Below are 72089 nucleotides of genomic sequence, written 5' to 3'. Positions count from 1 at the left end.
CTCCCCTTGGGGTCTCCTTCACTCCCTTACTAATGCCACTGTGTTCCGTTATTTTTTCCACATCTTTTCTCACAGCGCCTTTCTTTAACGACCCACACTGATTTTACGTGTCTGACGTTACCACAGTGGAAAACCCTGAGATCATTCCAACCTCTTAGCCTTATTTTTTTTATCCTGTGTTAAATCCTTACCAGTGTTCTCCACGCTTTGTTCGCAGTGAGGGCGCTCCTTTTCTCCCAACGTCTTTCCATCACAAGATGAAATGCAGGCTAGGAACTTGCCTTGTGCATTATGATATATGATCTGCTAATTCTGCTGTCGTTTTCATTTCCTGAATTTTCTGTTCCTCCACTGAAATTATTTCGATCTCTGCAAGTGGGATTGTAAACCCCTCCAACGTATAATCGTTCGAACAGCCTCGAAGGTTCTTATGTATTCTTAAAGCACGCACCCATCCATCAAATTGACTATGTTTAAATCCTTCCAACTCAACATAAGTCTGACTTGGTTCTTACTTTATGTTCCTCAATCGCAGTCTATATGCATTTTGTTGCCAGTTCAGATCACTTAAAAGAACCTGATTGACCTCTTCGTAATGCCTTGACCGCTCATCTGACAGCGCCACAAAGTTCGGTCTACAAGTTTATTCTGAACTAGCAATACTCATAAATCCTCTGACCGCTCCATATACCTCGCCAAGTTTTCAAGTGCAATAAGTAGGGTTTCAACGTCTTTCTCATCGAAATGTGGCAGAGTTTTGACATATTTGTATATATGACAACCATCCTTTAATCTTCAACCGGTTAACTTGACTTTGCTGACTAAGTTGCAACTTCTCAAGTTCGCGTTCTCTTTCTTGTTATTTCTCCCTTTCTTCTCTCTCTGACCAACTAAGAGCCATTTCTCTCCCTGTCGTTTTCCTCTCTCTGTCTCTTTTTCTCTATCTCTCTCCCTCTCTTTCTCTTTGTTTTTCTTCTAACTCCATTTTCCTCAATTGTAATTTCTGTTTTTTTTCTAGCTCTACTGCACGTGTCTCTTTCTCTGACACACATAAGTGTTTGTGTAACTTACTTACAATTTCAACTTTACTTTGGCTTTAGTTGAACACAAATCTAACTTCTTAGTTAAATCAAAAGATATGTTCTTTTTCTTCATTTCTAAACTTTCTGGAATAATTTGAGAATCATCTTCAAATTCTTGAACTACTTTCACAATTTTAAGAGCCATTTCTCTCACTTTTAATTGAAGCAACCACAAGTCAAAAAATTAAACAAATGCTCTCACCTAAATTTTATTCAAAGATCCAGGGCACTAACTTGCAAGTGTTCAAATCTGCTGGTATTATTGTCGTTCCTTCAAATCTGTCTCAACCAGTTTAAATCTCAGATGAAAGACCACAAGCTGATAAATTCCAGCACCGAGACCCAAGTTAAGACATGGGGTTAGCCCCAAGCACTCCCGCCCCTATCCCCCTGATTTAAACCAGAAACACAGAAATTATTTAACCAGAGTCGTTATTTGTGAAAGTTCGAGAAGCCAAAACCATTCAAAATGTCACTGTTCCAAGTAAACTCTACCAATACTTGTCAGGTCTATCAGAGAACAATTAATTACTCCATCTAATGCTCTTTTAGGGAAATTATTAACCCTATTGTCCCTGCACGTCTCCCCTCTCACGCTGCATATTTATTCCATTAATTCCAGTTGTCTCTTTGGGGACCTACAGAACAAACCTGATAACGTCACCATCCCGTACTTTTTTCATGGCTCCACCCACAAAGCCTCACTTCGGTTATTCTATCCCTGATCACTGCTGTGATGCTCACCTTAACCAAACATGCAACACCTCCTCCGGTCCTTCCTAGACGTCTGGCCCTCCTTAAGCACCTGTAAACTGGTTCATTAAGTTGTCAGTCCTGTGTCTCCCTTAGCCATTTTCCTGTAATGGCCATGATATCCCTCTCCAATGTATCTGTCCACGCTCTGAGTTTATCGGTCTTACCAATCAGCTGTCTTGCTTTGAAACAGAACCAATTTAATCCAATAGACATTCCTTGCTCACTGTTGTGTTCCAGCCTGACCTGTATGTCCAAATTACTATTTTCTGATTACTATGTCTCCTTCTTGCCTCGGACTTGCTTCCCAGCTGTTTAGGATCCCACTTCTCCTACCAATTATAGTTTTAACCCTCCTTTGGAGCCTCGGTGCGATAATATGCCCCCCCCCCCTCCAATCCAGGGACAGACTTGAATAGGTCACCTCTGCCACAGAAGAGATCCCAGAGATCTAACAATCTGAATCCCTGCACACTACACTAATTCTTCAGCTACGCATTTATCTGCCATATTCTCCTGTTCATGCCCTCACTAGCACGTGACACTGGAAATAATCTTGTACTATCATTGTCATGGTCCTGGTTTTTAACGATTTCCCTCGCTGTCTGCAGCAACTCCACAGGACCTCATTGATATTTCTATCGATGTCATTTATACCAATTGTACAATGGCGTCTGTCTGCTCACGCCCAACATCCACACCCACACCATCCGAGGACGTTCTGCAGCCACTTGTAGATAACGTGTACCCTGGCACCTGGGAGGCAACACTCCATGCTGGATTCCCATTTGCGGCCACGACGTTTCCTCTCTGCTCCCCTAACTATAGAGTCTCCTATCTCTAAGCAAACCCCCTTACTTTTACACTTTCCTGCCTTGCCCCAGAGCCAGTTGTAGTGCAAACCGACCTTGCTACCGCTGCTTTCTCCTGAATAGTCATCCGCCTATCATTATCTGAAACAAATTTACTTGTTTATGAGGGGAATGGCCACAAGGGATTCCTTCACTCTGCCTTCTCCCTTTGCCTTTCAGGGTGGTCAACCAGCTACTCTCTGCCTGGAACACGACAACTAGCAAGGAACACTTGGTGGATTAAATTGCATCTATTTCAATGCAAGAGGGCTGACAGGAAAGGCTTATGAATGCAGGGCATGAATTGGTATGTGGGACTGGGATACCACAGTCATTACAAAAGGAGGGACGTGGGTGTGATCACCTCACTAAATCTATTGTCTATGAAGTGCTCAGCATCTCGAATGATCCTGAATGCATCCAGCTCCAGCTCCCGAAAACGTTCTCCACGGACCTGCAGATGGGTGAACCTCAAACGCATGTAGTCATCAGGGATAGTGGCAGCCTCCCTGAGTTCCTACATTCAGCAGGAGGAACACGCAACTGATCTAATTGCCGTCTCAGCTCCTGTAAGACGGAAGTTTAAAGGACTTTACATGAGCTAACCAGTACTTTTGGCTGAGCTGCCGCTATCTGAAATCTCTTGAACCAAACCCTTACCTCTGACAATGTTACCAAAACATTTAGCAAAAGCATATCACTCCACCCCACCACAACTCTACTCCTCCACCAATCCGTTTAGATTTGGTTTGGGAAGGAGGGAGACACTGTAATAATGTAGTGTTTGGACCTTTAGCACTCTTCAAAAACAGGCCCAGGATGTTCTTCTGCACACTGCATGTCACTGGTTGGCCTTGGAGGTTGTTTGCCTGATATCTTCCATAACAATCTGCATCCTCACAGTCCTCTGCTTGTCCTTTCTGGCTATTAGTATGCATTTATGAATTCCTTGAATCCGTCAATTGCATTCCAAACTGTGCCTCACTCCAGATGGAGAGAGGTTGATATTCCAGTGAACACAGAGCTATTGGAAAGAGTATATCAAAGACATAGGAGCAATAGCATTCCTACCCCTCACTGAGTCTGACTTTCCTTTCAATAACATTGTATTTATTCTGACAATCCCCTTTTCCACTTCCCTGCAATTATACCCAGAACCGTTGTTTAAAAAATATTTCTCTCTCAGCCTTGATGATATTTAATGATTACATAAGTCCATAAGAAATAGGAATAGAAGGAAAGGCATTCGGCCAATCGAGTCCACTCCACTATTCAATCATTGCTGATGGGCATTTCAAAAGCCACTTACTCGCACTGTCCCAGTATCCCTTGCCCTTGTGAGATTGAACATTATATTAAACTCTACCTTGAAGACATTTACTGTCCGCTGCGCTCTGTGGCCATGAAGTCTCCAGGCCCACCACTCTCTGGCTGAAGAAATGTCTCCTAATTTCCGTTTTAAATTGCCCCCCTCTAATTCTAAGGCTGTGCCCACGAGTCCTGGTATCCTCACCTGACGGAATCAATTTCCAGTGTTCACCCTTTCTAAGACGTGCATTATCATATAAGCTTCCATCAGATTTCCCCTCTAACGAAGACAACTCCCGGCTCTTCAGCCGTTCATCATGTATCAGGCCTAACATTCCAGGGACCATCCGTGTGAATCTCCGCTAGACACGCTCCAGTGCCTGTATGTCCTTCCTGAGGGGGTCCAGAACTGGACACAATATTTTAAATGCTGCCGAACCAGAGCTTTATAAAGTATCAGTCGCAATTCACTGCTTTTACATTCCAACCCTCTCGAAATAAATGACAACATTACATTTGCTTTCTTAACCACGGATTCAACCTGCAAGTCATCCTTCAGAGAATCCTATACAAGCACTGTTAAATACCTTTGTACCTTGGATTTGGAGATGCCGGTGTTGGACTAGGTGTACAAAGTTAAAAATCACAAAGCACCAGGTTATAGTCTAACAGATTTAATTGGAAGCACGTTAGCTTTCGGAGCAATGCTCCTTCGTCGGGTGATTGGTTGAGGGCTCAATCCTAACACAGAATTGATAACAAAAATTTACAGTGTGAAGTAACTGAAATCATGCATTGAAAAATTGATTGTCTGTTAAGCCTTTTATCTTTTAGAATGCAGTGATAGTTTCACTTCTTTCATGTGTAAATCACAAAATCTTTTTTAATAAAAGTTGCATTCTCAGGTTAGATATTAACAATGGTGATATCTAGACAATATGTTGAAGGTGTTAGCGCCTGGTGTTCTCTGTCTATGCCATGATGTTTAGATTGATTCTAATCTAAAAGGTGAGATAACGGAGTTTTACATAAATTAATGCAGTTTTTGAGCTCAGAGGTCTACATGAATGTATGCAGTTTTTGAGCAAAGTACAATGCAACCCTGAAATACAAATACACCTCACAAAATATATGTGTGCATGTGGGTCTTTGTCTGTGTGTGTGTGTCTGTCTGTCTGTCTAGGGTGTGGGTTGTGACTGTGAGAAAGTGTATGTGTGTGTGTAGTGATGCAGAGTCTCTTAAATCTGTGAGGGGGTGCATGTGTGAGTGTGGTAGTGCGTGTATCTGTAAGCGTGTGTGTGGGTGTCTGTGTCCGTGTCTGTGTGTATGCATGTCCGTGTGTACGTGTCTCTCGGATTGCCTGTGTGTGTGTGTGACAGTGTGTGTGTAGGAGTATCCGTATGTGTTAGTGTAATGGTGGTCACCTGTAATGTGACATCAACCCAATATCCCAGTTGAGGCCCTCCCTATGGGTAGCTCACGTTGAACACCATGGGTCCTCATCTTACTCAGCAGCCTCCAGTCAGGCATCTTACCAAAGGCGTTTTGGAAGTCTAGTTACGTAACATCTACTGGGTTTCTCTGGTCTAAGTTACTTGTTATTTCTTCAAAGAATTCTAATAGATTTGTCAGGCACGACTTCTCCTTACTAAATCCATGCCGACTTGTTCTAATTAGCCCCTGTACTTCCAATAATTTTGAAATGTCATCCTTAACAATGGTTTCTAGATTTTTTATCGCCAACTGAAACTCGTCTAACCGGTCGATAATGTTCCATCTTTTGTCTTGATCCTTTCTTGAACAAGAGGATTACAACAGAGATTTTCCAACCACCTGGGACTTTCCATGAATCCAGTGATTTTTGAAAGATTAAAAACAACGCCTCCACTATTTCTTTAGCCACATCTCACAGAACTCTACGGCGTAGCCCATCCAGGCCAGCACATTGTTCAGTTTTAGATCTTTCAGCTTATAAGTACTTTCTCCTTTGCAATGACCACCATACTGAACACTGCCCCTTGACTCTCCTTGATTGTTGGGATATTACTCATGTCTTCCACTGCGAAGACTGACACAAAGTATTTATAAAGTTCTTCAGCTATTCCCTTTTATCCCATCACTAGACTTACTGCATCAATTTGGAGAGGCCAATTTCAACTTTTCACTCTCGTTTGTTTCTTATGAATTGAAAGAATATTTAAATTTAATTTCTAATATTACTGGCTAGCCTACCTTCACATTTGATCCTCTACTTCCTTATTTCTGTCTTTGTTATCCTCTCTTTGCTTTTGTAGCCTTCCCAATCTTCTGATTTCCCAGTGCTCTCGTGACATTATAGGCTCGCGCTTTTTCTGTGGTACTTTTCCTGAGTACCTCGTCAGCCATAATTGTCTAATCCCAACCCAGGTAATCTTTCTTTTCTTTGGGATTCAAACTGAACAGCCTTCAGAATTTTCTCAATTGTTTCCCGACAATTAATAACAGAATTGATAGTCTTTATTTCAATGGCGTATTTCTCACAATCTGAAAATTGAACCTGCATTAGATGTATCTGTCCTATCAAACCCCCTCAGTGACCAGAGGCAAAACGAAAAGGAAAGAAAATTCAAAAACCTGTGATCTCCTCGCTCATCTCCCACATCATCCGAAGATACAGCTCATCCAGATCTGCGGATTTGCCTACTCTTTATCCCGCATAAACTTCCAATTGTTCCTGAGCTTTTGCATCAGTCTATTCGAGGATCTCACTGTCATTCTCCTTGAATTCAGTCACGGCTTCTCCAAAGTGAACATAGATATGAATTGCGTGTTTAACATATTTTTTAGCTCCATGCACATGCTGCCTCCTTGGTCCTTAATACAAGCAATTCTTTCACGTGTTATCCTCTTCCCCTTCACAAGCCAATGCAATATCGTTGGATTGTTGTTAATTTTACCCGTTAATGTTATATCACATCACCTTTTTGCTTTTCTACTCACTTTCTTAAGTTCAGCCCCACACTTTCTGTACTCTTCTTGTACCTCCACTGATCTGCTCACATTATACCTGCTTTAAGATATCATTTACGTCTTCTATTCCATTTTGAAAATTTGTCGACGTTCTAGGGTCTCTGTGCTGGTTTTCCAAACTTTCAGCTTCGATGTAACACGTTGGGCCGGCACTGACATCATTTCCATTTAAATCATGTGATCCCATCTCACGCTGTTCTGCTGCAATGTTAAACAGATATAACTGCACTTTCGCCAGCTCCTGTCATTTAAAAAAATCTGCCTCCGCAATCGAAAAACATCTTATTTCTTAGCCATTTTGTTTTGAATTTTCCTGGACAAATTGAAAATGTATGAGACATGGTTACTGGTCCTATAATGGTTTCCAAATCCTGCCTAGAATAACTGACTGGCTTCACTCCCCACAATGAGGTCCCAGTATTCCACCATCCCTTGTTGAGGCTTCTACATTTTAATATAAGAAACTCTCTGCAATAAATTTCAAACCATCTGGCTACTCTGAAAAAAAAGATATCACGGCCCCAATAAATGTTGGGATTTTAACAATCTCAGTATAACCATCATATTACTGTGTTTATATCTGCTCCTGTATTTTCATTCATCTGTCATCGTTTTAATCCTAAACTCCAACCACAAAGTCTCGCTTGAAGATTCTTCCAAGATATCATCCCTCCTTAAATCAGTAACTCACTCCATGATTAATAAACAAATCCACCTCCAGTTTTACCCCCTCTTCTCTCCTGGCTATGGTTCCTGCACAGTAGAATACTGAGTAACCCGTCCTGCTCTCGCTCAGCCACATTTCTGTGATGGCAAAAATGTCACACCTCCACATCTCAAAGAACAAAGAACAAAGAAGAACAAAGAAGAAATAAAACTTACAGCCTAGGGACAGGCCCTTCGGTTCTCCAAGCCTGAGCTGATCCAAATGTACTGTCCAAACCTGTCGTCAATTCCTAAGCATCTGTATACCTCTGCTCCCCACTAACTCATGCATTTGTCCAGACGAGTCTTAAATGAATCTACCGTGCCCGACTCTGCCATCACTCCTGGCAACGCGTTCCAAACGCCCACCACACTCTATGTAAATAACTTACTGCTTGAAGCCCCTTTAAATTTTCTACCTCTCAGCTTGAAAGCGTGACTTCTAGTAATTGAAACCTTCACCCGAGGAAAAAGCTTGTCTCTATCCATGCTGTCTTTGTTCTTCATGATTTTGTAAACCTTAATCAGGTCCCCCCTCAATCCCTTTTTTCTAATGAAAATAAACTAACCTACTCAACCTTTCTTCATAGATATACCAGGCAACATCCTCGTAAACCTTCTCTGCACCCTCTCCAAGTCATCCACATTATTTTGATAATATGGTGACCAGAACTGTATACAGTATTGAAATGCGGCCGAACCAATGTATTGTACATTTTTAACATAACGTGCCAGCTCTTATACTCAATATCACGTCGGAAGAAGGCAAGCATACCATATGACTTCTTGATCACTCTATCTGCTTGTGCAGCCACCTTCAGGGTAACAATGGATCAGATCTCCCAGATCTCTCTGTGCATCGACTTTTCCCAAAGCTCTTCCATTTACAGTGTCGTTCGCTCTCGAACTAGACCTCCCAAAATGCAGCACCTCACATTTGCCCGGATTTGAACTCCATCAGCCACTTCTCTGCTCAAATCTCCAGTTTATCTATATTTTCCTGAATTGTTTAAAGTCCCCTGTGGTTTCAGCTACTCCAGCATTCTTCGTGTCGTCTGCAAACTTACCAATCAGACCATCAATGTCCTCTACCAGATCATTTATTTATATTACAAACAACAGTGGCCTCAGCACTGATCCATGCGGAACACCACTGGTCACGTTTCTCCATTTCGAGAAACTCCTTTCAACTACTAGTCTCTATCTCCTGTTGCTCAACCAGGTCTTTATTCACCTCGGTTGAAGACAGTGCGCACCATGTGACTTCACTTTCTTCATTAGTTTACCCTGGGGAAACTTATCAAACTCCTTACCAAAGTCCAAGTATATGACATAGACATCACATCCTTCATCTATGAACTTGGTCACTTCCTCAAAGAATTCTAATAAGTTGGTAAGGCACGAACGCCCCCGCACATAACCATATTGCCTATCACTGTTGAGATCATTATCTACCAAATAGAAATAGATCCTATCCCTCCGTACCTTCTCCACCAACTTTCCCACCACTAACAGGCACACAGGTCTGTACTTACCTGGAATATACTGAGAACACTTCTTGAACAGGGGAACAACATTAATAATGCTCCAGTCCTCTGGAACTTCACCTGTGTTTAAAGAGGCGACAAAGATCTCTGTCACAGCCCCTGCTATTTCCGATCTCACCTCCATCAGCAACCTGGGATTGATCCCATCCAGTCCTGGGGATTTACATAGAACATAGAACATAGAAAATACAGCACAGTACAGGCCCTTCAGCCCTCGATGTTGCGCTGACTGAAGCCTACCTAACCTACACTAGCCCAATAACCTCCATATGCTTATCCAATGCCCGCTCGAATGACCATAAAGAGGGAGAGTCCACCACTGATACTGACAGGGCATTCCATGAACTCAGAACCCGCTGAGTAAAGAATCTACCCCTAATATCTCTCCTATACCAACCTACCCTTAATTTAAAGCTGTGTCCCCTAGTAACAGCTGACTCCATACGCGGAAAAGGATTCTCACTGTCAACCCTATCTAAACCTCTAATCATCTTGTACACCTCTATCGAATCTCCCCTAAACCTTCTTTGGTCCAATGAGAACAGCCCCAAGTGCCTCAGCCTTTCCTCATACGATCTTCCTATCATGCCAGGCAACATCCTGGTAAACCTCCTCTGCACCTGTACCAGTGCCTCCACATCCTTCCTCTAGTATGGCGACCTGAACTGTACACAATACTCCAGATAAGGCCGCACCAAAGTCTTATCAAACTGCAACATGACCTCAGGACTCCGGAACGAAATTCCTCTACCAATAAAGCCCAGTACGCCATATGCCTTCTTCACAGCACTATTTACCTGGGTGGCAACTTTCAGAGATCTGTGTACATGGACACCAAGATCCATCTGCTCATCCACACTACCAAGTAGCCTACCATTAGCCCAGTAATCCATCTTTTTATGACTCCTACCAAAGTGAATGACTTCACACTTAGCTACACTGAACTCCATTGGCCACCTTTCTGCCCAGCTCTGCAACGTATCTATATCCCGCTGTAACCTGTCACATCCTTCTTCGCTGTCCACCACTCCACCGACTTTCGTATCATCCGCAAACTTACTCACGCAGCCGTCAAGCCCCTCCTCCATGTCATTTATTAAAATGACAAACAGCAATGGTCCCAAAACAGATCCTTGTGGAACACCGCTAGTAACTGCACTCCAAGATGAACTTTTTCCATCAACTACTGCCCTCTGTCTCCTTCCAGCCAGCCAATTCCTAATCCAAACCTCTAATGCACCCTCAATGCCATACCTCCGTAATTTTTGCAGTAGCCTACCATTGGGTACCTTATCGAACGCCTTGCTAAAATCCATATACACCACATCTACTGCTTTACCCTCGTCCACTTCCTTGGTCACCTTCTCGAAGAACTCAATAAGGTTTGTGAGGCACGACCTGCCCTTCACAAAACCATGCTGACTATTTTTGATCACATTATTCCTATCCAGATGTTCATAAATCTTATCCCTTACAATTCTTTCTAAGACTTTTCCCACAACAGAAGTGAGACTCACTGGCCTATAGTTACTAGGGCTGTCCCTACTCCCCTTCTTGAACAAGGGGACCACATTCGCTATCCTCCAGTCTTCTGGCACTATTCCTGTAGACAACGACGACATAAAAATCAAGGCCAATGGCTCCGCTATCTCCTCCCTAACTTCCCAGAGGATACTAGGATAAATGCCATCAGGCCCAGGGGACTTATCTATTTTCACCCTTTCCAGTATTCCCCGGACCTCTTCCCTACATACCTCAAAGCCATCCATTCTAATCACTTGTGACTCAATATTCACATCAGCAACAATGCCCTGTTCCTGAGTGAATACTGACATAAAGTATTGCTTTAGTGACTCTCCAATCTCCTCTGCCTCCACGCACAACATCCCACTACTATCCTTGACTGACCGATACCTACCCTAGTCATCCTTTTATTCCTGACATATTTGTCCACCTTATTATCATTTAGCGTACCCAACACATCCTTTCTCCTTTTGTCCCTCATGATATCAGTACTTTGCAGGACTTGTAATGTTGCCTTCTTCGACAACCCTCCCAGGCAATGCATTCTGGCTACATACCATCCTCTTTGTTGAAAGCAGATTCCACAAATACTTTCACAATGTCTTGTTTTTCCCTTTCATCCTGTGTCCCCTAGTTTTCAACTCATTTACTAAGTGGAACAGCTACTGTCTGTTCACTCTATCCGTACCTCTCACGATCTCTGTCAGGTTCATTCTTCAACCTTCTCTATTCAAAAAGCAAATCTAGCCTATCTTCATGGTTGAGTACTCTCTATCTTGTTTTTTCTTCCAATATGCAGCATTCACATATTCCAGCGTTAAGTTCTTTGTGGGTCATTGTGGGCCATCTGAACAATCTGTTTCTACCATCCTGTAACTGAACACGGTCCTCCTCACTGTGAATGACCCGGCTAAGCATTGTGTCATCCACGGCATTGTTTATAATCCAACAACACCCCCTCCATCGCGCACATTCTAACCATCAACATTTATGAATATCAGAAACAATACTTGATTTTCTTCCTCTTCTACACAAGCTGTTAGAGAGGAAGAAGTCATAATTCCATTCTCCCTTATTTTTCTCCCTTCCTGAATTTGTAGCGTGTTGCCGTTGAGGTCTTTTGTGAGGCAGCCACAAATAGTATTTTGCACATCGAGCAGAATTCTGCCTTTATACTCTGCTCTGCGTTGGCACAGTGGTAAGCACTGCTGCCTCACAGCACCAGAGACCAGGGTTCAATTCATCATCACAGGCTACTGTCTGTGTGGAATTTGCACATTCTCCCCGCATCAGCTTGGGTTTCCTCTGGGTGCTCCGGTTTAGACAATAGACAATAGACAATAGACAATAGATGCAGGAGTAGGCCATTCTGCCCTTCGAGCCTGCACCGCCATTCAATATGATCATGGCTGATCATTCCTAATTAGTATCCTGTTCCAGCCTTATCCCCATACCCCTTGACTCCACTATCTTTAAGAGCTCTATCCAATTCTTTCTTAAAAGAATCCAGAGACTGGGCCTCCACTGCCCTCTGGGGCAGAGCATTCCACACAGCCACCACTCTCTGGGTGAAGTAGTTTCTCCTCATCTCTGTCCTAAATGGTCTACCCCGTATTTTTAAGTTGTGTCCTCTGGTTCGGCACTCCCCCATCAACGGAAATATGTTCCCTCCTGCCAGAGTGTCCAGTCCTTTCATAAGCCTATACGTTTCAATCAGATCCCCTCTCAGTCTTCTAAACTCAAGGGTATACAAGCCCAGTCGCTTCAGTCTTTCCGTGTAAGGCAATCCTGCCATTCCAGGAATTGACCTCGTGAACCTACGCTGCACTCCCTCAATAGCCAGAATATCTTTCCTCAAATTTGGAGACCAGAACTGTACACAGTACTCCAGGTGTGGTCTCACCAGGGCCCTGTACAGCTGCAGAAGCACCTCTTTCCCCCCATAGTCCAAAAATGTACAGGTTAGGTAAATTGGCCATGCTAAATTGCCCGTTTTGTTAGGTGACGGGATAAAATGTTGGGGAATGGGTCTTGGTGGGTTGCTCTTTGAATGGTCGTTATGCACTTGTTGGGATGAACGGCCTGTTTCCACACTGGAAGTAATCGATAATCTAATTTATTGTGCATAAGACTAGTACATCATTACTTTCAGACAAGCTTTTGGCCCTGTGCATTGTAACATTTCCGTTTTATGGGCACCTGCAGCTTATTCTTTATGTCTTTCACTGCAATAGTCAGATCTGAAGATCTTTTTTCATCTACAGGATGGACACAGACTCTTTCTTTAAGTTTGCTTGAAAGAGCTCGAGTGATGAGAATAAAGGTTGCATGAAATTTTACAGTTAAACATTCTGTAGAAGATCAATTTTCTCGTTCTCATCCCTAGGTTGAGTTGGAAGCAAATTCATAGAAGAAACAACCACGGTTCTGAATATTGTTTTAAATAGTGACGTCATGTTGAAATAATGCATTTAGGAGAAAAGAAAATGTTGTGTGCACTTGACAGACATACAGAAATGCAGAGTGAATGCACAATATGAACAAGAATCTAGTGTTAATTTTAAAAGTAGGAGAAATCTTTTCTTAGGTTTCAAAGGAAACAAGACCCCAGATTTCATGAACAGTGCGATTTGATTGTCCATCAATCTCACTTTTCCAAATCCAGGCTTTTCTTTGCCACTGATGTTTTTACAGCCATACTTCCTCTTCGCCTTCCTACACTTTCCTTTAACATTTACTTCCGTTGCATCGCGCCTTTAGCTGCTACAGACTCTTCCACTGACCATTTCCCTTCACACTTCCTGCACTGTATGTCATTCCATTTCCCCTATTACTCCCACTTTCCTTGACTATCACTTTCGCTTTTTGCTCTCAACTAGCTGCTGAAAGTTTCAGATTTCTGTGCTACTGCAGGTCTTCAGTGAATGATGAGTTTGGAATTATCAATTTCCAACAGCTAAGACAATAATATGTTTCCAACTACTGCTGCACCGTGAACTGAAGATTTTGGTCAATACTGATACAAAGAGGAGCTTCTTTCCATCCCTCTTTCACAAAACTTTACCAAAGAGTCTTATTCCTAATAGGACAGAAATCTTCAGACAGAATTAAAAGTCCGCGCCCAATTTACTTTTGAAAATTTTGAGGACATTGTTGAATAAAACAGTTCTCTCATCTTTTGCTCTTTATTCTTTCAATGGATCTTCCAGTGTAATATGAGGTGAGATAAGAGTAAACTCCCTTTCCATCGAAGCAGAACTTGACGGATGGTAGCATCAAGGACCCTGACCACATTGTGACAAATCCGAATTAGAGAATATTCTGCACTAGTATTGGGAATAGTGAGAAAAAAAACAACTTTAGCAAGTTATCTTCCAAGTTACGTGTCATTCTGTCTCGGGACTAATTTGTTGTTAATTCACTATCAGTTGTTACAAACACGTTGAAATGTTCCTAAAAACATGTTGAAATGTGTGTATGTGCATCACTTGGAGAAAAGAGATTCATTCAGACAGCTCTCTGTCACCTTCTGCAGAATGATCTGGTTTGTCAAATACAATCTTCCAATGCTAGTGCGTTCAAAACTCATGGATGAATAAGTCCTGTATAAATATGCCAAGATATTTTATGTTTCATAAAGTTTGAGAACTTGCTAGATGAGTGCGACCCCTGTGACATCAGGAAAAGACATGACATTGAGGTAATGCGGATTGGGGTTTTTACTTGAATCGATTACTCTCAGACGGTTGATAATGCGAAATCAGGGCCATTGATTTCAACATTTTCATGGCGAATTATGAGAGTCCATGACGTTATCGATTTTGAGAAATTTGTCAAACACAATTTTTAAAAAAAAATTACATTCAAATACTTAACCAAATGCTTGAGAGCTTCACCATCTCCTTTCAGGTCATATATATATCCTGTCCAAAAGAAAAAAGACAGTTGAAAGCGCAGGAAAACTTTAGCACATCTGTAAGCATCTGAGCAGCGAGAAACAGGATTTACGTTTTGAGACCAATATGAGTTTTTCAGAACAGAGTCACATCAGACACAATATGCCAATTCTGCTTCACTCTTCGATCCTGACTCATCTGATGCATTTCGCCACCATTTTCTGTTTGCATTTCAGATTTCCATGTTCCCGAGTATTCCTTGTCACAGTAACGAGGTTGGGAGCATGGTACGGTGGCATGGTGGATCAAGGGTTACCGCTGCTGTCTTAGAGCATTATGGGCCTTGGTAAAATTGTATCCTTAGTCCTGTACATGTATTGAGCTTTCACATTCTTCCCTTGATTGTAAGTGCTTCCTTTAGCTGCTCCTGATTCCTCCCACCGTCCAAACATGTAAAGTTTAAGGGAATTGACCATGCTAAATTGCTCATCTGCAGCTACTTGAGTTGGCTCTGGGAGGAACAGGGATAGGGGAGGTGGCAGGATAGCCATAGGAGATACATAGATAGGGTAGCAGGTGGTTCTGGGTGCAGTGCTCTTCAGAGGTCAGTGTAGGCTCGATGGGCCGAATACCTCACTATTACAATTTAGGATTCCACGTGAAAATTACAACAAAGGCGGCAGTTACTGAGACCATCATCTCTGCACCAGCTCGGAATAAGTTATTTCTTGACTTTGATGTTCTGTATTCTCACATGGCCCTGTGCATTGTGTTCTCTGTCTGTGTTTTTAATTCCGAATATCCTATGCATATATTCTTAACCTTATCGATCTGTATATCCAGTGATTAAAGTTTATACGTAACATACTCTTCTCTCCTTTTAAACTTATCCTGTTTGGTTCAGATTGTGTTACGTCCTATCTGGCAGAAAGAGAGAAGATGACTGGGGTGATATCTCCACAGCCACTGTTCGCATTTCTTTCTGTCTCCTAGATAATGGTATATCCACTCGGTCCCTGACACATGAATCCATGGTTTTTAATGCCAAGTTTCACTTTGGTCTGAAGTCAAGAAAAGTCAGTTATAGTTTTACAACGTGTAATACAGCAATAAGATGCTTACAATTTTTAAAAAAAAAAGTATCGTGACCAGCACTCTGTGTTGACATGACAACGTGGACTTCTGAGGGCAGTGAGAGGAACGTCCAGACAAATACAAGCTCCTTCTGAAATGCCAGGGCAACTCTGCCATTTGACAATCTTTTGGTTGGCATTTCTTACAGCGGAGGACAGAACAGCACAGTTACAACAACTTGAATGTGTGATTTTTAGGGAGGCAAGCGGTTACAGCATTGTATATGGACAACATTCTGAATGATAGGAGATTAACTCAATAGTTATTGATATTGACATCCAATCTAGTCCAGTTGTTAATGTGAGCTCTAAGTTCTGTAGTTAATTAGTTAACTGGGACTGTTTGTTCAGAGACTGTGATTGATGTTAGACTCCATGGATCCAAACTGTGTCACTGGAGGCTTTCTCTCTCCTATTAGTACGGTGCTTCATTCAATGTGTTATGCCATTGTAGCAAGAGATGCATCAAGTCCGTCATGAACAGAGTTCAGCAGCTCCAGAGACAGGGCAAGGAGCGATAAAAATCTGAGAAAATTCGACTGGAATGCTCCAACAATCGATCAGAATCTGAGAACAATGGACTGGAATGTTACAATTACGGACAGGCGTTTCTCCGAAGGTCTTTCCTGGTTCCACAGATCTAAGTCAGATTTACCAAGACTGATACTATGTGTACTCTTGATGATTCAGGCAGGTTATTATCCAGTCCTCGCTATTGTTGGTGTTCCTGGTAAGTCCTTTTAATTCTGCTCATTTATTAATTTCAGAAACCATGTTGTTTTTTTCTGTTTTGTATATCTCATAAATATACAAACTATTGTATTTAGTTTCATTATAACCTCCATTCATTATCTGCATAATTCAGAACATTTCCTCACAAATATCTGAGAACAAGACAGCAAGCACCGTTTTTGTCTTGAACTAAGTTATATATTGAATTATCTTCCATCACCAAACCTGTCCACTACCTGTTTCATAATACCCCGAATCTCCAACTCTGCGTCAGTGTGGTTGCTGAATAAACCATTATCTAAACCAAGGTGAACATCAGACTTTACAGTTCCGGTTCTCTTCTGGTCACTGATCCAGTTCCACATATTTCAATCACAAACTTGTGCATGTCTTCAAATTTGCTTCATAATGGGGACAATGTATCATAGTAGGAAAGTCGCTGGATGGATAAATCAGAACCACAGGTCATTTCACGAAAGACACTGTTTTATGTCCTACCACAGCTGGTAGCAGAACTTAAATTCAAATAATAAGAATCGAAGTTAAAAAAAAACAAATTGCACGAACTGTGACCATAAAATCAGCAGTATTTTGTCCAATAACATATCCGTTTTACTGATATCCTTTGGTTATGAAATATGACACTGTTACCGAGTTTGGATTAAGAGTGACTTCATACCCATGGCAATGTGCTTGGTTCTATACTGCCTTGTGGAACGATCACACTCAACGGAAATTAGTGATGGTCATCAAATGCTGCCCTTGCTGAAATCCCGTAAAGTAACAAAATAAAGGGTAAACCAAACAAAGAAAGATACAGGAGATCTGAAACAGAAAGAAGCAGAGTGCTGGGGAAACGGACAGGTTTGGCAGACTCTGTTGACAGATAAACAGATTTTTGAGTACACTGATCACGGGTCAGGTCTGAAATTATTTGGGAAATAGTGTAATGTGTGTTGGTGGAGTGATCTAATATATGAAGAAATAGAGAGAAAGGAAAATGAATCAGCAAAGGAATTGTTGATATTTATCTGGGATGGAATAAAACTATGAGATTAATATCACTGATTTCTCACTTTTTCCCATATTCCTGAGTGTCATGCCCAGGTCAGGATATGGCCCTGTATAAAGTGAGTTATGTTCCTTCTGTTTTGATTCCTTGAGTGTGGTCATCTTCTTTTATTCACTAATTGTGCATCAGTGTTATTTCTGAGTCAGTCTTTGTTTCCTTTTCGCAGTTGCCCTTGATAAGGAGTTGGTGAGCTGCTTTCTTGAACCACTGCAGGATGTCAGTGCTTAGCCAGAAATGCAAACTAATGAGAGGAGGCATTTCTAACATTAGCGGGTGTACCATGTACATGAAGATTTTACTTGTTCCTTTTCTTGGACATTCAGCGGAAATTCACTGGATGGTAATCTTGGATTTGAGTTGTCAGTTGCTCTGATTGTTCAGGGTGATCTGAGGGTCTTGTATCCCCACAATGAACAAGGTGTAGGTACTGAAATTACAAATTGTCTGGGTCTGCAGAGACCTCACAGGGAGGGCCAAGGCACTCCACTCTCATTTTAGCTATTTTCCAATGTTGTGTCCTATCCAGGTCCAAAGTGGAGGTCACTGAGCTTTATAACGTCATTCAGCACAACCTGTAGTTCCATACGACACAGAAGACTGTCGTGACAATATCCAACAAATGTTTTGTTCTCTAGAACAATCCGAACATGTGGGGCTGATGTATCAAATATGCCACAGTGTCATCCTCTCACGTGTTTGCTACGTGACAGAGTGATCTTTATACCTGTGAGGGTGTTGATGATGCTACATGTCTCTTCTATCGTGTTTCCTTTTGTGATGACAAAGTGTCATCTACGTAGCGGATCCAGATTTTTGGTTTGTTGGTTGGTAGGGCTGTTTGGGTTAAAATGTTGGTTGTTTCTCCACAGAGGAAGCAACAGAAAATCTTTTGGAAATGGGTTGTCGGTTTGCTCGCTGAGCTGTAGGTTTGGTATCCAGACATTTCATTACCTGGCTAGGTAACATCATCATTGGCGACCGCCAAGTGAAGCAAAGCTATTGTTTCCTGCTTTCTCTTTACATGTTTGTCCTGGATGGGATTCCTGCAGTTTGTGGTGATGTCATTTCCTGTTCGTTTTCTGAGGAGTTGATAGATGGTATTTAGATCTATGCGTTTGTTTATGGCGTTGTGGTTGGAGTGCCAGGCCTCTAGGAATTCTCTGGCATGTCTTTGCTTAGCCTGTCCCAGGATAGATGTGTTGTCTCAGTCGAAATAGCGTTTTGTTTGATCCGTGTGTAGGGCTAAGAGGGAGAGAGCGTCGTGTCTTTTTGTGGCTAGCTGGTGTTCGTGTATCCTGGTGGCTAACTTTCTTCCTGTTTGTCCTACGTAGTGTTTGTGGCAGTTTTTGCATGGAATTTTGTAGATGATGTTGGTTTTGTCCATGGGTTGTACTAAGTCTTTTAAGTTTGTTAGCTTTTGATTGAGAGCGTTGGTGCATTTTTGTTCTATCAGGATTCCGAGAGGTCTTAGTAGTCTGGCTGTCATTTCTGAGACTTCTTTGATGTATGGTAAGGTGGTTAGGGTTTCTGGCTGTGTTACGTCTGCTTGTCGTGATTTGTTCCTAAGGAATCTGCGGACTGTATTTTTTGAGTATCCGTTCTTTTTGAATACGTTGTATAGGTGGTTCTCCTCTGTTTTCCGAGGTTTGTCTGTGCTGCCGTGTGTGGTGGCTCATTGGAATAGTGTTCTGATACAGCTTTGTTTGTGTGTGTTGGGATGGTTGCTGGTGTAGTTAAGTAGTTGGTCAGTGTTTATCGGTTTTCTGTACACGCAGGTTTGTAGTTCTCCATTGTCCTTTCGTTTGACTGTGACGTCCAAGAATGCGAGTTTGCTGTCGGTTTATTCCTCCTGAGTGATCTTTATGCCTGTGAGGGTGTTGATGATGCTACATGTCTCTTCTATCGTGTTTCCTTTTGTGATGACAAAGTGTCATCTACGTAGCGGATCCAGATTTTTGGTTTGATGGTTGGTAGGGCTGTTTGTTCTAGTCTTTTTGAAATTTTAGAGAACAGGGTGACTGGCGAAAGTGAGGAACTTCAAAAAACTAGAGATGTGAAAGTTTATGTATTGGAAAAGTTCATGGTAATGAAGGTAGGTAAGATGCTGGACAAGATGAGTGATGAATTTAGAGGGCTACAGAGATAGTGTTGGAGAGTTGAGCTCGATGGATAACACTTTTTGGACCTGGTAGAGACCCTCTTATCTAATATTTTGGTAGGCTGATTAGCTTCAATCTTGAGGGTGCTCAATGATCTCCTTCTGCACCGTCAATTCCTTAATTCTATGTGGGAGGAAAAAGTTCATCAAAACACTTTAGATGGTGGAAAAGCGTCCTGCAGACTGCAAAGTAACCTGTCTGAACGCAAAGTGGAAAAACAGAAAAACAACAGATCGATAACTTGACGTCGGGTATGAGGAAAATATTCGCATTTTTTTTGTAATTAACGATATCCAGACCCTTGGGGAATAATGATATGATTTAGCAGAGTCAGTCGACATTCATGACCAGGAAATTATTTTTGCTAAAAATACTGGAGTTTATAGAGGATGTTGGTTGTGTCATCGACGAATGAGAAGCAGTGGGAGTGGTGCACTTTAATCTGAGAAGATATTTTCACATGGTTGCGCACAGGTGAGTGAAGAAAGTAACACTGTAGGGTCAGGGGGAATATACTAAATGCATTTAGAATTGAATGCTGGAGAGAATACTGAGAGCAGGGCCCTGTTCTGTTCTGAAGGCTACTACTCATTGGTATTGCATGCGTGAGTCATTGAAACGCCACTATTCAAAACTCAAATAAATGATTTGAACAACAAATGATGTGACCATCGTATACAGTCCTTTTCATTTTGTATTACTTCGAAGGTGAGAAGTAGGGAAGCGTTTTTCTCGAAACGGACCTTGATGCCCTTCTTTATAAGTCACTAACAGAATTCATGCAGACCATCCATGAATCAGTACAATGAATTGCATGCTATCTTTCATTACAAAATGACACCCTCGTACAGCTGTAGAGAGTTCCTGAAGCAGTATTTGGGGTATTCTGGACAGAGGTTATCTCCTTTATAAGCAAAAGTCTCCACATCACAGAGACAGTGCAAAGGATTTTCACCAGACTAATCCATGGGTTGATGGTACTATCAGGAGAATGTGAAGGAAATAAGATTTCAATTTGTAGCACTCTGACAGAATAAGAGGTGATGGTATTAAATGTTGAAGATTATGGACTAACACTCATTATGTCGAGTGAAAGACATTGACAGCAGAAGAAATTGTATTTTCGCAATAATGCCTTGCCTGATAGTTTAAGTAACTCTGTGGGGCCGCCATATTAGGCGAGACAGAACTCCAGGCTCTGAGTACATTCTCACTATCTCAATGTGCAGTTGGCTTGTGACCCTTCACTGAACATCATGTTGTTCATAAATCTGTCAGCTGGCAAAATGCCTTATTGCTGAAAGAGGTAGCAAGTCCTACCAGCTTCTGACCTCCAAACAGAGCACTGGCCTGTCTTATTGGAGATGGAATTTGCTACTTGAAGACTCTGCACATAACACTAACTCACCATCAGCAAACCACTATAAAGTACCACGTGTGTACCATTAACACTGGAGCCAGGAGGAACAACGTGGAGCAGTCTGTCCCTCTAGTCTTTGCTTCGTGGTTTGTCATGTTGGGGCGTTGATATCATCCTCCACAAAGTTTGGGAGAAGATTTGTAGCTCGGGTGCTCGTTGTTGTGGTTCTGTTCGCCGAGCTGGGAGTTTGTCTTGCAAACGTTTCGTCCCCTGTCTAGGTGACATCCTCAGTGCTTGGGATCCTCCTGTGAAGCGCTTCTGTGATGCTTTCTCCGGCATTTATAGTGGCCTGTCTCTGCCGCTCCTGTTGTCAGTTCGAGCTGTCCGCTGTCGTGGCCAGTATATTGGGTTCAGGTCGATGTGTTTGTTGACAGAGTCTGTGGATGAGTGCCATGCCTTTAGGAATTCCCTGGCTGTTCTCTGTTTGGCTTGCCCAATAATGGTCGTGTTGTCCCAGTCAAATTCATGTTGCTTGTCATCTGCGTGTGTGGCTATTCTTAGTAGCCACACGTGCAGATGACAAGCAACATGAATTCGACTGGGACAACACTACTGATATAGGGCAAGCCAAACAGAGAACGGCCAGGGAATTCCTAGAGGCATGGCACTCATCCACAGACTCTATCAACAAACACATCGACCTGGACCCAATATACCGGCCACGACATTGGACAGCTGGAACTGACAACCGGAAGCTGCAGAGACAAGCCACTATAAATGCCGGAGAAAGCATCACAGAAGCGCTTCACAGGAGGATCCCAAGCACTGAGGATGCCACCTAGACAGGGGACGAAACGTTTGCAACACAAATTCCCAGCTCGGCGAACAAAACCACAATATCATCCTCCCATTTGAGGGTCCTGAAAGACTGAAGCCTCCTGATCTAATTGAAGAAGCTTAAGGACATGATTTGGCTACCGCTGGTTCCTGTTTAACAGCTCAACATTTTGACTAGTTTCTTTCTCTTTCTGTTTAAATAGCAGGAGGGAGAGAATGGGCTATCCCTCTTATCTAATATTTTGGGAGGCTGATTAGCTTCAATCTTGAGGTGCTCAATGATCTCCTTAATTTTTCTGGGGAAATATGCACTGTCTAGCAGTACTATTACATGTATTTTATTCACACTTTAACAGCACAAACCTGAATGTTGTCTAATCTTGCCGCACGTGAACATCCACCACTTCAGGAGATGAGGGGGCCACATTGTTGTGAACATTGTATAATCTTCAGTGGCCATCCGCACTTCTGATCTTATGATGGGCGTAACATATTGATGAAGCAGCTGAAGATGTTTATGTTGAGTAATCTATCCTGAGGATCGCCTGCAGAAATGTCCCATGACTGAGATGGTAGATGTCCACGAACCTCAAACATTTCCTTCGTGCTCTAAATCACTCCAACCAGTGGGGAGATTATTCCTGGTTGCCATTAACTTCAATTTTCTTCACGTTTCTTGATACCAATCTCAGTTAACTCTTGCTTGATATAAGAACCTGACACTCTTCCCTTGTGTGCATATATTTTATTCATGTAAATAGGTCACGGTGTACGTGCAGTGAGTGCTTCGTTTTTACAGAGAGTAGTGACGGGCGGGTCATCTCCCCTCCAGAGAGTTAGGGGAGATCGATCACTAAGAATTTCAGAAGATAGGTATTGATAGATGTTTGACATGTCAGGCAGTTCAGGAGTTGGGACCGAAAGCAGATCAGCCATGGTCTGACTGAAGGTAAAGTTAGGCTTTAGGTGCTGAGTAACCTGCACCTGCTTCTCATGTTCTTTCATTCTGTTATTAGTGGTTTCACTGTTTTTATTTTCCCAGAAGTCCTGTTAAGGAATTTTGCACTCAGAAAGACCGAACGAATTTACGAGCAATGTCTGGGTGCGGCATCAGGCATGTATTCAAAGTGAATCTGGGTGTACAACATGGCTAATAAATGGAGACAGGGGAACTTCTGCAAGAAGAAACGAAATGAGGGGAATGTTTCACTGTAACACCTGCTCTTCCCTCAAGAACGTTTTCCAATCCATATCAAACCATGCTTTACTGTGAGCAGGGGTTGAATTTTCTCCGCTTTTTTTCTGTGCATCAGTTACAAGGAGAAAGTGGTCTTCAACTGCTCCTGTCTTGCAATTTTGAGGAGCTGACTGAAATGAGGTGACGTCGAACTGAGGAGCAGGAGTTGTTCTATGTTCCATCTGTCACAAAGATTGTGGCTGATCATATTGTGGCTTCACTTTCCCATCTGTGGTTCATTATATCATCGAGTCACTTTACCGAAAAACATTTAACTAACGCACAGCTTTGAATAAATGTACACACACAGGTACCATAGACTTGTGGAGAAGAGAATTCCCATCAAACGGCCTTTTGAGAGTTTCTCCTGATTCCTCTTCCTACTGTAGTTGGAGAGTCACTGTTTCTTTTTCTAATCCCAATTATCCATAGATCCCAACAAATTCGATATGTGAACAAATGTGTCTTGTGGCAGTTGATATCGGTCTCAGACTGGGTCAGGTTCAATGTCACTAGCAAGTCATGCAGATTGTTAATTTTTTTTAAAAGTAAGTTCTAAAACAAAGTTACTCGAGCTACGATGGATAGATAAATGAGAAACAGTTTGGACATCAATAATATGTACATCAATATTTATTTTTCTGAGACACAGAAATGTGCACAATCCTGCAAAATATTAGGTCAGAAGAGCTTCCTCCAAATAATAATAAATTCCATGACAAAAAGAAAATTGCGATTGTCTCAGTTGTTATTCTACCTAAGAAGTTATTCTGTTCACACAAGCTGCTAGCATTGGGGTGTCTTCCTGGAATAGTCTGATTTAGCTGAATTTCCTTTGCTGCAGGCAGTAGAGATATTCCATTGAATCCTCAACAGAGATCCTACATAAGTGAAAAAGTTGTCTGATGGGATTTCGGCTCTCATATGTTGTTGTTAATTGAAAATCAACCTGAACCATGTACAGTCTCGTTGAAAGTTCCCCTGACTGCATGACTCCATCATTGGTCTCTTCTCAATTTAGGAGTGATTCATAGTTTAAAATGAAAATACATGTTTACATGTGCCTGCATGAATTTATTCACAATATATGCATGTATTCAAAGTACCTGTCATAAAATTAATGTATTGTTTTCTTAAAATTGAGTCCTTAGTTTCATTTTCTCATCCATCGGCTATGCACTGATGCACTCTCCTCAGGTTAGATGGTTCAATACAAATATCTTCCACTTTCATACCTGAACTGCCCTAGACTTGTGTAGGCCACGAGGGATGTAGATACGGTTAACAGCTAAAGTTATTTTCAGAGGCTATAAACTAGAGGGCATAAATTAAGGTGATAGGAGCAAGATTTTCATGCAGAGGGTAATGTGCATATGGAAAGAGCTGCCAGAGGAAGTGGTAGCATTGGATACTTTTGCAAACTTTATGAGGCATCTGGATGGATATATGAATCCGAAGGGTTTAGACGGTTATGTGCCTAATGTGGTAAATGGAATTACATCAGATTGAAATATCTGGTCTGTGCAGATGAGCTGGACCGAATGGATTATTTACTAGCTGTATGACTCTATGCATCCATCAGGCCTTCATTTTAGTAACGAGTAAAGTGCAACATCTTTGAAAAACTTCTAAATAAATTGCATATTTTTCGAACAGTATAGGGGTTCAGAACTACACACAATGCATCAGTATATAATCTAAGCATTACCATATACAAATGCAATAAAACATCCCCAAGATTATTCTTGATTGCCTTTGTATGAAACTGCATCATTGCATATACTTTCTTAGTCACTTCCTCAATCTCCTGACTAAGTTTAAGTGATTCTTGTACTGCAACATACAAATTGCTGAGTATCACAGAATATTACGTTTTCTTTTTCTCCGTTTAAGCATTTTAATATAATTTTGTACGTCCATCACAGCACGAATCGTCGTTATACCTTTACTTCCGAAGATTTTCTCAGTAACCTCCCCTGTCTTTTTTGCCCATTGCAGAGTCTCCATGTCCAATTAAATGACTATCTTAGTGAATGAACTAATTGAGCTCTAATCCAATAAATCCCCTCATCTACCTCATTGGTATAAATTATAAATAGTTGATAGCCTCACACTGATTCCTGAGGCACTCCACTACGTCACCACTTCACATCACGAAAATAAACATTTATCGTGAATATTTCTTCCCTTAGAGTTCACCAGGGCTCACCTGTTGCAGGGCAGCTGAGTAGAAACTTTGGTTCCCCACCCCCCCCCCCTCCCCACGATACTGTGTAATACAATTAGAGGGCTGAATTATTTCAATCTATTCCTGTGTAAATCCGTCGAGGGTAGAATGGATGAAGGGATCTTCACCTCCCACTTCAACAGCCATGATAAGTGCACATGGGTTAGGAGAAGCAGTTATCCCTTCAGTCCGTCGAGCCTGTTGCATCATTCAGAATGTTCTTTGTTGATGTGAATGTGGCTGAACATCCTATTTGTGCTTGTCTTCTTGTTCATCAAAGCCCTCTGGAATCCAACCTTGAATATTTTCAGTCACCCAGTCCTCACAGCATATTGAAAATGAGAACACCACAGATTGCACAATCCTAAAGAGAAAGCAGTATCGCTATCCCAGTCTGAAATGGGAATGCCTTATTCTCAAAGATTGTTTCCTTCAAACCATACACTGCCCTTTTGAAACACAACAATTAGGAACAGATATAGACCATTCAGCCCCTTAAACCTGACCACACTCCCATTAATGCTCTTCACTCAAAAATTTCCAAATTTAGCCTCCACTTAATTCGCAGAAAGACAATTCTGTACACCATAAGTTCGTATGCGAATGAGGAACTGGAGCAGAATTAGACTATTCGATTCATCATTGCTGAAATGTTTCTCCAAGTTATTCACCTGCCTTCTCCGACTGATCATTGATTGCCTATTAATTGTTGTGTACTCTTAGTCTTACCAGATCATAGGGTCTGCTCTTTTATTAGCAAGAAACGACTGATGTTGATTAAACCTGAGGGCTACCAGACCGCAGGTGAGGGAAACGGAGGCAAAGGATGGTCCTTCATGTGGAACTCAAAACGGAAATGGGAATTGATCCCATACTGTTGGCGTCATTCTGCTCTTCAAACAACAATTCAGCCAACTGAACTAAATTAATTCTCTGCCTATTGGAATTATATATATATATATATATATATATATAGAGAGAGAGAGAGAGAGAGAGAGAGAGAGAAACATATTTCTATCTATATTTATATATACATACATATAAAATGTGTGTTTGGGGGTGCGTAATGGGGGTGGGGGGATTGATGTGTTTGTGTGTCTGCGCCCATATTTGTGTGTATCTCTTTGTGCATGTGTTCTGTATTCGTGTCAGTGACTCTGCTTGTGCGTACTTCTGTCTACATCTCTGCAATCTTGTTTTCCGAGTAATTCCATTAAAATTGGAATCAAAGTCTCCCACCTGTCTCTCTGTCTGTCCATTTTTTAATATAATCATACGACAGTACACTCTGCTGGCGACCCCACACGATTGCATGAGTGGCAGTTTTTTCTTCGAGAAGACACCAAATGATGTGAATCTCGAACGTTGAACAGTTGGTTGGTTTTCCAAACAATATATTTGGAAGCACAGAGCAGTTTTGCCGATAGTAAGCGATGTTGTTCCTGCAATATTCTGACCACTATTGAGCCTTTTTTCAGACTTTTCAATTCTTTCTCGTACAATGTTTAAGCATTAGAAAACATTGCAAGTTACTGAGTGTGCAATAAATTATCCCATCCCCTGAAAAAAATGGTTCAGTCGGAGGTGCACAGTTCTATTCTGACAGACCCAAGTCTATTTGCAATTCTTCCGTATGTGCGTCTGTTTGTGCACGCGCACGTGCTGTCAGGTTGGATGGTGCTGTGACCTGCAATCCTCCCTGTCTGCATCCCAGACTGAATCATTGAGGCATATCACCCTCTGCCCCTGCCGCTGTGAGCGACGTTGAATCTCTTTTAGCATCCCTGAGACTGCCAGACCTGCATCCACACACAGACTCACGCAGAGACAAATACACATATAAATGTACCTACACTTAAACACATTGATACAGATGCACAAACAGTAATACAGAAACACAGGCATACACAATAATGCCTTGACATTTATACCGACGTAGGGAATCTGTAAGTATATCTTTTGATCTTTGATTATTTTCTCACTATTTCACTCGCTGTGCCGTGGTTTCTCGGCATTACTATTACTCAGATGTTTGAGTTTGTCAGCCTGTCTGTTGTTTTGCGTGGAGCACGATGTAGTACAATTTCCATGCCTGCAGATATGTGACAGATGAGGATCAAAGTAGAGCAGTGGAAGGTGGTGCACTTTGGTAGGAATGACTTTGAAAGACAACTTAAAACAAACTGTATCTTTTTCGACGGGGTCCAAGAGCAAAGGGTCCTGGGTTTATATGAGCACAGAGTATTGGAGATGCCAGGACACTGAGGGAGAGCAGTAAATACCACAGATTCGTTTCAGTTTCTGAGCTGCTTACAGTAGGGTGCGCAAGAGCGTTACACTGTGCTTCCTTCCAGGGAGGTGTTGGGGACAATCTGTTGTGAGCACACCCTGGTTCCCACTGAGACAGTGGGGATTCCATTTGTACGAACTAGACACACAAGGTAGATGGCATCAGGGCCACACCTTCTGAGGTATGCCGTGGGTAAAAGGAACTGCCAGTGGGTTTAAAGTGAGAATTCTTCCTCAATGAACATTGCTTCTGACTCACTTGTAGGGCGTGGATATCGCCGAATCTCCACACGAGGCATCCTAGTCCTCTCCAAATTGTACCAGGGTCCCCTCCACATGGTGGCAGGAAGGAGGTGAGGACACAGATATCTGGCACTCCTACACTTGGCTTGGCACTTTCCGTCTTATTCCATGCTTCTTATCCTGGAATGGGAGATAGGAAAGGAGGGAGTGAGGGTGGGAGTGGGTGGCCGTGCTGTTTGTGTTGGCATATGAATTGGCATAGTGACGGTACATAGTCAATCCGCAGTGTTGAATCCATGCAGTATTATTAATGTGGGAGGATAGCAGAAGGTTGTTGGGGGATTGAAGAGAAAGAGAGAAAAAGAGAGAGAGATAGGAAAGATGCTGTATGCAATGGAGAGTGGTGGAGAATGAGTTGTTCACGGGGAAGGTGCTATAACAGATATACAGTGAGCATGAGGGAGCAGAGCGAATACGGTGAAGGTCGTTGATGCTTGCCTTGTATTGCTGGGCATTTCTTCAGACTGCAGATACTGCACTAGGCTGGATGGAATGCTCAGACCATGCTTGGTGGGTCTTGTGGTGTGGCCCCCTCTGGGAAGATAATGGTCCTCTTCTATACTAGCCCATCCTCCAGGATTTCTGTGCCCCCGTCGACAAAACTTTGTGTAATTTCTGCTTATCTGGAATGCTCACGGTAAACTGTGCAGTATAGCTCCCAACTGAGAAACATCCATTGTTCTTTTAAGAATAACGCTCGTGCCAGGGATTGCGGGATATCCAGGAGCATCCAGGAGATGGTGAGAATCACCAGCCATTATGGGTGGGAGAATTGAACTGTCATTGAATGAGAAGGACACCATGGAGTGAGGTATGTAGTTACTGAAATGAGTTCGAAAGGAAACTAGCGAGGCCTCCTGCAGACGATTCCCTGTAACACTCAATGAAAATGTGACTGAGACAAAGTATTGTTAGATTCAGCGCAAAGAAACTTAGACTTTGCTAAGCCCATCCTCCGTTTCAAAGCTGCAGCTGCTTGTCCATTACTCGCTATCACAGAGAAGTAGCTAAACGTGACTTACCTTTGGGGGGGCACTATTTGTGGCAAGTCATCATAAATTTATGAGATTTAAAATAGAGGTGAAAACGGACGAACTAGATCTAAAAGGTAAAGTTCGAAATTGGAGCAAGGTCAAACTTGATGATATTCGGCACGAACTTTGAAAATACGATTGGACCTTATAGTGGCAGGTAAGTGGCCAGCTGGGAAGAGGGACGACTACAAAAACGAGCTGTCAAGAGTTCCGAGTCAGTATGCTCCTGTTAGTGTGAAGGGTAAAGGTGGGAGGTGTGAGAAATGCCGGATGACTCGAGAAGTTGAGGCTCTGTTCCTGGATAAGTGGGAATCAAATGTCAGATATAGACAGCAGGAATCCAGTTTTTTTCAATGTTCAGTAACGGAATGAAGGTGTCATTGGGTAGGCAGAATTTATTGGCCATCTCTAATTTCCCATAGGGCAGTTCGAGTTAAACAAATTGCTGTGTGTCTGGAGTCACATGTAGACCAGACCAGGTAAGTATCGCAGTTTGCTTCCTTAAAGGACATTCGTGTATCTGATGGATTTTCCAAACAATTGAAAATAGATTAATCATCGTCATTAGACTCTTAATTCCAGATTTAAAGTGAATCGCCACAGGAGTCTAAAGGCAGTAGGAATGCACCTCAGAATGAAATCAGGAGGGCAAACAGGGTCCATGTGATAGCTATGGCAAGTAAAGCTAAGGGTAATCCAAAGGCACTCCAGAAATGAATTAAAGAGAAAAGAGCAACCAGGGAGATCAACAACATTACCGATGTGCAGAACTGCAAGAAATGACGGAGGTATTAAAAAAACATTTTGTATCATATTGACTGTGAAGGAGGATATTGAAGCTAGAGAATTCCGAAATAATCAATGACATCTTGGAAAGTGTTTGGGTGACAGAGGAGTTCTTAAAACGCATAAATTTGGAAAAATCTCCAGGACCTGATCAGATGTACCCTAGAAGTCGTGAAAAGATAGGGAAAACAATGCTGGGCCCCATGCTGACATATATGAATCATGGATAGCCACAGGTCAGGTGTTTGAAGAATCGAGTTTGGCTAACGTGGTGTCATTACTAAAAGAATCTAAGAAGGGTGATAAGGAAAAGCGGTGAGCCTGACGCCAGTGGTGGACAAGCTGTTGGGACAGGATTATGAGGCACAGGATTTGCATCGATTTTGAAAGGCATGGATTGATTAGGAATAGTCAACGTAGATTTTAACGTGGGAAATCCTGTCTCGCTAACTTGACTGAGATTTCTGAACAAGTGACTAAGATGCTTCATTGAGGCAGAGAAATGTACATTGTTGAAATGGACCTCAGTAAGAGATTTGACAACTTTCCACATGGTAGACCGGTTAACAAGATTAGTGTGGAATACAGGGAGAACTAGCTATTTAATTAGAAAATTGACTTGAAAGTAGGTGTTGAAGGTTGTGGTGTAGAGTTGTTTTTGAACTGCTTGGCCGTGACCAGAGGTGTGCCACAAGGATTGGTGCTGGTTCCACTAGTTTTCATTGCTTATATGAATATATTGGATGTGAGCATAGGAGAACCAGTTGGTAAGTTTGAAGATATCACCAAAATTTATAGTGTAGTGGATAGGGAAGAAGGTTACCTCAGAATACAACGGAATTTTGATTACATAGGCCAATAGGCTTAGGAGTGGAAGATGGTGATTACTATAGACAAATGTGAAGTGCTGTATTTGGAGAAGCAAATCATTGCACGACTTATCCACTCAATGAGCAGGTCCTGAGTCGATAAACAAAGAGACATGGGAGTGCAGGTTCATAGCTCCTTGAAAATGCAGTGACAGTTAGACAGGATTGTGAAAAGGCTTTGGTATGTTTGTCGTTATTGGTCAGGGCTTTGACGATAGGAATCGGGACGTCATGTAAAGGACAGTAATTCCATCACTTTTCAAATACTGCATTCAATTCTAGCTCTCCTCCTGTGGGAAAGAACTGTGAAACTTGAAGAGGTTAAAAAATATTTACAAGAATGTTGCTGGGACTTGAGCTTTAGAGAGAGGTTAATTAGTTTGGGGCTACGTTGCTTGGACAGTAAGGGGCATGGACAGAGTGAATATCAAAGGTCTTTTCCCCAAAACTAGAGGGTTACAATCTAAGGTGAGAGGGGAAAACAATTAAAAGGGACCTAAGGAGCAAGTTTTTCATGCAGTGGGTGGTGTATGTTTGGAATGAATTGCCACAGGACGTGGTGGAGGCGGGTAAAACTACAACAATTAAAACGCATTCGGATAGGTATATGAATACAAACGGTTTAGTGCGATATTGGTAAAATGCTGGTAAGTGTCACTAGATTGTTTTAGGATATTTGTTCAGCAGGGATCAGTTGGATACAAGGCTTTATTTCAATGTTACACATTTCCATGACTCTCTGACTCTGTCTGAGTTCACACCAAAATTCTATTTATGCACTATTACTGGAAATACTGCAAAATTCTGTTGAAATGTCTTATTTTCAGCATACTGAAACCTGTGAACACATCCTCCGACAATGTTCTCTCCCAGTGTCTCTCCCGCTGTCTACTTTCCAAACCCTCACATTTGTTGTTAATCAAACTGACATTCAGTTTTAAAGTGAATAACTGTCCTGTAGCATTCCATGGCCTTTAGTGATGCTTACCCTCGTGATTCCACTATTAAGAAGCTGAGGAAAAGTTTATTTTTTAAAAGCATAGCTTGCGGTTTATTTGCTCTTCACGGTGCTTCATGTTGGACAGTGGGATTTCAGCAGCTTCCAGAAACGTCTTTGTAACTTGTGCTGAGCCTATTTACTGAAAGCCCGTGATAACCACTATTGCTGATCATTTGCTCAGTTGCATGAGGAATCCCTTCAACTGTGTTTGATTCAGACTAGGATTCTAACTTGTCATTCAGTGACATCTAATTTAATTTGGTTATTGAAAATTTACTAGAAATGCTGGGGATTGTTTCCATGGAAGTTGTGTTTTAAGCAGCTGTGTACATTAAAGAAGCTTAGAGCATTTGGTGACCCACTCTGAGAAGTTATAAAGTGATGAAGTTGAAAGCAAAAAATTGAAAGAATACTTTTAAGAGAAAGTTTAAAAGCTGTCATGTGGCTGACTGCAGACACAAAGTGTCCTGAACAATTTGAAAATGAAACATTTTGGCTGTTGCGTAAAAAACCTTGTTGCCTTGTTGTTTTCACAGCATTTTGAATTCAACCAACCTGTTTACATTATGCCCCAATAATGCTCCAATACTCTAAAAGGCACTGGAATTTGAATTTTACTGTTTTGACAGTATTAAACCAATGAGACGATCCAGTGTTTTGGGGCTATAAACGCCAACATTACCGACAGTTAGCAATAAAAAGAGCACCTTCTGCCATTGAACGACTGCAACTCTCTCTAAAAGGAACCATTTTACCCATATATATAAAACAAATCTAAAGCAGAAGGCCGAAGACGACCCGGGGCCTGCAGAGGAGGATCAACACTGCTAGCTGGTTTTGAAAATTATAGGCTGTAAATTTAATAGGGGCTATATTGGATCAATATATTGTTACAGAGTTGACGTTAGCTAAATATTTAATACAAAGGAGGCTCGGAGTTGGAATATTTTGTTATTTAATGATCACTTTTGGAGTTAAAGAAAAGCATTTTAAGTTGTTTTCGCTAAACAGTGATATTTGGGGTCGTTCTCTGTCACCCATGCTTTAACAGATTACGAGGCAAGATGAGCTTTGCTGTCTGCGTGCTTTAATTAGCAGAAGCTTTTACCGCCGTGTTGCATTAGCAGAATGGATGACAGTTGCTAAGGGAGGGACCATAAATCTTTCAATCATTTTAATCCTTGCATTTGTAAATAGTGCCAGATCAGTACAGGGTTGTATATGTCCCAACCTGTTTATAAAAAAAACAAGACAGAGATAAAACAACAGACCAGCTGTATAAAATGTCTGATGGGGGCCATGTCTAGAGGCCACAAAGCAACGTAAAAATGTTTCTTGTTCGCTGATTTTTGGCAATGCTGCTCCAATTTTAATGACCAGTTATTAAGGCCTTTCAGAACATTTAAACATCTTTCAGAGCACCGAGACTGCTTCTCAGGAACGGGTAGAAACTAATCTGACACCATATGCCTGTAACAGAGGGATATGAGGAGGTTATTCAGCCCATACGGGCCTTATACTACTGAAAGAGGTGGAAAGCTGAAATTTGGCACATTTTGCAAAAGGAATGGGTCAAAACGTAGAGAAGTGGTGCTGCAGCTGTACGAGGTGTTAATGAAAGGACACCTGGAGTAAATAGTGCTGTATGTTTTTCCGTAACTGAGAAGGGTGAGAGCACCAGCAAATACTGTTTACTGGCTGTTCATCATCCATGGGTTGCTGCGTCATTTAATGCCGCCGGCCTGCTATACACGCTTAGGAGAAGACCATTCAGCCGATTGAGCCTGTTACAGAGGGATAGGATAAGGCCATTCCATCCAGACCGAGTAAATGTTCCCTTTTATTATGATATAAAAATTCTGTAAGGAAGGGGTTAACTGAACCCATTTGTTCAGTCATGATTTGAAGATGCTAGTGTTGGACTGGGGTGTAAAAAGTTAAAAATCACCAAGTTATAGTCCATCAGAATTTATGGCAAAAGTTTACAGTTTGATATAATTGAAATTATATATTGAAAAAAATCCAGATTATTTCTTTCATATGTAAATCGCTAAAAAATTTAAAAAGAAAGTTGAAAAGTCTGTTTATCGGTGCTTAGTATCTCTATGTTGATTACCCAAACCTTTGCCAATTGTTCACATTTAAAATGATTTCCTCCATGTGTATTCTATCTCATAAAACGGTTTTCATATTGATGACCAAAAACACACCCACACAAATGCATATAATGTATTACCTTATACTGGTGCAAATGAGATACAGAACCATATATTTATGGGAGTTCTTTTACTGTCACTCGATGGATTGCATATCCCCCTCCATGCAACGCAACGCATTTCTCAAATGCAAGCATAAGAGTGATATATGGCAATGGTTTGCAATGTTCACCATGCTTGGCAGATAGCCCAATTTATGTGGTACCGCAGTAGAACGGTCTGCACAGCTCTCCATTCTGGCTGGTACCTTGCCCCGTTAATGTTGTCTGGGCGGTTCTATGAGGCAAATTCAGAATTTGATGTGCCAAACCATTTCTACTGATCTGACATTGTCTTTATTGAATTTTCTAATCCTTGTGATTGGGCCAACCATTGTCTCACTTCTCCAGTTAGTTCTATACTTCTGCCTCCTTATCCATAAGTTCACAACATTTCAGTCATTAATTAATCACTTGTCTTTCTGTCTCTTTCCCTGACATTGGCTTTTGACTCCACATTGTTGGCATGTTGAACATCAGAAAAAATGAAATGGTGTGTGTTGGGTCGTTGTTCACTTCCCAGTGTGTCCCATATGGTGCTCCATGTTGGACATAGGGCATTCAGCAGCTTTGATTTATGTTTTTGAATCTTGGTCTGTTCCTGTCCACGGACCGCTTGTTTATCCCTCTCAGCTGATTGTGCTGTCAGTAACACGAGGAAGTCCCTCGAGTATTATTCTAAAGCGTCAAGCATCTATCTTGCAGATTAGGGACTTCTGGCTTTTTCCTGTTCTTAAAAAGTTAGTGCAGTGCTGGGGATGTTATGTTGGAGGTTGTACTGTGAGCAGCCTCAGACATTCAGGGAGACAAGCAGAATCTATAAGGGGAGACAAGACTCTCTGTCTTCCCTTCTTGTGGATCATTTCACGGAACATCTCTAGGTCACCCGCACCCACCAATCCCACCGCCCTGTTGCTGAAAACTTCAATGCCCGCTCCCGCTACATCAGTGACATACAGGTCCAGCCAACCGTTGCTACTCGACGCCTGGATGAAGAATGCCTCATATTTCGCCTTGGGACCCGACAAACACACGGGATCAATGTGGTTTTTAACAGCTTCCTCATTTCCTCTCGCCCTACTTTATTCCAATCCCAAGTCTCCAACTCGACACCGCCCAGCAGAAATGTCCATCCCTCCTCCCTCAGACCTATCACCTTCTCCTTCACTTTAAAACACATATCGCCTTCTCAACTACCTTCCCCGCAACCCCAACCCCGTCACATTTAACTCTCAGCTTTGTTCCACAAGCCTCATTCCTGCTGAAGGGCTGATGTCTGAAACGTTGATTCTCCTGCTCCTCGGTTGCTCCCTGACCTGCTGTGCATTTCCAGCAACACACTCCCGACAACACAATGATGTTTGTAAATAGAAGGTTTGGGAGAAACTTTTTGTGTTGCAAGTAATAGTTATCGACAAAGTTAACATGACTGTCCGATGCAGTCTAGAGAAACAATGGATGCAGCGCATTTGAGATTTTAGGAATATTTTTCATAAAGTCCGAAGCCTAGAGTGCAAAATCAAACCGAATGGTAATGGGGCTAATACATGAACATGGTTTGAGAATGGGCGAGCTGACAGGAAGCAGTGTATCGGTATAAAGATATCCATTTTTTTGTATCAGAAGCATCATGGGATACCACAGAGAGTGGTACTTCGGCCACAGCCAGTACATCTCAAACATTTGATTGAGAGGAGCAAATGCAATATTTCCAAGTCTGCTGATGGCACTAACCGATGTTGGATGATAGTGGGTGAGGAGGATGTAATAATGCTCCAAGGTGATTGAGACAAGTGAGTGACTGGGCAAATACGTGGCAGATGGAGAGTATTGTGTGTAGATCTGATGTTGTGCTCTTTGGTGGGAAAAATAAAATGGCAAAATACCAGTTGAAAAGGCATTGGTGAAAGAATGTTGTTAGAATAAGGTGAATTATGATCGTTTTACTGTTTCCTGCTGCAAACCCCTCCGAGGACCATGCAGGACAGTGAATTCTGAAGTCGGAAGTCAATATTAGGAATGGCATTGGCACGCTGACCAGTGTATATAGACCCACATGGGTAGCTGTAGCACAGAAAAGGATCTGGATCTCTTTTCACTACAGTTAGCGAAAGCAATATTGCAGGAACAGAAAGCAGTTAAGAAGAGAAATGTTGTGTTGCACTATATTTCCAGGGGATTTGTGTCCAGCAGTGATGGTATCTCACAGCAACTGTACAGGGGCTTGTTGATACCTCATCTTGAACATTATGGAGGATTGTGTGAAGTTTTGGATTACTTAAGTAACAAATGACACCAGACATTGAGGGAAAGCAGCGATGTACAGCCAGACTAATCTCTGGGATGACAGGATTGTGTGGGAGAAGAGTATGGGGCGAATGAGCCTGTATTCCTTGGGATTTAGGAAAATGAGTGGAGTTCTCAGTGACATATATAATTTTTGACAGGGTGAGACCGATTGGAAGCTGGGATGATAATTCCCCTGGCTTGGACGTCTAAAACAAGTGCCCAAAGGATTAGGTATAGACAGGTTACTCTGCATTGCGATGACAACCAATGTCTGCGCTCAGAGACCGGTGAACCTGGGGGACTCTCTCGCATATGTGGCTGTGGAAGTCAAGGCACTGAATATAAATGAGGATTTCTATACACGAGAGGGAGAGAACAGGTGTATGTTGTGGAGATAGAGCATCAGCTATTATTTTTGGATTATTGTAGAAAACTCAATGAACCAAAGGGACTAATCAAATGTCTATTTTTATATTTTTATAATAGTTAATCATATTAAGGAATATGCACATTGTGTGGGTAAAGTTTATTGATGGGATATTCTCAAATGAACTAGAAAGGGAGGAGGCTCAATGTGTTGAATGACCTACTCCTTTCCCGATGCTTCTGTGCAGTCTGTGGGAAATCTCGGTAAATGTTGTCACAAGCAGCCACGTGTTCGCAAGGAGGGCTCTGAAGGTCTAAAGGACTGTGTATTCGGATGTTTTTTTTTTCCAATTCTGAGTCTGGTGATGGGTGCTCTATCCGGTGTATCCTTAACGACCTCAGAGCAATGTGGTACAATTGATGTTCTTGCTTGGCCCTTTCAGAGATAATTGAAGAGTTCAACATATGTCTGTTTGTCTGACGTCATGTTTAGGCCCCAGGAAAGCGCGCGAGATTTGCTTCCTGAATGTACATTGGGGAATAAAGTGGTGCTTCCAGTCGACGCTGAATTCAGGGTCTCTGTTAATGACACTCGACTTTAGCTCTCAGTATTTTATTAATTGTTTTTAACTTCCATCAGCTGTCAGAGCATTAGCCTGGCCTGGATTAGTAATCCAATGACATTTCCACAACAGCACCATCTCAACATGGGAACCGATCAGAAACCACACTGAGCAAGTTATTTCTGAGCTGCTTGACAGCTCTGCCAAAAAGAACTCCCACCAATGTTATTGTCTTGATGGGACTGAAGCGGTGGTATTGGTCAAATTGTAATTATTCTCCTCTTAGGGGACGGGGAACAGCTAAATAACTTTCCACGTTGTTAGGGAGCTGTGAGATTTGGAGCTGGAATGAAACAGTTTCCCCAGAGACAACATGCAACAGACGTTTTGAGTCCTATTCCAGGAATGGTGTCACGGACCGTTGTCTTTGTTATACCTATTATGTTCAGCTGTTTCTTCACGTCAGGTGCAGTGAATCAAATTGGTTGAAGACAGAAATCTGTGATTCTGTAGGTATCATGGCGAGGGTGAGCTGGATCATCGACTGAACACTTCTGGCTGATGATAGTTCAAATACTGCATGCTTCGCTTTTATCCTGATGCGCAGGGCTATTCCATTCCTAATAATAGGATATTTGTGGAGTCATCTCCTCCAGTAAGCTGTTTATTTTTCCATCAACATTTCCGAATGGATGGGCAGGACTGAAGAGTTTCGATCTGATCTGTTGGTCTTGAAAGCATTTCACCTTCTCTTTCAGATGTTAGTCCTGCTGTTTGGAATGCAACCAGTCCAGTCCAGTAACATTTACAGATTGTGATCAGGTTTCAGTCCACACGTTTCTAAGTTGCATGTGCAACACACTCATCGCTGAATCATAGATCGGCTCATTGGTAATGGTAGACTGAGGGAGTATACCGGGCAAAAGGCTTCAGGTCGTGGATCAATACCATTTTGCTGCTGCTGCTGTGGCTTGTGGTAATACATCAATATTAAGAATGTTATTTTCAAAGTAAGAGGAGCACGATCTTTGAAGTGGATATTTGTCCTAGAAATGAGCTGAGAGCAGCAAAGCATTTGTGATGAAAGAGATTTATAATGTCATAGGGTCTTAGATTCACACAATATGCGAAGAGACCCTTCTGCCCAACGTGGCCATGCTCACCAGGTTTCTTAACGTGAACTAATCCTATTTGTCTGCATCTGGCATATAGCCTTCCAAACCTTTCCTACTCATGTATCCATTGAATTGTATTTTAAATGTTGTAATTGTATTTCCCTGTACTGCCTTCTCTGGCAGCTTATTACATATACATAGCAGTCTGTGCGAAACAACTAACTCTTCGATCTGTTTTGCGACTCTCCCCTCTTACCTTAAAAGTGTACCTTTGATTTTGGACACCTCTTCTCTGGGGAAAAGACCTTGGCTATTCACCCTATCCATGTCCATCATTATAATAATACTTTGCCAGTTCACCACTCAGCCTGCCATGCAAAAGGGAAAAAAATTCCCAGTCTATGAAAGGCACTGATCTCGGGATTACTACCGGTACCACATGCTAGCCAGCATACAAATGAAAGAATAGGCAGGATGAACACGTGGCTTGGGGGATAGTGTAGGAGGTTCAGGTTTGTTCGACATTTGGACCGGTTCTGGGGAAAGTGGGACTATTAAAATTGGATGGTCTACACCTGAACCAGACTGGAACTAACGTCCTTAGGGGAGTTTTGCTACTGCTGTTGGGCAGGATTTTAACTAATGTGACAGGGGCTGGAAACCAGAATTGCAGAGAAGAAGACAACAAGGTGGAAACTGGAGACGATAAGGATCACGAAGTTAACACTAATAAGGGGAAGAGTAGGCAGAGGGCAGATGAACGCAAAGAAATGGTAGCCTCAAGTGCGTATACTTTCATGCGAGGAGTATAGTGGGGAAGGCAGATGAATGTAGGGCTTGGGTTGGCGCCTGGAATTATGTTGTTATAACAGTCACAGAGACTTGGTTGAAAGGAGGGCCTGATTAGCAACTAAATGTTCCAGAATATAAATGCTTCAGACAGGGCAGGGAGAGACGTAAAAAGAGTGGGGAGGAGTTGCATTGCTGGTCAGGGATGATATCACAGTTCTGCAAAAGGTGGAAATTATGGTGGGCTTTAGGAGTGAATCATTATGGGTGGAACTGAGAAATAAGAAGGGTGCAGTTACATTGTTGGGGCTGTATTACAGGCCTCCCAACAGTGAGTGTAATGTAAAAAGACAAATAGGTGAACAGATTATGGAAAGATGTCGAGCCAACAGTGTCGTGGTAGTAAGGCATTTTAATTTTCCCAACATTGACTGGCAGACAATTAGTGTCTGAGGTCTGGATAGGATAGAATTTATAAGAAGCGGCTAGGAGAGTTTTCTGAAGCAGTATGTCAATAGTCAAATGGGTGAAGAGGCCATATTGGAACTGGTGTTGGGGAATGATCCAGGCGAAGCGGTAGAAGTTGCATTGGAGGATTTTTTGGGAACAGTGACCACAATTATGGAGGTTTTAGACTACTCAACGACAAAGATTAGAGTGGTCCTAAGGGAAGAGTACTAAACTGGGCCAAGGCCAATTGTATCAAAATTAGGCAGGAGCTGGGAAATGCGGATTGGGACCAGCTATTTGAAGGGAAGTCCACATTTCTTATGTGGGAGGCTTTCAAAGATAGTGCAAAGATAGTACAGGATAGGCATGCTCCTGTTCCTTGGTTGCTGCCTGACCTGCTGTGCTTTTCCAGCAACACATTTTCATTCCCTGTTGAAAGCAAAGGATAGGAAAGGCAAGTTCGTTAACCGTGGATGACAGGAGTAATGGAACGAGTAGCCAAGAGGAATAGGGAAGCGTACATAACGCCCAGGTAGCTAAGAACAGAATGGGCTCTAATGGAATATCGGGAGAGTAGGACCATTCTTTAACGAGGAATTAAGCGGACTAATAAGATTGAAGAATTCATTGGCGGGCAGGCTTTGGAAAAATTCAGATGTAGCAAAGTTGTTGTTATGGGTGATTTCAACATTCCCAAAATCAACTGGAATCTCCTTCGATAAGATTGTTTGGATGGAGCCGTTTATGTCAGGTTTGTTCATGAGGATTTCCTTACTCAGTATGTAGACAGGCCGACGAAGGGAGAGGCTATTTTGGATTCGGTGCTCGGAAATGAGCTAGCACCGGTGTCAGATCTCGCGGTGAGAAAACACGTTGGTGACTGTCATCATAATTGCCTCACATTTATCAAAGCCTTGGAGAGGGAAAGCAGCAGTTACATGTAGGGAAGACATTTAATTGGGGAAAAGGAAATAATGACGCTATCAGACAGTAGTTGGGAAGTGCAACATGGCAGCTATTGTTCCACAGAAAGGGCACAGCAGACATGTTAATACCGTGTAAGGAGACGTTGTTGCGAGTGATGCAAAAATTTGTTCCTCTGAAATGTGTAAGAAGGGGTAAGATTAAGGAACCTTGGATGACGAGAACAGATGAACTTCCTATCCATAGGAAGAAGGCAGATTATGCAGAGGATCACAGGCTTACTATAAACGAGCTCAGAAATGGACTGACGAGAGTCAGGAACGGGTATAAAAAAGGCATTTAACTCGTACGTGAGGAATAAGAGAATGATCAGGGATAAAGTATGGCCGATCAGGGACAGCGTAGGGAACTTGTGCGTGGAGTCTGAACAGACAGGGGAAGCCCTAAATGAGTCTTTTGCTTCCGTCATCACGAAGGAAAGGGACCTTGTTTCGAATGGGAGCTTTGAGGAACTCGTATACAAGTTTGATTCGATCAAAATCCATGATGCTGATGTGCTGGAAGCTTTGGCAAACATTAAAATTGGTGAGTAAATTTTGCAGAAGACACAAAGATTGGAGTTCCGTTTATAGTATCAAGGGATACTGCAGCTTCACCGTGACATAGGCAAAATGTAGTGCTGGGGTGAAAATGACAAATGGAGTTCAACCTGGACAATATGAAGTGATACATTTAGGAAGGTCGAACTCGAAAGCTGAATATAGGATTACAGACAGGATTCTTGGCAGTGTGGAGGAGCAGAGAAATCTTGGTGTTCAAGTAGATAGATCCCTCATAGTTGCTACCCAAGTGGATAGGAGTGTGAAAGAGCATATGGTGTTTTGGCTTTCATTAACAGGGAGATCGACATTAATACCACAAGGTTTTGTTACAGCTCTACAAGTCACTGGTGAGACCACACATGTTATATTGTGTCCAGTCCTGGTCGCCTTATTGTAGGAAAGGTACAGAGGCTTTGGAGACGGTGCAAAAAAAAGGTTTACGAGGATGCTGCCTGGACTGGAGGGCTTGCCTTGTGAAGAGAGATTGACCAAGCTCGGACTTTTACCTCTGGAGAGGAGGAAGAGACGTGACCTGATCGAGGTACGCAAGGTAATAGAAGAAATAGATAGAGTCAAAAGCCTGAGACCTTTCCCCAGTGCAGGATTGACTGGTACGAAAGCTCGCAGTTTTTAAGATATTCGGAGAAAGGTATAGAGGGGATGTCAGAGGAAGGTTCCTTACGCAGAGAGTTGTGAATGGATGGAATGCGTTGTCAATGGTGATGGTGGAAGCAGAGTAATTAGGGACATTTAAGCAACTGCTGGACATGCACATGGATAGCAGACAAGTGAGGGGTGTGTAGGTTAAGTTATTTGATTTTACATTAGGATTAATGCTCGGTACCACGTCGTGGACCAAAAGGCCGACTTTTCTATTTTCAATGTTCCATTAAAAGTGGTCATGAAATAACTTTAGTGAGCGCAATTAATGAGAATCCCAAAGCCTTTTGTTAGGATATAAGAAGCAAGCGGGTAACTGGAGAAAGGATTGGTCCACTGAAGGATAAGGAAGGAAGGCTGCATTTTGAACCTGAGAAGATGTGTGAAACTCTGAATAATTACTTGGCATTAGTGTTCACTAAGGAGAGGGACCTGATGAATGCATAAATTAGAGATAAAAGTTTGATTACTCTGGATCACGTTCACATAAGTCGAGGCTAGAGTTTATTAAGGTGGACAAATCCACAGGACTGGGTGGGATCTATCCCAGGTTGCTGAGGGAAGCAAGAGAGAAAATGCCGAGGCGCTGATAAGCTATCTTTGTAGCATCCTTAAACACAGGTGAGGTGCTGGAGGATTGGCGAATTGCTTGTTTGCCCTCCTGAACAAAAGGATTTGTAGGAACATTTCGGTTAACGATAGACTAGTGAGCCCGACGTCAGTTGTAGGAAAATTGCTGCAGAAGGTACTCAGGGGTAAAATCTATTTATATTTGGGACAGAATGGACTTAGCAGTGATATGCAAAATGGCTTTGTACTGGGGAGATCGTGCCTTACCAACTTACTCGAATTCTTCGAGTAAGTAACCGCCTTGATAGATGAAGGAAGGGTTGTAGATGTCATATACATAGACTTTGACAGGCGTTTGGTAAGGTTCCCATGGTAAACCAACAGAGAAAGTGACGTTACATGGTGGGCAGAGTGTTGTAGCTATGTGGATAAAGAACTGGTTGAAAAACAAGAGACTGAGAGTAGTAGTTGAAGGGAGTTTCTCGAAATGGAGAAACGTGATGAGTGGTGTTCCACAGGGATCAGTGCTTGCGCCAGTGCTGTTTGCGATCTATATAAATGATCTGGAAAAGGGCACTATTGGTATAATCAGCAAGTTTGCAGATGACAGGAAGATTAGTGGAGGAGCAGAAAACATCGGACACTGCCAAAATACAGAAGAATATAGATAGACTGGTGGGTTGGAAGAAAAGTGGTAGATGGAGTTTAATCCAGGCAAATGTGAGATGATGCATTTTGGGAAGTCTAATTTTAGAGCGAATTATACAGTAAACGCAATAGCATTGTGAAAATTTGATGAGCAGAGGGATCGGGGAGTGCAAGTCCATTGTACCCTGAACGTCGCTCATAGGTGGATGGATTGGTCAGGAAGGCATATAGTATGCTTGCCTTCATTGGACGGGGTATTGAGTATAAGAATTGCCAGGTATGTTAAAATTGTACAAGACCTTGGTTCGGCCGCATTTGTAATACTGTGTACATTTCTGGACGCCACCTTACCAAAAAGATGTGGAGGCTTTGGAAAGGGTGAAGGCAAGGTTCATGAGGATTTTGTCTGGTATGGAAGGTGCGAGCTATGAAGAGCAGTTGAGTAGGTTAGGATTGTTTTCATTTGAAAAAATGAGATTGAGGCGAGACCTTATTGAGGTCTACAAAATCATAAAAGTTATAGACAGGGTATATCGAGAAAAGCGTTTTCCCAGAATGAAGGATTCAGTAATGAGAGGTCACGCTTTCAAGATGAGAGGTGAAAGGTTTATGGGACATACTCACGGCAAATACCTTACACAGAGGCTGGTAGGTGTCTGGACGCGTTGCCAGCAGAATTAGTAGAGGCAGGCACGTTAGATTCATTTCAGATGCATCTCAACAGATAGATGAGTCCCTGGGGAGCAGAGGGATACAGATGCTTAGGAATTGGGCGACAGGTTTACAGGGTGGATTTGGATCGGCTCAAGCTTGGAGCGCCAAAGGGCGTCCTGGGCTATAAATTTTCTTTGTTCTCTTTGTTCTATCCAGGCTACCCTTACACCTCATGACCTCCAGTCTCGTTCTCATCATTGCAAATATTTTGCCCCCTTTCTGGTTTATAACATTCTTCGTATATCAGGGCAACACGAATTGTACACAGTACTACAAATTTGTCCTTACTGTCCTCTTGTACAGGCACAGCATCATGTCCCAATTATTATATTCACTGCTGTCTAATGAAGGTACTCGTACCTACTGCCTTCCACACCACCCTCTCCACATGTGTAAGTACCGCTCTGATTATTTTAAAAATAAAGGCAGCACCTCATACTTAACGGCAAGAAGCTCCACCTGCCCATCCTCGTCCTACTGACGCACTTAATCATGATCTCATTTTCCTTTTAAATGACCTTCTTCACTGCCATTTTACCAGCAATTTGGTGTCATCTACAATGTTACCATCCATCCTTTGTATTTTCTCATCCAAATCATTTCTCAAAATAACAAACAACAGTGGTCCCAGCACTGGTCCTGTGGCACACCGCCAGTCACAACAAATCTCTCCCTGCACCATCTGTCTCCTACTTTAATTTAGAAACTTTTCCTGATCCCATGTGATCAAACCTTATTAACCAGGCTACCATGTGGCATCTTGTTGGATCTCATGAAGGTTCACGTAGAAAAACCTATACTTGAACAGGCCCTGGGTGTTTATCTAACGTTGTGCATTTTCTAAATTCCGGCACTTCCTCATCTGTAATGTAGCCGCATTTCAAAACATCACTGAAACGATTTATTTCCCTAATTTCCCCAGCTTCCATGTCTTCCTCCAGAGTAAATACTGACACTATATTTTCATGGGGTATCTCGCCCATTGAGCAGGAACTGGCTCTAACGCGTTTGAGTGGGCTGAGGTCGATTCTTTGTGAGTAGTGAGAACCCAGAATAGTCAGAAACAGATATCCTGTGTTGTTGAAACGTTAACTGTGTTTCTGTGCTTCCACTTTTACCAGATTGTTTATAATGCCTTACATTTTAATTGTTTTTTTTCTTTACTTTTCTGCTTTATATCAAGATGCTGTGTTTTTTTTGGAGGGGGGGTACTTTGTGCATAAGCTTGCGTCATATATGGCGACTTGTACAGTAATCCCTGTCCTCATGTGAGTACATATGACAATAAACCTCATAAACTTAATCCATCTCATATGGGACCACACAAAGATGGCTGTCTAAGTTTTTAGGAGCCCTATTCTCTCTAGATTTTCTTTTGCCCTTAATACAATAATATAATCTCTTTGAATTCTCCTTAACCTTAACAGCTGTCTCATGCCCTGTTTTTGCCCTCCTGATTTCCCTGATAAGTATACTCCTATACACATTACGTGCAAGGGATTCCATTGATCGCTGATGCCAATACGTAACATATACTTGCTTGATTCCCCTTGACCAGACACTCAATAACCGCCATGCTCTGATCCCTACTCCTGCTAACATTGCTCTTCATACGAATAGGACCATGCTGACCTTGAACTCTCACTATCTCGCTTTGAAAGACTCCAACTTGCCAGATGTCTTTTTATCTGCGAACAGCTTCTCCAATCAGCTTTTGAACCTTTCTGCCAAATATTATCACAATTGGCTTTGCCCTCATTTAAGATGTTAACTTGTGGACATGGCTCATCCTTTTCCAGAACTATTGTCAAACTAATGGAATTAGAGTCACCCATTTTAACAACTAAACCACATGTTCTGCCTTAATTCCCAAGAGGTGATAAAGGTGATGTCAAGATCAGATTATCCATGAATTAACTGAATGGCAGGGATCAGATCAGCCATGAACTTACTGAATGGCAAGGCAGCGACTAGGGACCTAATGTCTGCATGTGTTTGTGTGTGTGTGTGTTTGTGTGTGTGTGTGTTTGTTTTTTCCCGTGTCTACGTGTGCGTGCTTTAGTGTGCATCTGCGTATCTGCATCTGCATCTTTGAGCAATTGGATTTCAGTTGTTTTGCGAATGAATTCATTGAAATGAGGATCAAAATGCGTTTCCTCATTCTCTCACTCTCTCTCTTTGTCTCTCCATCTTGTGTTCTATGTGATGTAATACCAACTTCTGATGTTTGCGCCGTGACCCTGCACAAGTCGCAGCTCTGTTTGGAAAAGCCATCACAGACAGTGAATCGCTCACATTTGAATTGAATTGGCTTCAATGTCACGTACACTTTAATGAATGCAGTGGCAACATTGCAATGGCTTCACTTATGGCGCCATCTTAGGTTCAAGAAATCTAGGTATAGATTCTTAAGTATTTGGTCCAAAAATGAAAGAATGAGAACTGAAAGTCCAGAAGAAGAGTAAAAGGGAAAAACATGAACAAACATGAATTACAGTCCCTGACACACCATTATGTGCCAGCAAAGAGTCTCCAGACCGCACCGGGCCCATTCTCCATAATGGGCCGGGCCCCGTTTCCAGACTGCACTGGGGCCAGTATCCGGAGTGCATCGAGCCCAGTCACCAGACTGTTCCAGACCTAGTCTTTTGTAAATATGGGACCCAGTCTCCAGAATTCCACAGGCCTAGTCGCTAGACAGCAATGGGACCAGTCTCCCGCAGGCACCAGTCCAGTCTCCACACCATACCAGGCCCAGTTTCCAGAACGAACCTGGCCTAGTATCCAGTCCTCACTGGGCTCAGTATCCAGACACTACTGAGTCCTGTCTCCAGGTTTCACCAGGCTCAGTAGCCAGACAGTGCCGGGCCCAGTCTCCAGACCGCACCGGGGCAAGTCTCCAGACTGCACCGACCACAGTCTCCTGGCCAAACTGTGCTCAGTCTCCAGGCCGCAATAGGACCAGTTCCCAGGCCGCACCAGTCAGAGTGTCCAGACTGTACCAGACCTAGCGAATAGACTACACCGCCCTCGTCTCCATAGTTCCCCAGGTCCTGTACACATACAGCACCAGGCCCAGTCTCCAGGCGGCCCTGGCACAGTCTCCACACTATACCAGGCCCAGTCTCCAGACCATACAAGGCCCAGTTTCCACACCATACCAGACTCAGTCTCCAGACCGCATCGGGCCCATTCTCCAGGCAGCACTAAGTTCAATATCCAGATTGTAGTTGGTCTAGTCTCAAGAGCACACTGTGCTTTCTCGAGGCCTCCCATCGCCGTGACAGCCCCCTGTCTGGGACTCACCTCCTCCATTCCCACCGGAGGAATTTTAAATTTTTAAAAGTTTGTGAAGAAGAAGTCTGTCCAGAAAACAGAATAAATAAAGGTTGGTATAATGAGCGGGCAGAGCAGAGAAGCTCCGGAAGATACATTCTGACTCTGCCACTCTCTTTAGGGTGTTTGCTTCCTTCTTCGAAGAATGACTTTAGAGATTTAACGCAGTTTTTTTCCAATTCCTTGCAATACTGTCTCTTACTAAAAGGTTATGGGCATGTTTATTGCTGGCCCACATGCTGACATTGGGTTTGTTTTAGGACTTTACAATACATTCTCACTAAGAATTGGAAAACTGTATCAAAAAATGTTGAAAGTTAGAGAAAGTGGTTGTAAATCCATCTCAACCTCTTCCACTGTGCTTCACTGAGAGTAGCCTGAATACAATTGTACAGCTGTGATCTGCATAGCTCGTGACGCACGACAGGGTTTATAGAGCAATGCACTGCTGTGGTCTGCATTGCTGCCAGTGCTGGATAGATATCTGGTGTGTCTGGATGAATGCACTGCCGTGGTGGGGATAGCTCCCAGCGTTCGACTCATATCTACTCCGAGTTTATAGATTAATGCACTGGCGTGGTCTGCACATTTGTCCGCACTCGGCAGACTGTTGGGTTAGACTGAGCAGAGCACGAACTTCACACTGTGCTGAACAGATATTTCCTCTGAGTTAATGGTTCTCTGTGTTGGATTGAGAACAAGTTCTCACTAACTATTTCAGCTGATCTGGCAATGCATTTAGTTCTCATTCTTGTGATTGGATCCTCCGTCCAACCCTCAATTAATGTTGCACTGTGACCAGGCACATTACATCATGATCGTGAAAGCCCACTGTGCTGGCCTCTTCATTCAAAAGCAGTCAGCCATTTGCATTGTCCTCGAGTCTCCACGTCAAAAGAAAGGATGGCCAATTGGATAAAGGCCGTCCCCTTGATACACAGCACAAAGCATACTCTAACAGCACTTCCCACCGCCATCCAAGCCAATAAAAATGTCCGGTGTGGACTGAGAGCAACTGGGCCACTGAGAACATCAGGGAGCAGACCTTCAAGGAGTTGGAGCAACACTTCCCATTTGTGAAAGACAGCATGAATCCTCCAGTACACACGTATCACGAAGTCCTGTAAGCTCTCCACACTTATAAATATATAGCTTGTTATTCTTCCTGTAAAAGTAACAGGTTCACAGTTACCCACGTTATATTCCAGGTGCCAAATTGTGATCCATTGTTTATCCAATTAGAGATACTGCACCGCCTCCTTCCATCTTAATTTCCTGCCTTTCTTAGTTAGAATACTTCTGTTAAATCTTTCGAAAACGTTGATATTAGTGGCAAATAACTGAGGCCCAAGCACAGGTCACTGCGTCACCGCAGCGTTAATTTCTGTCAAACTGATAGAGACTGAATTATCCCTAATTTAGCCCAGCTCCCATCTCAGTAACCAGTTCTTCCAGTATTCCTATGTAGCAGCTTTGCAAGGCTGAATATTCCCTTCCATTTCCCATGTAACAGACATTAGAGATAAAAGTTCTGTTTCAATTGCTGAGTAAAAGACTCGAACAGCTGAATGGCCTCATTCTGTTCCTGTTTACATTTTCTCATGGTCTGAATTACCTGTTTTAGTATCGGTGTAGTTGTGAATGGTGCTGATAATTTTGAAGCCATTAGTGAGCAGCTCAGTTCTGATTTTATGATGGAGCGAATGCCATTAATGCTCTAGCTACAGCTAGCCCTCAGTGCCTCATGGAGGTGCCGTTTCCATTTGCTCGGTCCATTAGAAGTATGTCCTACTGCACAGGAGGGAGTGCCACATGATACAGTGGGGGGTATCTTCAATATGAGCTGAGACTTTCCCTTCACTAGGACCGTGTGCTGACTGCTCCTACAGATAATGTTGGGACAGATCCATCTGTGAGAATTGTTTTGGTTAAAATGTTTTCCTCTTGTTGTTTCCCCCATCACTTGCCCCCAGTCTGGCTGCTGTGTATTTGAGGCCTCTCCCTGCTCAGTCAGTGGTGGCCTATGGCGACATACTTGGTGATAGACGTTGAAGTCCCACACTCAGACTCATCATTGTGTCCTTGGCATCCTTAGTGCTTCCTCTGATTTGTTTTCGACATCTAGGGGAACTGTGTTATCACCGAGGAATACTGTGGAGGGCAGTAGGTGTACATCATCAGTAGCTTTCCTTGACCATTTCCGACCTGTTACCATACGATTTCCCGGGTTCTGGAATCAAAGTTGCAGAATTCCAAGGTATCTCCTTTTCCGTTTGTATCCCACCATGTCGCCACCACTGGTGTGTTTATCATGCCGGATGGACAGAAGTCCCTGTTGTTGGTGATGAGGCTTCTTGAACCATTACCCATCAAGCCTGATTCTGTGAGTATGACTGTGTCACACTGTTTCCTGATGGCGTCAGTATGAGAAATAAAGGCGGAAGTAAACAAGGGAACAATGATTTTAAAAAGTTGATGAAAGGTACTCTATTGTAGAATATTTTATATTCTCAAAAAGGATTAAGAAATGGATATGACTTAATGCCATTGGAGAAACATGGTGATTGGGCGACCAACACTGAGAACTGAACATCCACCTGATTGTAGATTAAGGGATGTTATACAAAACTAAAGATGAGGTAGGGTAGATCTCCTAACAAAGAATGACATCTGTTTGATTGAAAAGGAGGATCTTAAGTGCATTGATCAGGGTATTGCGTGGATGATTTCGTGTGTGACAAAGTTTGCAGGTGACATAAAATAAGTGGGTGGGTGAAGTGTTTAGAAGACACTGAACATCTGCAGAGTGGTATAGCATAGTGAGTGGGGAAGGGTCTCACAGATTGAGTACGATGTTGTTAAATGTGAGTTCATCATTTTGGCAGGAATAGCAGTACACTGGACAACTTTTTATATGGTAAAAATTTGCAGCATGCTGCTATGCAGAGGGTCCTGGTTTTCCTTGTGCAGGACTCACAAAACATTGATTTGCAGATAACGAAGAAGGCAAATAGAATATTATCCTTCATTGCTGAATGGATACACTTCAAAAAGAGAAAGGTTATGCTGGAGCTGTAAATGGTGCTGATGACGCCACACCTCGTGTACCGCATACAGGTTTGGAATCCTGACTTGAGAAAGAATATACTAGCACTCGATGGGTGCAGAAGAGTTACACTATGCTGATCTAGAATTGAGAGCGTTGAATAATAATTAGAGATTAAGTAGATTGGGACTATACTCATGGGTTCTTAGAAGAATGATTGTGGATTTATGCTAACATAACATTGTGAATGGAGTAGATACGGTAATAGTCGGGAGGATGTTCTCACTGTTGGGTGATACTAGCACCTAGGGGGATCCTGAAAATGAATGGGAACAGATTTTGGACAGAGTTGTGGAGGAACATCTTCACTTGAATCTGTAGAATACCCTGTTGAGTGAAGTACTTGAGGCTAGTTTTCTGAATGCTTTTAAAGCAAAGCTAGATTTTGGAAGAGTGAAGGAATCACGGGAAATGGTGAGAGGGCGGGTAAGGGAAGCTGAGTCTATAGAAAGATCCGCCCTGACGTTATTGTAGTGCAAGCTTGAGGGGCTAGATGGCCGACTCCTGCTCCAATTCCTTCTGTTCTTATGGATTCATCTTAATATTTAATATTTTTATGCAAAGTGCCAGTTGATTTGGATTGGGGAGAGATTTCTAACATGAGGCTGAGGGGATCTCACCAAACTCACAAATTAATTGGTGTTTGAGTCCTCAGTATGAGAATCACATCGGCCTTCCCCCACTTCTTATTGCACAAAATTCCCACCATAGTGGAGCCTGGAATTACCCAGCATCCCAAGGAACCTGTGCATTCTTTGAAACCCCATAGTGCACTGTGACAAGCACAGTCATGTGGAGATAACCTGCACAGCCCCTGACATTGAGCCTGTACGTGGCAGGCAGGGTAACATTTCTGCACTCCCTAAGCCTTTGGGCATGGGCATGAGCTCCTCTCGGGTGAGAAGGGTCACAGGCAGAACCTCTCCTTCCCCTCGATCCAGGAGTGAGTGCTATGACAGCAGACCATGTCTGCCTGCTCTGAATTTGCTTCCAATATTAGAGCAGGCATAGGGAGTAACGTACATAATTGTAGGGAGATCATTGTGATTCTCCACTCAGCCAGAACAAGGGGAGCCCCGGGAAGAATCTCACCATTCCCCTTGAGAACTACAAAAACGATGCAGCGAATTTATCTTAACATCAAGGAAGGCCTCAGGGAACATCTCAGTGAATCTATAATCAATCTTATCACAGCCCACGGTGGTCAGAATATAAAGAAACATTTTGTCTGGAGTTTGGAAAAAGCAAGAAGAAACAAATACTGGTGGGAGTTTCTTTATATTCTGAGAATGCTCAATGTCAAACGTGCAAATTTTGTGCATATTGTAAGCAGGGCGTTAGATATGCAAGAAATTGCTGGCAAAACTCAACAGGACTCGTAACATCTGAAGGAAGAAAGCAGAGTGAACATTTCAAACCTGAGGACGCTTCATAAGAAGAACTTTTGTTTCAGATCTCCAGGATATGCACTCTGTTTTATTTTTCAATCGTCAATTATTGTGCATACCACAGTAGTAATGATTGACTTAATCTAGGAAGGAGGGAGGGAGTGAGGGCAGAAGTTCAAGACATGGGTCAGTTTCAGCTGAAGGCCCTGTCCATCAAAGTTTGGGAGGGGTAATGTAAATCGTCGTGCGAGAGAAAAGGTGAGCATGCTGAAAGTACTCCACTGAAACTCGCGATCATCTGAACAGATGTGAGGGTTCCAGAGAAAGTAGGAGAATGCTACGCTGGTCACGGGGGTAGAATGTGGCTCACTGGTTAGCACTGCTGGCTCACGGCACCAAGGGCCTAACTTTGATTCCGACCTTGGGTGACTGCATGTGTGGTGTTGGAACATTCTCCCTGGGTCTGTGTGTGTTTCAACACTATTTTTGGCTTTCGTCCCACAGTCCAACATGTGCAGTGACCTTGCTAAACTGCTGCGCGGTATCCTGGGTTGTGGTGGATTGGCTGTGGGAAATGTCAGGTTATTGGGGTAATACATGGCTGTATTAGTCGAGATGCTGTTTGGCGGGTCAGTCTGCACACAATGTGCCAAATGGCCTGTTTCTACTCAACAGAGCTTCCATGATTTATATTTTGGTGTATGTAGCTGGCAATATATCCCATGATCCTACCTATAACTTCTGCCCCCAGTTGCCTTATCAAACCGTTACACCTTAAGTTTGTCGACTATAAATAACATTAGCAAGTCCTCGACATTTTGGCTCATCTGATCAGGGTCCCGTTGTACTCTGAGTTAACCATCTTCACTGTTCACTAAATCACCAATGTTGGTATTACTTGCAAACCCACGACGTATTCCTACCTTATTCACATCCAAATCATTTATGTTCATTACAAAATTCATTAGATCGTTATGGTACTCAGCAGAAAACCTCTCCGCAAATATTTCCTTCATCTCTTACCTTCGGTACAAGACTCTCCCTGTATTTCATGTGCCCTAACAAGTGCTACCAGTTTACCATGAGGAATCTTTTTAAACACCTTACCGAAGACCATATGGACAACCCATACTTCCGCCCGTTCATCAATGTACTTCGTCACATCTTCATAAATCTAAATCAAATTAGTGAAATATGATTTCCCACACAAAAAGCCACATTGATTATCTTGCTCAGGCCTTGGCTTTCAAAAAACAAGTTTCTCAGAGTCCCCTGGAGCAAATTACCTACCAATGACATTTGGCAGACCGGTCGACAGTTCCTGGCTTTTCCTTCCCAGTTGCTTTTTAAAACTCGCACAATATAAGCCACCCTGCTCTCTGCTGGCAGCTTACCTGCGATTGTCCATGATACTAGTATCTCAGCGAGAGGCTGAACAATTACTTTCCAAGCTTCCCAATGGTTACGTGAAATATCTGATTAGGTCAGAGAACATCGAACAGTACAGGCCATTTAGCCCTCGATATTGTGCAGATCTTTCATGCTTCTCCAAAACCAAACTAACCTGCATGCCTTTCATTCTACTACGTTCTGCGTGCATATCCAGGAGTGGCTTTAAAGACAGGGAGTTCCAACTCTATTTTGATTTAATCCCTGCCCTCCCCTTCACCGTTTGATCACGCAGAATTGCCCTTTGGTGTTAAGGGCACTGCTGGTCACTGACCACTTGGGTGTTTCTTTTCTTCCTGGTCGTGGAAATGGAATAAAGATTTGTACACCTTGTGTCTTTCACTGTCTCACACCTGCACACGCACGAAAAAAGAACAGGAGTGTCAAAAAAATGAACAGGGTGTCAATGGTTCTGTCACCCTGAGAGCTGCCGCTGAGAGAGTTGGATCAGTGTCAATTACTCTCTCTGGTGATGCCGGCCGCTGTGGAGTTATTTCAGTAGCATCAAGAATAAAGCACATTCCCGAAACTTGATTCTGTTACGACACGGGGGAAATACCCCTGCAAAAAAGGGAAAAAAGACAGGGAGTCATTCACCTTAATGCATTTTAAGATGGACAGCTCCTCACTTTCTGTCATAGGAACACTTGTCAGATATCATTGGTCATTTCCTCAGGTTATCTGCATCACGTATCCATCTCCACAGTACATACGAACGAGAAATATTTATTTAGTGTCTCCCCAAATCCTGTGGTCCCACATGTTGGTCGCCTTGCTGAACCTTCAGAGGGCCTAGTCTCTCCCAGTTACTCGTTTGACCTTAATATGTTCGCAGAAATTCTTTGGATCATTGCTGCCCATATTTTGCAAAATCATATTATGTCGCCATGTTTCCTTCCTGATTTCCCTCTTGAGTATTATTCTACTGCCCTTGTACAGCTCGATGGATTAAGTGGAGCTTTACTACCCACACCTATCATATCCTTCTTTCTTTTTGTTGACCAGAACGCCCATCCTTTTAGCCATCCAGCATTCTCTCCACCTACCAGCCTTACCCTCCTCTTGAAAAGAAGTATACTGTGGCTAGACTCTTTAATCTCATTTGTGAAGGCCTCCCACTATCATGCCAATAGCTTCTCTCAAGCATCTTTTCAACGTGCCAGCCTAAAACGTACAAAGTTGTCCTTACTCAAGCTTTAACATTTATGTCAGGTTTAATTTCTCCATAAGTATTTTAAAACTTATATTTACTGCATAACAGACCAAACAGGTAGAATGGCTTCCTCCTGTTCCTCTGTGACAGGGTCAAGGGGCTGAATGGCCTCCTTCTGTCCCTCTGTAACAGACTCGAGAAGCTGAATTACCCTGGGAGAACAGGCAAGAGAGGCTGATGGCCTTCTCCTATCCTTCTGCAAATGGCACATGGGGACAGAATTGCTTCCTCCTGTTCCTAAGCAGCAATTTTAATGTTTTGGATGATTCCTCGAGGTTTTGGAACGATTGGTAAAAGGGCACTTAACAATAGGAATGAAATTACAAAAGGCAATGGGCAATAAATCTTGTTACCCTATTTTATGGTCTCGAGAAAATGCCCACCAGGCAGTTTGTGCAGGTGGTCTGTTATTTTATCTCTGTCATAAACAATCCTGCAGTGTTCTGACAGTGCTCCTACATACAGGGAGGAATGATTTAAAATATTGAAAATTGATGGTCAGCCAACCTCGTCCATTCCATCCAGATCGAGGAAAAGTTCCTTTTGTTGTGATACGTAAAGTGATGTAAGGAAGGGGTTAATTTCACCTAGTCCTTTGGTGACGGTGCTTAATGTCAATCTCTAAATAATCTAAGCATTCCAGTGGAGGGTTTCCATCTTTTAACCATAAGTCGGCTCCATTCAATGTGTTAACCCATCGGATGAGCGGAGCATCACCAACAGTACTAACAGGAATTAGCAGCTCCACAGAGAGGGGCTGGAGAGATCACAATCTGAGAACGTTAGACTAGGATGTTCCAACAATTGAACAGAATCTGAGAATATAAGACGGAATCTTCCAACAATGGACCGAAGTTTATACTGGGATATTTAGCTTCCCTTCACATATCATGATCGAAGGTCATTATCATGTTGGATCGAATATGCACTTTACATTATTCAATATTTTGATTATGCAGTTCGAGCTTTCTTTCGTGTCTCTGGTCAGTCTTACAGTTTAGTCATTGATTCTATAAATCATGTTTGACTCTAACACTATTCTTTTCATTGACACTACCATCCTTGCCGCTCTTATTGTTCCTGCTGAGACTCTGATTCAGATAATCACTTTGCAAACCACCACTAACTGCATCCTTGATAATTCACTATCTCCTTCGTTGCTTCGGGCAGTGTTATGTTGACCTACTCAATTTTACCTGTGAACCATGTTTCATTGTATCACTGCCCTTGATATTTAAATATTGGGAGCATAGAGCACTGTTTTGTATTCTGATTACAAACTGAATTTCCTTCCTTTGACTGCATCCCATCCCTGACCAATATCGGAGGCTGAAACAGATAAATGACAACTATGATCCCTTTGGCATTGATTTGATTCCTATTATAATAAACTGCCCACTCCTAATTGTAATTACTGACTCTTGTCGGATATACTTCACTGGCTCATGCCATCTGCTATTTGAACTTTGTGCTATGATAGACAGTCTTAATAAAGCCAATAATCAGCTGCTAATGCTCCCAGTTCCAAACCTGCAGATGTAAATCTGTGTCGATTCCATGTGGATCTTATCTGAACTCTCAAAAAGATTCCCCATCGTTCTGTCATTCCTTTGCGCACTGATGTAAGTTGTTATTGGTCTGGCAATGCCTTTACTTTAATACTCTCAAGCATATCCTCACATCTGTCCATGAACCATTTCTCACTCCCTCTCTGTCCATCATCCCAATCCCTGCAGTAATTCATATTTAAAATGGTATTCTCCATATGTGTTCTACCTTAGACTATGATTTTCACATTGATCATCGCCTCAGTCGTAGACACACACATGCATTATTAAAAAAAAACCTTGCATCGAGCTGATGCATGGAGATACAGAAATATAAATTTTTGGGAGCCCCATTTACCGTCATTTACAGTATGGACTACAAATCTTCCCATGCGCAACATATATCTATTGCACATATAGCAGGAATATATTGTCCAAGGTTTTCAATATTCCCTATGCTGGGCAGATAGTCTACCTTACTAAGAATTACACGAGCATAGTGTGCACTGCTCTCCATGCTAAGCTGTCAAACTATCTCAGTTAAGACCGTCTGTGTTTGTTCTGTGAGGCATGGCCTTTATTCAACGTTCTCATTCTTGTGATTGGATCTATCAAGGTCTCACTCTTCCAATTAGACGTACTCCCCTGGGTCTTCCTCCATATTTCAACATTTTCTATTTCTACCTTAATGGTCTCTTTCTATCTTTAGCGCGAATCTTTCTGTTCCTCTGTATCGTTCCCTGACCTTGGGTGTTTGGCTTCCGAATGTATCGAGTGCTGACATCGTGAGGCTGAGAAACAATTACATGAGGTTTGTCAGGCTGTAGTTCACTTCCCGGTGTTGGTCGTGTGGTGCTCCATGTTGGACAGGGTGCGCAGCAGCTTCACTCACGTCTTTGAAGGTTGGTCAGTAGCTGCCCACCGCAAGCCTGTGTTTGTCTTCTCAGCTGACAATGTAGTCAGTAACATGAGGAGGTATTTTAAAGAAATAGGCATTTACCTTGTGACTGATGGGCTTCAACCTGATTCCTGTTATTGAAAAGTTAGTCGATGCGTTGGGGATGGTTTGCTGGAGGTTGTGCTGTAAGCTGTCTCAGACATTCAGGCAGACCTGAGGACTTGGTGATCCAATTCTGGATTAAGCATGAAGACTGTAACTACAGCATCTGGGTGTGTAACTTGAACAACAAATGGAGCAGAGGCTGCAGAGAATGGAACCTCTGAAATTACAGAGTGAGTACGGGGAAAGGTATCTGCTATATCTGTCTGTGTTTATATGTAGACATACATAATCTGACTTTCCCCTTACACACACTCAAATTCACAGTCTCTCTCTCTCTCTCTCTCTCTCTCACACACACACACACACACAAACACACACATATATCCCTCCAACCCCTCCCACAGACACACTCCACCCCCGCTATACTCACACGCATATACATGTCAACCTGCAGTGTGGATTCGGATTCGCAGGTTTGCTTTTTCAGCTGCTTTCTATTTTGTTCAAAAAGCACGCAATTTGTCAACAGTCAATGTCGTATTTTTAAACTCCTATGTAGGAAATAAAGCCAGTCTGACGCCGGTTTAACTCACGACAGACTGTAAACAAGACCTCACGCTTAAGATACATTATCAGACCGGAGGTTTCACGCACTTTGCATCGATAATACTTGAAGTTATCTCCAGGCATTGACTTGAAGAAAATTGTTGGATTCTCATCATCAAAGAAAAATCTGTCCCTCCATTCTAAATGTTGAAATGTTTAAGAGCTATATTAGATGTGTTCATGTCATGTGCATGAATTGTATGAGCTCTTGGTGTTTTCCTTATGAATTCTGTTTTAAGGCCTTCCTATCTTACTAACACCTGATGAAGGAGCAGGGCTTGAAAGCTAGCATTTTCAAATAAATCCGTTCAGTTTTATACTGGTGTCGTGTGATTTTTGACATTGTCCAAACCAGTCCAATAACAGTACCTCCACATCATGGTTTTTTTTTTATTGGTCAGCCAATCCTCTCTCCAAGAAATTATATTTTCTTTACCCTCTGTGCTCTTACCTTGCGTTTGAATCTTTTATGATGCACGTTATGCAATGCCTTCTGGAAGGGCAGATATAATGCATCTCTCGGATCCCTTTTATCCACCATGCTTGTCACATTAAAAGAAACTCAGCTAAATAATTCAAGAATAATTTATCCAACATAAAATTATTTTGTTATGGATGGATTAAGGGCTGACTTTGATAATCACCTTACTAACAGAATCTAACATTTCGACTTCAATTCCAATAATTTGCTCACTATTTTTCATTCCCTTCTGAAATTGGTTATTCGAAGTTCTTCCCTTTCTACAATCTCCACATTCCCTTTCAATTCCTGAGTAACAGGCACAAGCCGGCAAACAGTACATATCCAATTGCCATGAAAGAAGTGTGAGTGGTTGATTGGACTCATTCTCTTCCTACTTTACACACTTGAGTGTTGAATGGGTTTGTTGGTGTTCCTACATTATAGTCTTGACACGCTGAATGTCGTCCTGTTGTTCCTATATTATGGTCTCAAAGGGCTGAATTTCCTGCTCCTGTTCCTGACCAAGCCACTCAAGACATGAATGCTTTCTGCTTTTTCTTCATGAGAGGGCTGGGTGCACATGGAAACTTGCTGCAGCAGTGCACCGTTTCAAGTGGCTGAAGTGTCTCCTCGTGTTTCTTCATAACAGGCTGGAGAAACTGAACATCTACTCCTATATCCCTAAAATCGCAACGACGGTGTGATTGGATTTCTCCGGTTCCCATAGAACATAAATGTGGATGAATTGCCCCCTCCTGTTCACATAAAAAAAATCTCAAACGTTTTCATGCCAGTCTGCTATTCATGTGCAATTGACTCAATCGGCTGAATAGCCTTAAACTAGTGTGAAAATTCAAAATAACTTTATGACCTCTTCCAGTTCTTGTGTTGCAGCATTTAGAAGGTTGAATAGCCTCATCCTGTTTTGTGTAACACAATTTAGGTCCTGCATGGTCTATTATGGGTCCTGCGTTGGAGTGCGTAGGTACTGATTGGTCTCTTCCTGAAACTCTATGTCAGGATCCAGACACGAAACATCCTCCTTCTACATCTGCTGTAATAGTTTCAAATAGTCTCCTTCTGCTGTTCCTGTGTTCCAGGTTCAAGAAGTGAAACGGATTCCTGAATTTGATGTATAATTGCTTTCCATTGCTGAGTCCTAAAACAAGACCATTGTCATTCTTGCAAACATTATGAGGTATTGGATCAACCTGCTTACCCCTCCCTCCTAGGTTAACGTGACGCTGTGGCTTAGTTTATTGAAGTTCCTCCTTAATAAACAGGTTGATCTGGGGTGAAGAACCAAGCAGCGTCTGCACCTCACATGTGCTATTCCTTGTTAAACCTCTCTCAAATGCCATGTTGCTGTTCCATCAGGTTGTTGATCCAACTTCATGGCGCAGAAGGAGACGGTTACTTGTTGAACGTGTGTCATGGAAATTAAATCAACATTATTCAAATGCTAGCAAGAGGAATGAAAAAGCTTTACTGTTACCCATGCAGGGGGCCCAATACACTTTGCAAGATGCTGCATGTAAGGGGCTGAACAACTTGCACATATTATTTTTATACTACATTTCACTGATCCTTATTACACGCTCAAGGTCAAAAACTGGGAACATTCTGCTGTTGGTATGATTGCGTAGTTTTCCCAGACTCCTGTTGAATCTGACTGCTTTCCAAGACTTGCAAGGCGAAGCTGTCTGTTTGCAGAATCGAGCAATGTCAGGCTGTCTATTTAAAATTTAAGTAAAGTGTTGGTTTTATCGAAATATTAGATTTAGCAAAGTTTTCTCTTTCAGATTTCACAGCAAATGTTAATTTGGCAAATATTCCATTACATCTCCCCCCTTTTGGTATTTTACAGCAATGACAAAAACAACAACAACAAAAACATACATAGTTAGATAATTATACGTCAAAATTGCTGAGGTAGCACCAGGCCTTTCCTCAGACACCATCTAACTTTTACACTGCTATGCGTTAGTATCATCACTTGCCTTGTGTGCTCTGTACACAGCCCATTTTCACACCTCATACTCGTCACCGTCACGGTATGGTGTGGTCCTCGCAATCGGATCCTCCTGTTGTGGGGCCACTGAATGTTTTACCATTTGGAAGCCCACTGCACTCATAAGCAAACAGCATAGCCAGGTACACAAGCAGGGTCCTATACAAAGCATTATGAGTATCGCCAGTCCTACAAGTAGTAGAATGTGTAGGATCCAATATCCCCAATCCTCCCCAAAGGAAGGGTAGCCATTTGTGCAAATACCCGTTTGTCCACTGCCTTTCACCATATGGAAGGCTGTGGTCAGAAGCGTGTCAGCATTGGGACTGCAGTTGGACTTGAGTTCGGGGGGTGGCGCGACGTTTGCCATAATTTCTCCCCTTTTCAGGGACAGGGTAGTCACCGCCACGGAAGCACAAAGCTCGCATTTCTCGCCAGGCTCTCTGTAATTCGTTCAGCAGTCACCGTTGGGCAGTGTAGCCAACAATGGCTGGCGTGTATCAAAGTAGTCAACGTCTAATTTCCGGTGTTGTATTAGGGCCAAAGCACATGCTCTGTTCCCTTCATATCAAGCAATGTTCCTTCGCATCTCCGAACCTATTGGCGTCGCAGTTACACCATCAACATCCTGCAGGGCCAATTCCACTACCGAGTTAGCGGACGACTCCCTGCCGGTTCGGGCGTGACATTAATGCCCTCTGCCCTGCTTGGGGTTAGGTCCATGATTTGGTTTGTGTAGTTGCTATGCCCCAGTGCTCCTATCTTCTGGAGGACCTTCTGCACTGCATCTCGGGGCGGGGGTGTAGGGAGTGACTAAGCCACTATATTCACCTGCCTATCGATTTCAGAGAATGTTCTATCCATTTCACCAGACTCCCTTATCGCTCTTCTGAGTCTTGGATATTATCACCCGTGCCCAGGCACCTCCTACCCAGTTCTCGGTCAGGTGTACCTGTAGCCGTGGTAGCTACTTCTAATTGCCAGTCACTGGCGCCACCAGAATCCCTGCATAAATATTGATAATCCACATTATTGTCATCCTAGTTTGTAAACGGCCAAGGGTCGCATGTGAAAGTTTTTCTTGCACCATCAGTTAAGATTACCATCTGTGGCTGTATCCCAGATGCCAGTTGTACCAGGGCGCTTACTAAGAGTGCGAGTTGGGGCATCCCCATGAGCGTACGAGGTTTCTAATTACTACTTGCACTTAATTGGTTCCGGTGCTTTCCGATGTCTCCTCAGGCTCAGTTGCACGTTTGCAATGTCTGGCGTGTATCCACATCGTTCTTTCAGCGATCTTAACAGCTGTCTGTGTCGTGAGAAGCATTTGAAACGGTCCCAGCCACCCCGTCTACTTCAGTTTTTCATCCTGAGGTCTTTCACCAATATCCAGGTTCCAAGTTCTACATCGTGCAGCTTCCCTTCTGCTGGTTTGGGTTGCGCTGCTTTCACTTGATTCCGAATTTGAAACAGAAGTGTAGAGAGTTTCATACACTAACACAACATTTCACCCTCACAGTGGTCTGTTATCTGTCTTACCGTGGGTCTTGTTCTAATTCCTGTATTGGTAGCCGACCAAACAAAATCTCAAACGGAATAAAATTAGCTCTCCCTTTTCTCCTAGATCTCAAATACATTAACATAATTGGAAGTGACTTTGTTCATGTCACCCCTAGTTCCTCACAGCATTTTGTCAAATTGTTTTTTAGGGTAGCATTTTCTCTTTCCACTGCCCCACCGCTCGCTGGGTGATAGGCACAGTGTTGTATCATCTTTATTCCCAAATAATCACTGATTTGATGTGGGGCATTATTGACAAATGGTGTCCCATTCTCATTACTAAGCCTTTCAGAATTGCCCCATCTCGGAATTATTAAAGTCATCAAAACATTGGCTACTGCACTGGCATCATGTTTAGAAGTGGGGAACGCTTCCACCCATGTGGAATACATATTAACATTTACCTTTCCCTTCACTGAGTGTTCGTTCAATAAAATCCATCTGTAAATGTTCGAAGGGTCTTTGGGGTTGGGGTTGTGCTGCCTGACTCATCTGCACTCCCCTCTACACATTATTAGTAGCACAGATTACAACAATATTTGTGGAAGTAATGATTAAATCCATTCGTGTACCATTGTGCCAAAATACTGTCATGCATCCCCCTTTTGACACATGGTCCTTTCCGTGTGTCAGTTTGGCATAGAATGGAAATAATGATCGTGGTAGGCAAGGTTTTACCATTGGGGCCACACCATCCCTCTTAACTCACGTTGGGCCCTGCTTTTGTCCACTCCCGCTTTTCTTCCAGCGAGGTCCGTGACTGTAACTCCCGTACATCTTGCTGTTGGGGTACAATTTTTTTCGTTAACATGTCAAACTGATCACTGCTGCCCTGCCGTCCTTACAGCTGACCTTGCACTTGCATTGCGTTGAGAAATAAAATCGTTATTGTTTCGTGTGGGCTTCATATTTACACTCATCGATTGATTTAGGCAATACAACCGCTTCCACGAGATCTTAAATCAGGTCACGTTGTGTGACGGTCTTTCTGGTGGAGCTCAAGAAGCCCCTATGTTTCCACGGGATTCCAATATTATGTACCACCCCAAATGCGTATCTGCAATCGGTGTAAACATTCACTGTCTTCCTTTAGACAACTTACATGCCTCAGTCAAGATAATCAGCACTGCTAGAGCTCACAGATGAGAAGGTAGTAATCCCGCTTTGACTTCCTCGCCGGTAGTCACTACAGCATTCCGACTACAATTCTGGCTTGTCTCCTTGCTCCTGAATGCTGACTAATTCACAAAAACCTCCATATGCGGATTCTGAAGTGGTGAATCCTGCAAATGTGTTCTAGGGTGGAAACTTCATTAGTCACAGCGACACAAGCATGTGGGTCTCTGCCTCCTTATGTGGGGAGAAGGCTAGCAGGGCTAAGGACGTTACATCGCTTTAGTGTAATGTTAGGCATCTCCAATAACGCAGTATTGTATCCGAGCCAATCTGCTTCCGACATGTGTGCTGTCTTTCGCTCGGAAACCAGTCAGGATACTGCATGTGAGACCAGTAGGGTTAATTCGCCAGAACCGACTATGTCCCTGGATGCTACAACAGCCTTTTCAGCTACAGTCATAGCTCACAGGCATTTAGGCAATCCTGCTGCTACGGGGTCCAGCTTAGCCGAAAAATAAGCTACCAGCCTCAAATTTCCCCCATGATCGTGCAACAGCACAGATGTCATACAGCCACGCTTCTCATCTGCAGTTTTTACAAAAGGCTTGTTTGGATTCGGAATCCCCAGTGTTGGTGTAGTTTGGAGCGCCTTCTTAATCCAACAAATGTACTCTCGGTTTCTGGGGTCCATTGCAACGGACTCAGGCTCTGAAATCTTCTCTCATCGGCTATGTCACTTATGGGCATCTCAGGAGTGCGGATTGTGGAATAAACATTCTACAGTAGGAGCACATGCCCAAAAAGGATAACACTTGTTTCTTCGTCTGAGACTTCGGAATTTGCTGGATTGCTTGAACTCTCTCTTGATCAATGGCCTTCCCTTGTTCAGATTTTAAGTGACCTAAGAAGTTCATCTGTTTTGCACAAATTGTAGCTTTGTGAGACTAGCTTTCTGCCCTTACCTCGCTAGCTGGCAGAACAATACGAGTGCATCCTTTTCACATTGTTCCTCTGTCAGTGCTGCTATTATACTGCAGAAGCGCTGACCCCAGGCTTAAAACTAGAGTCGCCAGACTCCTGCATAAAACTTCATTACATATAATAGGGGACTCACAGTAACCTTGACAAAGTCGCGTGAAGCTATATGATTTCCCTTTGAATGAAAACGCAAACCAGAATTGATTATCTGCGTGTACCGGTACACGAAAGAAGGCATTGCTAAATCCACAACAGAGAACCACTTTCTGTCCGGTGTAACTTGATTTACTATTGTACAGGGGTTGGGAATACTTAGGGCATGCGGGACAACAGCGTTATTGACAGCCTGCAAGTCTTGAACAAACCTCCATTCCTCCGGTTCAACTGGAATGTTTGCCTTTTTGACCGGAAAAATGGGGGTCCTCAACGGTGAGTTTTCACAGGGGATTATGACTCCAGCCATTGGTAGAGATTTAAAGACTGGCGTAATCCTTTCTATGGCCTCGGGTTTTAACGGTTATTCTGCCCTGCAAGCACGATACTCGGACTTCAGGGTTATTCTTAGGGGTTCACAGCCTCGTATGAGCCCCACACCATGTTTGCCTTTTGCCCACAACTCAGTATAAGCCGTTTTTAATCTTGGGTCCGAGACTTCTATCTTAGGGAAACGCTAGTCTACCCTCCAAAGCTCTTCAGGACTAATGGGGGTTATTTGGACTGTGCGATCTGCCTGAGTGAGCCAATTTATTTTCTTCCTATATGTCTGCATATCTGCATTGAACCAGATACCCACATCGTCCCTGAAGACCCAACCTTTGTGCCTTTAGCAGCCATGGTCCTAATTCCTGCCACCTGTCGCTGGACGCCTTCGTCAATGACACGTGAGGAAAAAGAGCCTTACACATCAAAAATTAAGTGTCTGCTTGCCGTTACAGATACTTTAGATAAGTTCACATTGACTGCACATCTGGTGATCATTCCAATAGGTTTCGCACAATAACAAATGATCTGGTTTAACGAACCTCCTGAACCAATCCTTTCCATATGATTCATCAGGGCCATCGTGGTGTATATGTGCAGTGCAAGAAAATCCCCAGCAAGAAAATCGGTGTTAATAGTCACTTATTTCCAGGGCAAGTGAATCACTCACTGAACTTCTCTCTCTTTGGCTTAATCGCTACTCATAGACACATCAGGGGTCGTGGGTCGTATTTTACAGCCTGCACGGGTGGATATTCCCTTTGAATTACATGCAAACACTTGGGGTACTGAGGAAATCCAAACCAGACTCACGAAGAGATCCCGAGCCATCAAATTTAAAGGACAGAATCCAGATTACAAAAATGAGCTTGGAATGCTTCCCCATTACTCGGTTCACAAATTTGGGGTGACGAAAATTTCTCTCATATCACGATTTCTGATGCACCCATTGTGTTCAGCGGCCTTCCACTCATCTTTATTTCCGTCGTTTCTCTGAACTAGCTTCATTTAAGGACTGAATATGTTGCCCCTGTATCTACCAAAAAGGTAACTGGTGTGCCTTCCACATATAACACGGAGGTAGGCATCGACGTATACACATCATAGTTATAATGAACATATAGTCCGTACTTCGCAATCTCAGTGCTCAATATGGCCTTCAGATTTGTTTCAGTCCCCTGTACGTTTAGCAGTAGAGATTAGCATAAGGAGCCTTCATTGCCAAGCATAAGGGAAAGAAGCTTACCTGTACCTTGTGGGCTGCCCACCTTCACGTCAGCATTCCCCTGTCAATTACCCTGCTGTCCAGCCTCCAGACCCGATTGGGATTGTCTGGATGGACGCTGTCTCGCCAGTGGTCCATTGCTCCGCAAACAAAGTACCCGCCAGATCTACCTCTGCCAGCGCCTCTTCCATGACCCCTTCGTCTTCCTCTTCCGCGACCTACACATCTGTCTCTCTCCCTGCAGCTCCTTCCTCCAACGGCTGATAATTCGCATTATAGTAAGCTGAGGTTTATGTGCTTGTTGTTCCATCTTTAATTTCTGCTTATCCTTTGCTTGGGCCAGCATTTTTTTCAGCATATCACATGTTGTTCTATCAAATTCAGCTTTCTCATGTCCCACGTAATACATGTGTCTTTTACATTTTTGACTGTTTCGTCTTTGATTCCATTGATGACGATATTCCTCAGGTGTGCTGCATACGGTGTAATTTCTGCTGTCGTCATGTCCTCGGGTGGTCTCCATCCACCATGGGCGTTATGGACTTCATTGAGGCGCGTAGGGCACTGGGAGACTATCTCACCTTCTTGTTGTTTACACATTGCAACTTTGGTCGAGTCCATTCGCACTGGGAATGCCTCCCAACAAGCGGCTGCCAGCGTAGAGCAAAAGCATTTAAGTCTCTGTTCTCTTACGCTTGCAGGTTGGTTGATTTGGCATGGACGTTTACGGCTGACCATTTATACTTGATTTTGGTGATATCGGCACCAAAGCTTTTTCCAGGAGATGTCTCATCTCATGTGACCTGGGATGGAACTGGACACAGAACGTTGTTACTTTTTCAGCGAACCTATTACCTCCAACCTCGCGTGGGTCAGGCAACTGCCCATAGGCACTTTCCAAATCCTTTATGGTCCATGATCGGTGGACCAGCACTGGGCGCCCTTCTGGACCTGCAACCTCAACCATTGGTGGTTGCAGAAGGACCTGCTTAGATGATCGTACGTCGGTACTCTCGCCATCTGACTTATCATCCATCGTGGACTGATCGTGAGCAGGCCCTGGATGTCTTTCAGTCTTGGAGTGGCCACACTCATTTTAGGCTTCTTACTTCAATTGGTTGAAGGTACGATAAGTTATCGGTGCTCCAGCACACCCTAAGACGGCGGCTGCTGGCTTGGAACCTTCAGCAGGTGGATCTCATAGGGGGACTGTAGGACTGGAGGGCAGTCATCATGGTCAGGATCTGGAACAGACTTAAGGCAGAGTACAGCTTCATCAGGTTGTTTTCCGCGCAAGTCTGCATGTGTGCGAGTGTTTATACGCGTATGTGATCTATCTTTTACTTGGTATTTACTTTCCCTGATATCAGCCTCAGCCTTCCACATTTTATAAGCACTCCAATTCATAGGTTTTATTCTTCTCTTCCGTTTCTCCTTCTCTCTCACCTCTAATTGTGACTTCAATATTTCCAACTGCCTTCAACTAAAACTATCACCCTCCGAAAAACCACATTCCTTAATCCACAATTCTAACTATTTTACAGACTCTGGGTCATAATTATTTCACATGTACTGTACTTTTGGTCGACCATTCCAAGTCCCCTCTTTTCGTTTGCTCTTGCTAGAGCCCATTTCAAAGTTACTGGAAAAGTGTTCAGCTGTCTCTCTCTTTCTTTGTGCTGTTATCTTTTCCTTTTTGACTTGCTTTTACCTCTGGAGGTGCCTCCTCACATTCGGCGCATCTGCCTCAATGCCTTGGATTTGGAAAACCAAGAAACCACATGTCCAGTACGTCTTTGGCGAGTCTTACTCAGGCAGTGATGGTTCCAAGTCTCAAACTACCCTTAAACTTGCTGTCTCTAAAGCACTGTGGAGACAGCAATCCCTTACCTTGATGTTTACTCGAATACTGTGCGAAAGTTCACTGGAACCTATTCCAGCTTTATTTATTCCCTTAGAATGATACTCTATGTTGGATTACTTAAGATACGACTCTTACCCCAGCCCTATTCGATTGAAACCCCTGCGATGGGACGATCCACAGATTCCCAGTCCTCTCACGCGAAAGGGCCAATTCAGCCCGAGATGAAGTGAAAGTCCTTCAATGCGCTGGAGCCTACACCTCCTGGGAATACTCGGATTCTTACCCAGTCGTGGGGTACCAGACGAGCCCCCAGGTTTACAGTCGTGGAAATTAAATCGACTCGAATCAAATTCAAGCAAGAGCAAAGAGAACGCTTTGTTGTAACTTCTGCAGGGGGCTCAATACACTTGGCAATTGCCATATGCGAGGGGCTGCACAACTTTCACATATTATTTTTGTACTATTCTTTTTGTACTAAATTTCGTTCATCCTTCTCGTGGACAGGAACTGGGAACATTCGGCTGTTGATATGAAGTTTATGTTTTCCCTGACTATTGCGGATTCTGACAGTTTTGCAAGACTTGTAAGGGCAAGCTGTCTACCTGCAGAATCCAGCAAAATTTGGCTGTCTACTTAAAATTTTAGCAAAGTGTTAGATTTAGCAAAGTAATCTCTTTCGGATTACACAGCAAATGTTAATTTTGTTAATTATCTATTATACGTGTTTCCTGTGTTTGATGGTAACAGCGCTCCCACTCCCATAAGCTGGGCTTGTCCCCGCATCAGACAATGTTGTGTTCAGTTGAGGTGATTGTGCACTTCCCTATGCAGCCAGAAATGTAGTAATGTCCTCAGCAGCTCGATTCAAATCCTGTTCATGGGATCAGTTTTGCGTGGCGGTGTGGCTGAGCAACGTAAGGTGCTGTTTGTAAGCTTCACTGTGAAAGTCGCTGAGGGCTTGAATCCCATCACTGCCATTTGTACTAATTGCGTGTTATGCTAAATCTTCGTGTGAGTGAGCAATGTTTAAATTGAATATGTCAAAAATGTAATCTGTTTCTTGCAAAGTGATCTATGATAAGGACCAACGCAGAGCCTTCAGGAAGTCAGCGGCCACACTGTGATTCTGTAAAGTGATAGTTGTTACATTCACCTCACGTGGGAAAAGACCCTAGCAAGAAACATGTGTGTGCTGCTCGTTTATTATCTAGGCCAGCTCTAAGACCGACACAATGTAGCTCAGTCGTTAGCACTGCTGCCTCTCAGCGCTAAAGACCCGTGTTCAATTCCCGCCTCAGTTAACTCTCTATGCGGGGTTTGCACATTCTCCCCGTGTCTGTCAAAGGTTTCCATTGATATTCCAGCTTTGACGCACAGTCCCAAAATTTGAAGACAAAGTGGATTTGCTATGCTAAATTAACCAGGATGTCCGGGAATGTGCAGGCTCGATACACTAATCATGGAAAGTGCAGGGTTTCACGGAATGTTTGAACGAGAGCAGTGTTTCGGATTGGGATGTGATGGTCTCCTGAGGCTCAATGCGGAGTCCATGAGTCAAATGACCAGCTTCCACACTACAGCGATTCTATGATTAAAATCATCACCGTGGAAATAAGTTAAGGGAACAATCTATTGGTTAATTCAAATATCATTTACTCAGTGTGGAGACTAAATCTGTACACGCTACTCCAGGTATGATCGCACGAAGATACTGTACAGCAGCAGCAACATTTTACCTGCCTGCTGTAAGGTTCCCACCAAGGTTAGAGCGGTGTCAGTTGTCTGGGGGAATGCACAGCATTGTTGAAATATTTTGCTCTTCTCTACTTCACGAGCATACCGGGAGAATTGGTGAAAATGTCAGAATGACACTTGTAAAGACCGTGTAGGATGCGGCGAGATAATATCAATGTTCAAACATGCCTTGGCCAAACATTTCGCTGAATTGGCTATTAATTTTCCTCGATCCCACGTCGCTCAGATTCCACAGAATCTGCTAAAGTGGAGTTTAGAAACAGCAAGGATAATCAAATATTGATGGGAGGTATTTATCAATGTCAATGCTGTGACACAAATGCTGCGTACGTTACAAAATAGGAAAATAGAAATACAAGATTTTGGGTACAGCAGTAATTATGGAGAAATGAAAATCGCATCTAAACAATGTGAATCAAAGTTAATGTTAATGCTGGGAAAATGGGTTTCATGAGTGTCTGTGAGCTGCTTACCTTGAACAATATGTTGAACAGTGAACTCTAGATCAGGCTGTTTAGAGGTTGCTGTGTGATCAGTAGACCTGTTTGAAAACCATGCAGAAAAGGAGCCTTTCGAAATAATCATCTTACTATATTGAATTTTACATGACGTTTGAATACAAACTTTTGTTTTTAATGAAAATGCGTTTATCTGACTGGAGTCATGAATGCATGAGCAGCAATGTGGCAATTTTAAAAGTGCTTCATAAAGATACACTGGAAGACAGGCTATTTCTGTTGATTAGATTCCCTTCAGTGTGGAAACAGGCTCTTCGGCCCAACAAGTCCACACCAACCCACCCAGCCCCATTCCTGTACACCTAACACTATGGACAATTTAGAATGACCTATTTCACCTAACCTTCACACATTTAGACTGTGGGAGGAGACCGGAGCACTTGGAGGAAACTCACGCAGACACGGGGTGAATGTGCAAACTCCACACAGACAGTTGCCCGAGGCGGGAATGGTACTTGGGTCCCCGGTGCTGTGAGGCAGCAGTGATAACCACTGAGCTACCGTGCCGCTCTTCATTTATCGAAACACTATAAGTAGCACAGTATACATATATCCTCAAGGCGCATATGGCAAAAGGGTAAGGTGACACAACCATGATTAACAGACAAAGTTAAAAATTGTATTATATCAAGGAAAGTCGATCAAAAAAATGGAAGACAGTATGGATTCATTGGAACGAAGGAGGACTAAGAAATTGATAAGGGCATTAAAAAACACATCAAGAATGCAAAATAAAAAAGAAACATAAGGACTAATGAAAAGCTTCTGACAATAATTGAAAGGAAATTTTAAATCCACTTGAAATGTTAAGCAGTGGGGAATAAATATGGATAGGATAATTTATTGCTGATAAAAGAGAAATTGCAGGGAAACTAACTCGTTATATTGTGTCTGTCTTCGTGGAGGAATACATAACATCCCAGAAATACAAAGTGACCATGAGACTTGTGTAACTAAAGACTAAATTAGTTCATATTAGTAACGAGGCGTGTTTGAAAACATAGGCGGGTTACTGATTGATAAGTCTGACAGAACAAATGTACTTCATAATGAAACTTCAGAGAGAGAGCCAATGCACAGATTGATTGCATTGGGTAACACATTACTTCTCCTGTGCAATTTGGAAGATTATAAATGCATTCCACGATCCAAAAAGGGAAGAAGAGGACAAGTGGAGAAGTATAGACCAAGTAACTTGTCATGGACAGGAGGGATTCTGTTTAAATCTGTTATAACAAATGTGGTATTGGTCATTTAGAAAGTAATAGCAAACTTCAAGAGAATGCATATATGAAACGGAAGTTGCAATTTTCAGACATTTTTTCTTGAAGATATCGCTTGCAGATATAAACAATGGATACCAACAGATATGATATAATTGTATATTCAGGAGGATTTTTTTAAAGGAATGCCACAGCACGCTATTAGAAAGAAAATGAAGAAATGGGTATTGGAGAAACATGTGGAAACATGAAGATAGATTTTCGGTTTAAATTTATTTAATGGGAATCAGAATGTAGATAACGAACAGTCTTCCAGACTTGAAGCATTTGTTTGCTCTCTCTCCGTTAGTGCTGCCTGAACAGCTGTGGTCTTCTGCATTTTTTGTTTTCAGTACTGATTCCAGCATTTACAGTAATTTACTTTTATTAAAGGTAAATGTGCCTTCCCTCGCTTACGCCGAGTGTTGCTGAGACTGTGCCTTTAATACTGTATAAAGTTTCGGTGTCCTGATCTATGGAAAAATATACTGGCAACACATACTGAAAAGACATTCTACAGATTAATCCCACAAATGGCAAGATTGTCTGGTGAGGGAACTCGACCTGTGTTACCTCGAGTTTCAACGATTGAATTCAATCTCAATGAAAACGAGAAATTTCACACAGAAAGGGCTGAATAAAACAGGGACTTGGAGAATTGGTAGCAGGCAAGATTGGGGAGAGTCTTAAGATTTTCCACAAGTACATCAAGCAGATTAATATTACAAGCAAACAGTTAGAACCCATGAGAAACCATCTGTGTGTGAAGGAGGAGGCATGGACAGAATTTGAGAAGATGGAGTGGGAAGCTATTTAGCAAATTCATACAAGATGTGATCTTCGATTGATGGTTTTAGCTGGTCTAAAAATTGGATAAAAATTATCCGGATGCGTTTTATCCCAGGCTGCTGTTGGAGATAAGGAAGAAAAGACCTGACCAATTTTTTAATATATATATAGAATCTGGTGACAGGAGAGAGATGCTAGAGGATGGATGTGGTTACACTGTACTGTAAGGGTGGTGCAGAAAGACCAGGGCACTGTAGATCAGTGAGTATCAGATCACTTTCAGGGAAGCTATTGGAGAATACAAAGAAGGATAAAATAGATCTCCATTTGAGAGGCAAAATGTTTCATCAAGGACAGTCACCATGGATTTATCGGAGGGAAGTCATGCCTAATGATTTTTATTGGAATTTTTCAAGGAGCTCTTTTAATGGTTTTCTCACCAAATCCATTGACAAAGCCCCGCATGGGAAACTGATAAATTTATTATAATCTTATGGTATCAAGGTTATATCCAAAACAATCTCAGAGGAAGGAGAAGGAGGGTGGTGGCAGAAGGCTGTTTGTGTGACTGGGAACATGTAACACCAGGATCAGTGCTGTGTCACTTCCTATTTGGGGTACTCTAAAATATTGGAGATGTGGATGTTGAGGGTGGTGAGGGAATGTGGTTAATAAGTGTTTCTTTGACGGTGAGGAGGAAGGTCTATGTACAAGGAACATGTAGATGGAATGGCCAAATTAATGACAGATGCAAGCTATCAC

Source organism: Chiloscyllium punctatum, chromosome 50 (genome assembly GCF_047496795.1).
Source record: "Chiloscyllium punctatum isolate Juve2018m chromosome 50, sChiPun1.3, whole genome shotgun sequence".
NCBI lineage: Eukaryota > Metazoa > Chordata > Chondrichthyes > Orectolobiformes > Hemiscylliidae > Chiloscyllium > Chiloscyllium punctatum.
Note: the sequence above shows the minus strand (reverse complement) of the source record.